The sequence below is a fragment of the Martes martes genome (assembly GCF_963455335.1).
Source record: "Martes martes genome assembly, chromosome: 7".
Classification (NCBI taxonomy): Eukaryota; Metazoa; Chordata; class Mammalia; order Carnivora; family Mustelidae; genus Martes; species Martes martes.
The window spans coordinates 59,789,284-59,854,531 of NC_137894.1; the positions used below are offsets into that span (position 1 = coordinate 59,789,284).

Sequence of the window (65,248 nt, forward strand, 5' to 3'; positions counted from 1 at the left end):
TACACAACACTACTGACTCAACTGGACTGTAAAGACACTGAACATCTGTTGTTTTGGTTCCTTAGCATCCCTTGTGCTTTTCTGCAGGTAGCAGCACTCTCCTCACTTCCCATTCTCAAATGGTTCTGGTGGGATTGCCAACCACAGAACCCCGTGCCTCTAGCCATAGGTTTGGGCCCATGACCTAGGCTCAGCCAATGAAAATATCCTGTCCCCAGTCACAGCACTTGGTTCAGTGAGCATGTAACCCAGGTTGGCCAATCAGAGTCCTTTCCTTGGATTTATTATATGGAGTTGGAAGGGCTGGATTTGCTAAACTGAGATGATGTGTAGAACTCCCGGGTTTCTACCTGCTATAGCTACCTACACATGAAGAAATAGAGAAAAGTTAAGAGTGAAAGAAAGAGGAGACTGAAGATACTATCCAAGTCCTTGAATCCAGCTGACCTTGAGGCCTGCTCTACTTTTGTCCTTCCCAAACAATATCCCTCTAGGGCTTAATCTAGACTGAGTCTGGTTTATGTCACTAGAACAAACTAGTACATAGTACTTTTTTGTCTTCTAATTGTGGAGGAAATTTTTTTTTATCCTAAGTGAAGAGCTTCCTATTTATCCCTATTAGATTTCATACTTTGTCCCATCATTGCAGTCTATAAAAAAAGTTTAGAGTCTGATTCTGTTGCCTAGTCAATTACCTATCCTCTCATTTTTGGTAAAGATTCCTCCTATGCACTTATCCAAATCATTGATAAAAATGTTGAGCTGGGTGGGTCAGTCAGTTAAGTGTCCAACTCTTGATTTAGGCTCATGATCTCAGGGTCCTGGGATCAAGCCCCAGTTGGGGCTCCATGCTCAGCAGGAAGTCTGCTTCAGAATTCTCTCCCTCTCTATGCCCCTCCCCCTGCGCTCGTGCTTTCTTTCTCTCTCTCTCTCTCAAATAAATAAATCTTTAAAAAAAAATGTTGGGACCCCTGGGTGGCTCAGTTGATTAAGACTTTGGCTCAGGTCATGATCCCAGGGTCCTGGGATCAAGAGCTGCATTGGGCTCCTTGCTCAACAGAGCCTTCTTCTCTCTCTCCGTCTGCCTGCCACTCCCCCTGCTTGTGCTCTCTCTCTCTCTCTGTGTCAAATAAATAAGTAAAATATTTTAAAAATAAAAATAAAAATGTTGAGCTGGGCAGAGGAAAGAAGAAGGAGGAGGAGGAAAAAAAGAAGAGGGGGAAGGAGAAGAAGAGGAGGGGGAGGGGGAGAAGAAGAAGGAGCAGGGGGAGGAGAAGGAGAAAAAAGAAGAAGAAACCAGCATCATGTGAGTTTATCAATCAACAAGCATAGTTTTTAGATGGTTGTTTGAGCAACCGTGAATTTACGCTACTGTGCCCTTATCCAGCCTACACCCTCCATCCTGTCTCCCAGACCTCACGATTCATTTGGTCACTCTGCTGAAGATCACACTGCACCTTGGCCTCTGCCGAGTTACCAGTGGATAACCTCATCCAAAAAGAACAAAGGATAGAAAGCCAAAAGTGGCCCTATTCTTTAAAATGCCCCAAAACTCAGGGTGCGTGGCTGGCTCAGTGGGTAAAGTGTGCAACTCTTGATCTCCAGGTTGTGAGCTCAAGCCTCATGTTGGGTGTGGAGCCTAGTTTAAAAAAAGGGGGATGGGAATAATAAAATGCTCATAAACTCTGCAGAGCCCATCTCCTTTTCCTGTGCACACTTGCATGCACACACAGATCCCATCCCTCTCACCCACCACTGCCTCCTCCCTCCCTGCTTCTCTGCAAAAGAACTGATTTTTTAAAGTGGATCTGGTCAGCAGGAAGAGAGGAAAGCCCGCCTGTTTCGGAAGAGAAGACCTTTACCTCAGAACAATCTGTGACAGGCAGCACTTTGGAGAGGTGGGTGGGGAAAGGGGTATACCTCTTAGCCACACATTGACTCACCCGGCAGGCAGTGCACCGACCCTTAGCACAGCCTCCCAGGGGTGGCTGGGGCATAAAGAAGCAGAGGTCCACCCAGTGTCACTCCAGTCTGCCCACCCACGGAGCACAGGCTCTGCAGAGGGCTAAGCCAGACTGGCCATCCCTGCACCACCACTTGCTAACCACCCGCCACTACCAAACCCAAGGGCCATGCTCCCCCTTACTATTCCCTCACGCTTCATTCCACTCGGATGCCAAGTTCCGGTGGCTCTTCCCCTCATGCTTCCCACATCCATCTCTCTGTGCCCTCAGTGCCACGTCCTTGTTCGTGTTGTAACCATCATCTCTTCAAATAGTTCGGCCCCATGCGCTCCTTCTTCACTTTCTGGGACTCAAATGGTGCATATATTAGACTGTTTGGTATTTTCCCACCAATCTCGGAGGCTTGGCTTTCGTTTTTCTTTTCTTACTCCTACTCCTTTTTGTCTTTGTGTTTCTGCTCGGATGATTTCTATTGACCTTTCTCAAGTTCATTGCTTTTTTCCTCAGCTGTGCCTGCCTATGGAATAGCTTGTTGAAGGAATTCATCTCTGATACCAAGTTTTTTATTGCTAGCATTTCCATCTAAGTTTCTTAATAGTTTCCATGTCTCTGCCGAGACTCCCCATACGTTCCTGCAAGTTGCCCACCCTTTCTCACTAGACCCATTAACATATTAGTCATTATTATTTTAAGGTCCCTACCCAGTAGTTCCAAAATCTGTCATCTGGGAGTCTGGTTCTGTTGATTTATCTTTTGATGATGGTTTGGGTTTTTTTTCTTTCTTGCCTTTTCATGTATGTTTCATAAATTTGTACTGAATGCTCATCCTGTATAAAGAGCAGAGACTGAGGTAAATGGTATTTATGGCTGGAAGTGGGCATGCCTCTTCTGCTGGTCTGTGGGGTTCAATCAGTCGAGTTAGGAGTCAAGTAAGGTTTGGGGTTTGTCGTTCCCACCATTACCTCCGTATGTCACAGTCTTTGAATTCCTCTGCTGGTGGGCTGCTTAGAGTAGGGACTGGGGTGTCAGAGGGTTTTTCTGGGCTCCTGCTCTGCCCTCAGCTTCTCAACCATCCCCGCATGCCTGCCCCTCCATCAGCAATAGACCGCTGTTGCTTGCCATGTGCTGGTAGGCTCCTGGAGGGGCAGGACACACAGTGGGGGTGGGCTGAGGATGTGTGTGTCTGTTATCCAGGTTCTACTTTAGTCTTAGACAATGTCCCGAGGGCAAGAATGAGGCTTTCTCCCCACTCCCTCTGAAAGCCAAATTCTGCCTTATATCTGTGGTTGGTTTGGGGTGGCCCAAGTTTCTTGCCCTGCCCCATCCACCCCGGAGACCAGACCCTTGCTTGAATATTCAGCCCATGATTATTTCCTGCTTTCCCGTTGGGATAGAGGGATTTTGCTTCCATTCTTACTCACTGAAGCAATGGATCTTTGGCTGTGTTAAAGAAGGGCAAAAAGGTTTTGACTCCTCACCCAGAAGCAGGTGAGTTTTGCTTTTATCACTCCCTCGAAGCAAGACTCCGTTGCCCCTTCCCCAGGGGCTTAAGGCTTTGGTTTATAAGAGGATTGCAGAAGCAGCTGAGGCTTTTTGCCTTCCCTCAGCAGCTGCCTTACCAAGTCCTACGTGCTTGCACCACCACCTCGGAGGAGGAAAGCCCTCCCCCATTTCCTGCCCTGCTCCCACTTTTCCTCAGAACCTCAGAGGGAGGCCTATGGAAGAAAGCTTACGGTGAGTACAACTCTCCTGTGTCTGGAATAGTCTCTAGCTATTCTAAACTGACATGTGAGCCCACATGTAGCCTTTTAACTTGTTAAATTTTTTGTTGGTTTCTTCTTACTCATGTGTCGTCAGCCACCTCTTTCTTCCATGCTGTTTTTTTGTTTTAAGATTTTATTTATTTATTTGACACACACAGAGAGAGAGAGAGCACAAGTAGACAGAGTGGGAGGGAACACTGACCCAGTGTCCCAAGTGAGGAGTGTCGCCATCGTACTGTAGGATGAAAGGATGGGACGAGATTGACATGTCGATCTTTGCAATCTGCCAAACAGGATTCTATTTGTTCCATAATAGTGAAACAGTAACTTCAAAGAAATTAAGCTAGAAAATATAAATAAGGGAAAACTACAAGCCACCTAATTGCATTATTCATCTGGACATACCATTGCCAAATGTGAATCTGTGCTTCCCTAATCAACTTAATCATGTGGTATCCATGGCAGCCCTAACCGTCTTTCCAGATCCAAATCCAATCCTGTCACTGCTCCTCTTAAAATGACCCATTAGTTGGGCACCTGGATGGCTCAGTGGGTTAAGCATCCCACTCTTGATTTCAACTCTGGTCCTTATTTCGGGGTCGTGGGATCAAGTCCCGCATCGGGCTCTGCGCTTGGCGTGGAATCTGGTTGTCCCTCTCCCTCTGCTCCCTCGTCCCTCAAATAATAAAATCTTAAAAAAAAAAAAAATGAACCCAATAGCTCCTTCTTGGCCCCACAATAAATCTAAGCTCCTTAACGTGGCTTACAAAGCCCTTCACACCTGACCTTGTTTCTTAGTTTCCAACCTCACCTTTTGATGCTTCCTCCTTTGTCCTTTATGACCCCAACTATACCGAACTACTTTCCAGTCTCTATACCTTCTTCTGCCTTTAGGCCTATATACATGCCGTTTTCCTCTTCTGGGACTTGACTATGCCCCCATGTTCCTCTCTCTCCATTCTCACAGTCTGACCACTACCCATTTTTCTGGACTCAGCTTCCCTAAAACAGCCTCTCTCCTACCTCCCACCCTGACTGGCCTAGGGCTCTCATAGCTCCTGCGCACATGCTCTAAAGCAGCTATGCTAATGCCTTGATTCTGCAGCCCAAGCGATTACAGTGCTAATCAGCTAGGCCATCTCACTCCCTCCACCATTCCACGTGGGAAGATGTGGTTTTGCTGTTCACCATGACGCACGGTGCAGGGGCTCAAAAAATATGGCCTAGGCAAATGAATCTACACCTTCAGTAACCCACTTCTGGGTTCAAGTACACAGCTCTCCCACACACCGAAGACTGCCATAGCAGTGTCCCATCTTGAATCTTCTAACTCAAGCAGGGCCAAAGCTGGTTGGAGTGGCTTGGAATTTTCAGGAAAATGTCTGCTTCCTGTGGCTGTAGCTTTTCTCAACCTTGGGGAGTGATTCCGAGGCAGGGCCAGGGAGTGGCTTCTGGGTGTTTCCCTTCCTCCATCAATAGTCCTGGTGGGCAGGCCTGCCTGGGAGAGACACAGCTTGGCAACCGCTGGTGGGTTGTTTGTTTACTTTCTGTGCCTACATCCAGAGCCTATTTCTGGAACAGGACTGGACACAAGTCTGTGCTATTCTAGCACCGATCTTACCAAGCCCTGGGTGATGAGCACCATGTGCCAAGAGAGAACAGTGGTGGTCACCCGTCACTTAGCTTATCTCCCTGGCTCTAACCCAGACTTCTTTGGGTATACCAAATCACTTCTGCTTTGCCCTACTGGTAATTGTCCTTACTTGGCTCTAAGGGTTAGCATTAAATATTGCTCTGTTTGCTCTTTCTGTTTCACTTGGGGTAATAAGAAAAGCCCTCTCAACTCAAATTTTACTGATTTGGGCAAGTGCTAACTGGAGCTCCTTTGGAATTGCCGGGGTCAAAGGAACCAATCAGCATTTCTAGCCAATACAATTTTTCCTATGGTTAGTCGAATTTCTAAAAGGGAAATGGACACAAAGAGGTCAACTGACTTATTTGTGATCACACAGTAAGCCACAAGGCAGTAAAGATAGCACTCAAGACTCGGATTCAAGTTTAGTACCATTTCAATAGCTAAGTTAAGTCTGTATTATAGTCAGTCAGTTTGGGGAACTAACATCAAATTTTTTTTTGGTAAATGGTGCTTCACTTTTTTTGAGAGCCATCACTGGGGCACCTGATGGCTCAGTCGGTTAAGGATCTGACTCTTGATTTCAGCTCAGGTCTTGATCTCAGGATCATGGGTTCAAGCCCCAAGCTCGGCATGGAGCCTGCTCCCCCCATCCCATAAAAAAGCGATCACTTAGGTTGTCACCTCTAAGCCAATCAGAAATCAGAGTTGCAACTCACTGGACTCCCTTCTGTGGCAATCTGCCTCTACTAAAAAGTTAGGTGAGCAGGGAGCTGAAGATCTGGGACCTTTGTCCCAAACCCCACCCAGGTTTTCACATGGGGCTAAAAGCCTTCCAGTCCAAAAGTTCCTTTTCAGTTTCTCTAACTCAATTCTCCACCTTCTCACACTAAAATGTGTTTCCTAGGTAGAAAATGGGAGGTAGGGAAAAGGCAAAGCTAGAATCTCGCCTGAATTACAGAAACACTATTTTCTGGTATGGATACATTCTCTGTCTGATGATGGGCTGCTCTTTAGGAAAGTGTTTTGAGACCTTACCACTTTTTCTCTCAAAAAAATTACTGAGCAAAGAGTAATTTTTGTTTATCATGCAGGAAGAAGAAAACTCAGTCTTTAAAAAAAAAAAAATCTATCCATCCACCTGAAAGCCATCAGATGGCCCTGTAGGAAGAGTGTGGTCTAGCACCTGAACCCTGGGCGGGGATGGCAACCTGCAAGTCCAGGGCCAGGTGACTGTCAGTGTCTGGCTTCCTCAAAGTGTCTGGGGAACACAAAGGGTCACTCTCTATGTCAAAGGAATCCTACTATTAAAAAGCAGGAGGAATAAAACTAAGACAATCAATTTTTAAAAAAAAAAGTATGTCTCCCCGAATTCATATAATTCAGCAAGTTTATCAAATTACCAGGTTGATTCCTGTCCTTTCAGACAAAGCAAGTATTTGATTTAGATACGGGCACGTGTTCTCTGCAGATTTTGGGGGTTGCCCTGCTTGTCATTAGGGACTTGAAACCTATTACCCAGGAAGAAGCTCCATGGAGCCACAGCCACAGAATCCTGGCCACAGAATCCTACCCTCAGAGCACCGAGGTCTGCCGTGTTGGAGGGTGCATGTTAAAAATAGAAGGCTGGCAAAGGCGATCAGCTCTCTTGCATCGTTGTTCTCGTGTCTTTACCTCCCCACTGCCTGGGAGCATCTCTCTGGGTGGGGGAAGCAGGTCGAGAGCACCACACACATGGCTATTCTGATGCGAAAAGTTTTATATGGACAACACAGGCTAAACACAGGCTAAACTATAAAGGAGGGAAACACAGGCTCAGTCAGGAAAACTGCCACAAGTGAGCTTGGAACTATTCAGGAGTGGTGTCAAATACCAACACCATATTTACAAGTCTAATTTGAAGCCTGGCCCTTTTTAAGTTCAAGAGGAAGTTAGGGGAGAAACCATGCATGAAATAAAAAATAGACATGTACACACAAACACCCAAGTTTTCACACTTTTGCCCGTTTTCTCCACAAAGAACAAACCAGACCCAAGAAAAGTGAAAAGCGCAGCCTCTTTTCCTCAAGTCCCTATATTTATTACAAACTTCCAGAAGCCCCACGTGGGCTGTGGTTCCCAAGGAGGCAGACTTGATTCTCCTTGGCCCCACTCACCCCTGACAATTAACCAAGGGAATGCTGGGAATGCAGGCAGGAACATCCAGAAGAGGAAAGAAAAAATATGGCTCACTTAGCTTATATATTAAACCCAAGGGTATCGGTTTCTCCAAATACTTTCATACTTGCTGCTTCACTAGAGTCTTAGCGGACTTCTCACCTGCAGCGACAGAGCTCAGGCAAGCTGTGAGACCCAGAGGAAAGCAGTATGTTGATCCAGCATGCACTGGGGCAGTCACTTTATCCGACAGTCACACACGCCAGCCCCAAGCAAGTCCTTGGGGGCCCACAGCTGTTTGCTTTGTTGAGTGGGAGGGTGGGCTTCCCCCCTCCCTAGATTTCTCCTTGCTGCTCCACTGAGCTCTCTGCTGTTCCCTCTGGACCGAAGACAGCTGCTCAGTGTGTGTGTGTGTAATTTATTGTTCCGCTGCTGCTGGCTTGTCCCCAGCCGCTGGCTTCTCAACCTGGGACTCTGGAGGAATCAGATACTGGACTTCCTCCGTACTGATGGCTACTTTATCTGGCTGGAGCCACCTCTTGAAATGTTCCAAGGTGCTAGGAGAGAGCAGGAGGAAAGGGCGGCTGCGTCAGACCCGGCTGATTAATTACTTAATGATTATCTCAGTTACTCAAATGCTGCCTTCCCGCCCACCACCAATTTCTTCCTACAATTGTTTTTCACTGCTAAGGGGGGGCGGGGGGATGACGATACCCCTCTGACAGCTGTGCATCCTGGCAGCTCAGCGGCATAATTTACCCCCAGTGGGCACTGGCTATAAGCAGCACCAGGCCCCCTTCAAACGCACAGCCTCTGAAGGCTTGGCAAGAATAGCTGGAGAAGAGCTTATGCCTCGGTCCTGTCTTTTTTCCCTTAAAACCAGAGAGGGAATTGTCCAAGGGAGGAAACATTTAAATAAATACCAAATTATTAGCGAGCATCTTGAAATCTCCCATACCTGAGGCACTCCGAGACTCCATTATACTTAAAGCAGTTAGCTGCACTAAGCATCATTTTTGTGGGGTTTTTTTGTTTGTTTACTTCATCCTATGGCAAGTCCCCAAGATGGAAACATCTGCGTGGCAATTTCTCCCACAGAGAAATAGCCACTGTGCCAGAGGGCTCTTTTTGGGTTTGGATCTGTGAGGAGGAGGGGAAGGGCCCCCTCTCGCCTTCCTTAAGTACCCAAGACCCTCCACTCTAATGCTTACGAGATATACATGGTAAACTATAAATGATGACAAATAACGGAAGCCTTATTCTATGCTCTTCAATAGCCCAAAGTCTTAAGCCAAGAGGTCAAGCCATCACCAGCAGGTTTTAGACTACTAAAATGGCAGAATCGTGTGATAGACAGTAGGATTTCTCAGCCCATTACTCCTCTGCCAAAGGCATTGCCAGGAGGAGAGTCACCTACCTGTGGCCTTCACATATGTGAAGAACCACAAGGTTCCACTATAAGATGGCCTCTGTTTAAAAAAGAAACTTTGAAGTCTGCAAATAAACACCCATCTACTGTTTCTGATGCGCTTGTTCTAACACTCATAGAAAGAAGTGTTCCCACAGACAGCGGCTCAGGGGAACGGGTGCCCACAGCTCAGGAGCCCAGGGCACTCCAGGAGCATTTCATCTTCATCTCCCACGCTTTTCACAGAATTGTTTCAGTCACTTCTACAGAAAAGGGAACATCATCACATCATTGTAAGGTACTGACAGACACACAGAAACATTAACTCAAGCCTTGGTGCTGATCTGCTTTCAAAAGAAGAAGTCCTACTTGAGAATTATGCGGGAGCAAATTTTGTTTTTTCTTCTCAGAACTGGAAAGGAGGCAAACATTCAAGGGGAGAGAGAATACAATACCAAATGATCGATGGGTTGGGAATGTGTGCATCTTCAAGTCTCTTGTGTTTGGGGGAGTTTAAGGCTCAACTGGGTTGAGTCTTCAGAGACAGAAAAGAGCAAAATGTGTATGATTTTCTGAACCCTCAGAAGGTAGGTAGTTGGGCTGACTTTAGATGTCACATTAATTTCTGAAGAATCTGGGGGCACACTAATGCAGTATTTAAGACAATGTAAGTGAAAATGCTTTGTATGTTGAACAGTAAAATGTAACTATCAAGTTTTATTCACCTACAGTCCCCAACTTCAGCAGCCATTTTATCTGACATCATGGGACTCTTAAAGTCAATGTTAACGATGTGTTGCAAACTTAGGTGATGTTTCCCTAAGACCTTTTGTTAACATTCAGGCTTTTACTTCCCTCACCTATTTTTTATTTTGAATTATTTCTTACTGAACTTTAAAATTCTGGTAGGACTAACACTCATGGCTAACATTTACATTGTACTTACCAGGTGCCGGGTCTGTTCTAAGCACTTGAGACACTGTAACTCCTTTAACACTCCCAACGGCATGATGAGGGAAGAGCTACTATTCCTGCTTTACAGAGCAGGAAACTGAGGCACACCCAGGTTACTTCCTCAAGAACATACAACCAGGAAGTGGCAGAGCCTCTTTCTCAGGTGTCGAGCACTGTTCCTCTCTTTGTGGCAGAAAGCCCTCTCCTCCTCTCTGCATCCAGCCCATCTGCAGATACTCCTCAAGTCCTACCTTCTTCTCTGACACAAACACCAGAGCCCACAAGAAGCTCAAGAGTCTCTCAACTCCCAAAGCATGTTCTGTCACTTCCACTCACCCAGCTCTTTTCTTATGCTGCCTTATTTCGTTAGGTATGTCTTTATAAAAATTTGTTGTCTCGGGGCGCCTGGGTGGCTCAGTGGGCTAAGCCTCTGCATTCAGCTCAGGTTGTGATCTCAGGGTCCTGGGATCAAGCCCTGCATCGAGCTCTCTGCTCAGCAGGGAGCCTGCCTCCCCCCCTCTCTCTGCCTGCTTCTCTGCCTACTTGTGATTTCTGTCTGTCAAATAAATAAATAAAATTTAAAAAAAAAATTTGTTGTCTCTCCCCAAATAGTTGTGGGGACCAAAAAAAAATGGGGGAGGGATACTAAAACTTCCTTACATCTCCCCGCCACCCCAGCACTCTCAGCCCCATAACATCATGAGTAGTGCCTTCCCACAGCAGATGCTTAAGAAATTCATTCATTTAGTCTATACTAATTTGAATGCCTGCGATATGACAGGAACTCTCTAAGGCGATGGCGAGTCAGGTAAGACACAGTTCCAGTTGTTGATTGTTACAACTTTCTTAAGCATGCTGTATACTTAGGAATGAAGACCGTGCTTTCTCCTCAATTCTGTTCAATCTGTGATCTAGATATAGGCGGAGTATTTGCTCTTTTGCAAAAATAATAATTATCAACACCTGCTACTGGACTAAGCAAATAGAGCATCCGTCAAAAGGACGATTTTGAGCTTAGAAAAGCTGACGTTGATATTAACCAGTATCTGGACTCAAATGTCACTCTCCCCGAATTCTTTAGAGAAAGAGAAATGTCCCCAATGCAATGCTGTCACCTGGAACTGGACTGAGAACCAATTACCTCTCATCAGAATCAAGTCCATCCACAAAGAATTCTGATGCTAACTTCTCCTGCAGGAACCGATCCCAGCATTCCTTCTTGGCTTGGGCCAAGGTTCGAAGCATGTCCTTGGAAGTCACTTCCTGATTTAAACCTTTGATTCTTTTCAGCTTCTTCTCTAAAGAGAAGAGGAGAAGCAGCTTAACAAGGAAAGTGAGTATGAAATAAAACTAAATCTGAAATGCAAGGTGACAGGGGCGTCTGGGTGGTTCAGACAGTTAAGTGTCTGCCTTCATTCAGCTCAGGTAGTGATCTCCAGGTCCTGGGATCAAACCCCAAGTCAGGCTCCCAGCTCAGCAGGGAGTCTGCTTCTACCTCTCCCTCTGACTCTCCCTTTGTTTGTGCTCTGTCTCTCTCTCTCTTTCTAATGAATAAATAAAATCTTAATAAAATAAAATGCAAGGTGACAACTTAAAATTTCTCTCACTAATGAGTACATCCACACTCCCTGCAAAAGAGCCCATTTTTTTTGAGGACAGGTAAAGGGAAATATACATTTCTCTTTTTCCTTCACCATGTCTTAATTCTGTATTGTATCAAATACATGTTTAAACCCAGAGAGGAAAAAGGCCATAGGCTCTCATAAATAAATCAATGGCACGTTTTCTTTGAAATCGCAGAAGCCAGCAGGTATCTCTCGAAGGCATTACTTGTTTTCCCTGGCTTGACATGTGTCAACTCCTTGAAAATAGTCTCTCTGAGGAGTTAATGGTTTTTCTTTCTCTTATAATGACAAGAAGTAAATTTCCAAATCTCATGAGAAAGAATTAGAGAAAATGATGAAAGATCCAATGGTTCATTACACACTAAAATTGACTTGATGAGAACTCAGTAAGAAGAGACCTTTAAAATCTCTATCAGTGATTAAATTCTTGATTAAAGAAAGGCAATCTCCCAGCATTTCTAAAAGTTACTCAACTTGTGGCCTGGATGTTGGAACCTAATAAAAACAAACATTTTGTAATCCCAGTGAGAGTGATCTACATGGCTTCCTGATGATAGATGTTTAATTACTCTCCTTTGCATTTTAAGTGTAATTTAGGAACAACTAAAGAATAGAAGGAAGGGGATCACCATTTGCCTTCTCCTTTAATGTAGTCTTGCCTTCAATGATAATGAATGGGTAAATGATGGCCTTTTGGAAGGGGAGGAGGAATATCAAGCCCAGACCCAATTGAAACTTTATGATTTGCAATCCTGTTTTCATTTCTAAACAAGCCACATCAGCTAGCACCCACATACCAAAACAAAAAGCACCTTTAGTTGCTGCAAGTTACCACCAGGAGCTCACCCATGCAAAAAAATCTGTACTTGATAAATGTTAAATATTTGAGGAGTTTTTGCCTCCTTGAGGATGTGAAAAGAATTATATGGATCTCACATTGAGCTGGCTAAGTTTTTAATTGCTGCTCATAGTGGAGTCTTTTTTTTTTTTTAAGATTTATTTATTTATTTGAGAAAGAGCATACATAGGCATGGGGGGTGGGTAGCAGAAGGAAAGGGAGAGAGAGAACCCCAAGCAGACTCCCTGCCAAGCGCAGAGCCCAACCAGGGACTCAATCTTATGACTCTGGGATCATGACCTTGACAAAAATCACGAGTGGAATGCTCAACTAAGCTACCCAGGTGCCCCACATTCTTTTTGATTCAGGTCTATCTGGGAATAAAAACAATCATTGTATTGTCTTCCCTTGGTTCTAAAGGTGAAAGGTACTCTTTGGGGCTTGAAAAAGTCTCCCCCCCGCCCCATGGGGCGCCTGGGTGGCTCTGTTGGCTAAAGCCTCTGCCTTCAGCTCGGATCGTGGTCCTAGGGTCCTGGGATCGAGCCCCGCATCTGGCTCTCCACTCAGAGGGGAGCCTGCTTCCTCCTCTCTCTCTCTCTGCCTGCCTCTCTGCCTACTTGTAATCTTTGTCTGTCAAATAAATTAAAAAAAAAAAAATCTTAAAAAAAAAAAGAAGTCTTCCCCTCTCTGAGTGTGCTCAGTCCCTAATTAGGTGTGATCTAAGTTGTGCAGGCAGAAAGAGGCACCCCTGCATACTCCCAGCCTGCCTGCTACTGTCTCCCAGATTCTGCCACAGGCACAGAAACGGCTCTTATCCTTCAGAGAATAAAAACTTTTTTTTTTTTAAGATTTTATTTAATTGACAGAGACACAGTGAGAGAGGCAACACAAGCAGGGGGAGTGGAAAAGGGAGAATCAGGCCTCCCGCTGAGCAGGGAGTCTGATGTGGGGCTGGATCCCAGGATTCTGGGATCACAACCTGAGCCGAAGGCAGATGCTTAACAACTGAGTCACCCAGACACCCTTAGGATGAAAAATTTTTTTAAGGATTTTACTTATTTGAAAGAGAGAGAGCACAAGCATGGGAGTGGCAGAGGGAGAGGGAGGACATGGGGCTTGATCCCAGGACCCCAGGATCAGATCATGACCTGAGCCGAGGGCAGATGCTTAACCAACTGAGCCACCCAGGTGCCCCCAGAGAATGAAATTTTAATCATCTTAAAAAAAAAATTTTTTTTTAACATTTTAAAGTAATCTTTACCTCAATGTGGAGCTCAAATTTACAACCCTGAGATCAAGAGCCAGGATCTACTGATTGAGCAGCCAGGTGCCCCTTAATCATCTCCTCAACTGATTTTAGAAAAGATCTGTGGAGGGACGCCTGGGTGGCTCAGTTGGTTAAGCCGCTGCCTTCGGCTCAGGTCGTGATCCCAGGGTCCTGGGATCGAGTCTGCTTCTCTCGCTGCCTCTCTGCCTGCTTGTGTGTACTCTCTCTCTGACAAATAAATAAATAAAATCTTTAAAAAAAAAATCTGTGGAGTTTTTTTGTTTGTTTTTAAAGATTTTATTTATTTATTTGACAGACAGAGACCACAAGTAGGCAGAGGCAGACAGAGAGAGTGGGGGAAGCAGGATCTCTGCTGAGCAGAGAGCCCGATGTGGGACTCGATCCCAGGACCCTAAGATCACGACCTGAGCCGAAGGCAGAGGCTTAACCCACCGAGCCACCCAGGCGCCCCAAGATCTGTGGAGTTTCAACCTTCCAAACCAGTCTTCACCAATCAAATCATCACCGAATCCATGCAAGTTTCTTACAACCCCTGGGCACAGAGTACCAACAAGCCATAGGATCTGGTTCTCCAGCTTTCTTAGACTGTTGCTGCTGCTTCTCCTTATCATTAAGCAGATGTTCTGACTGCCACAGAACAGAATTGTCAACCTCCTTGGCCACAGCTGCAAGTATTACTATCCTAACTTTGGTGGCTTCCAGAAAAATTTCACATTACACCTGGATGTTTCTTGCTATCCATCATTCCACTTGTGTTTTTCCCACATCTTTTTCCTCCAATACATCATTAACAAAACTCCTTTTGTTTTTCCAAGGTATTTCTTAGAGATCATGTAAACTCTATTCTGATTCTTTCTGCCCTTCCTCAAAAGCTTCTTCCTAAATTGCCTTTCCTTCCTCAAATGATTATTCCCAGGTTTGGTTTTGTGACACATAGATGGGCCTCATGGGTTTTTAATAATAAAAGGATACCACAATTCTAAAGCAATCACTTCCCTAGACTGATACATTTCTTTCCCCTTGCATGGGACAACCTGACTCTCTTTCCATTCGGAGTCTCTCTAAATACTAACACTTAAATACTAACACAAGACAGCTATTTGAGGAAATATTTAAAAAATTAAATGACTAAAGAAGAATTAAATGACTAACATGAGGTAGAATGATTTTATGTCAACATGCTCCGACTCCAACAATCAATCCATTTAATATTATAGTTTTTTTAAACAGTAGTTTTTCAATATAAGAGTTTCATCAGGAATCCATGTGCAGTTCTGGGGACCTTTTCTTTCAGGATGGCATAATGTTTGACACGTCTGAGTTATCTGAATATATGGGCAACCGATAAAAGGCAAGAGGGTTCCATAGGATGCCAAGAAATGAAGCAGAATTCAGATGAAACAGTCAGAGGCAGGAGGTAACAAAGACTCTTTAAAGGGATATACAAGGAAAAGGGTGCCCCTGGGGTGCCTGACTAGCTCAGTCAGTAGGGCATGCAACTCTTTATCTCAGGGTTGTAAATTCAAGCCTCATGTTGGGTGTAGAGATTACTTAAAAAATAAAATCTTAAAAAAAAAAAAGGTTAAAAAAAAAAAAAGTAAAGGGTGCTTCTTCCCAACAACCAACCCGAAACAACCCCTTAGACTTACATCTAACGAATACATGTGGTGAGGACAAAAAATAATAATTAATAATAGAGGGGCGCCTGGGTGGCTCAGTCGGTTAGGTTAAGCGTCTGCCTTTGGCTCAGGACATGATCCCAGAGTCCTGAGATCTGAGCCAAGCCCCAAGTTCCCCACCACGGGCTCTCTGCTCCGTGGGGAGCCTTCTTCTCCCCCTCACCCACCTGTGGCTCTTGTGCTCTCTTGCTGTCAAATAAATAAACTAAAAACCTTTAAAAAAAGAATAGAAACCAGGTGATGAAACTGAACTTCCACATGCCAACATGCTTCCTTAAAACCACCGACTTCTGATTTAAAAAAAAAAAAAAAAAAAAAAAGCCATCTAACTTACCTAGAGTTGCTAAATACACTTCTGAATCCTGCAAGGGAGCCCAAGGCTTTGTAGCCGGCTGAACAGCAAACTCTGGGGCCTCCCTCTGGCCTGTGCCCGCAGGGTAAGAATCCATAAAGGAGTCTGAGAAAGCATTGCTGGCACCATCTTCTTGGTCAGGATTTGGTAGACAGGAACAGATTTCAGCCCAAAGATCAGGGCCAGATCTTGTGGCTGTAGAGTCAATGCTCTCAAACATTTTCATTTGGAATCTGAGCTGAAAAACATGAAGGACTGGCTTTAAGGATATATTATAAGTATGCAGTACTCAGATATTTGTTTACCCAGTGAAAGAACGTTATAGGCTTCTAAGAAGTTTCTCTAAACTTAAAAAGTCTTTTATTAGATTCCTATGTTACAAATATAAAGATGACAAAAGGGTAATTGGATTCCTCTTCTGGCTCTGCACTCAAGTTGTTTTCATAACAAAGTTTCTTTTTAAAAATGAAATGCCTATAAGCCAGACACAAAAGGACAAATAATGAATGATTCCACTTAAATGAAGTACCTACAGTCAAATTCATAGAGTTGGAAAATAGAATGGTGGTTGCCAGGGGTTTGGCAGAGGAGGGTATGGGAGTTACTTTTTCATGGGTACAGTTTTAGTTTGGGAAGTTCTAGAGATGGATGATCAAGATGGTTGCACAACCAAATGTGTCACTGAACTACACATCTAAAAATGGTTAAAATGGCAATTTTATGTTATATATTTCATATCTCTCTCTCACACACACACACACACACACACACACACTTCTAAGACATTCCCAGTGGAGACAACCATGCTGCACTTCTTTCCAAAGATCTCCATCCTGTCCTAAGCCAATTAAATTCTGTTTTCAATAGGACACAAACTAAAGGCCTTGCAGAGTTCCAAATACACCAGGATAATAAAAATGCTTCCTGGTGAAAACTGTAAGAAATGTCATATGCAAAAATCCATCTACTCATTACATGTAGAAAAGCTGGACTATATACCTTATTCTTATTTTACAAGTTCTTATTTTAATAGGCAGAAACACTGGGAGAGACATTACCATCAGTTTACAAATGAAGGAACTGAGGATCAGAAGGGTAACTAGTCAAGGGTCCCTTGCTGATATATGGTGATTCCTTGACTGGAAACCAGACCTGTGCCACTCCAAAATCCACGTTCTTATCCAATACCACACTGCCTGGGGCTTTCACAATTATCTAGTCTTAACAAAATGGTTGACACCTTCTTTTCAGGAGGGACCTTTTAGATTAGGAAGGCTGCCTGAGGTAAGGTCTGAATAATTCCAGGAGTGACAGTTCAGCCAAAGCAGGCGCCTAGAAGAGGGGACAAATAAGTCACAGCGGCCGTGGAAGAACTGATGCCAGGGTCCACGATAAACCTCCATCCCCACCCCGAAGTCGTTTGAACCCACCCAAACCAAAACTTTCCTCGCACGGGGGCCCGGGTCCTTCCCCCCCTCCTCCCTAGGAAGTCCAGAACAGCGCAGGGAATCCTGGCGTTCAGACCCGGGGCTCAGTCATTCTGGCCTCACAGACTGGCTGGAGGGGAGAAGTCAGACCCCGAGGTCCCTCCGTGGTATCCTGGGATGGGCCTGGGGCCGAGGATCTCAAACGCTGGGCACCTTGACCCTCTTCACCTACCGCAAACGCCTGCCCACCAGCTCACAAACGTTCAGCTAAGTTCCGGCGCTGAAGGGTAGGAAGAAACAGGGGGGGTGGAGTCTCCGAGTGACGGACCCCGGGAGTCCTCCAACCACCGCCCAATATGGCGATGTTCTGTGCGTGGATTGGCTGACAGGAGCTCGGCCGGGTAAGGAAGTGAGGAACGGACTGAGAAAAAGAGGTAGGCGGGACTTGTCGCGGGGATACCGTGGAGTCACATGTCCTGGGCCCCCACCTTCTCTGAGACAGGTTCCACTAGCGTCTTACCTAAGCGTTCCTCGCCCGGAGACCGAGTCCTCGAGCTATCCTCTTCTCGGAGAGGGAAGCCCAGTTGCCCAGGTCTTTGAGTTTTCTTGGTTACCTGAGCAAATTCACCTCCTCGGCAATCGTCTGGGTTGGTGTTTTGTCTCTGAAAATTTCAGCCCTTTGCTACCCAAATTAGAGCACTCCGGCGGCTCGAATGGGGAGGGAGGAGACTACTTTCCTTAGTCTTACAGGAGACCCAGGTCCCATTAGCCAAGTTAGGCTTGCTTTTATTCGTTTGGTCAATAGACACCGAGCACCTCCTGTTCTGTTCTAAGACTTGTGTTAAGCGGTAATTCGAGACCGGTAAGAGTTTGTATGGGTCCCAGAGTCTTTACAGCTAAATGTAGGAAGGTGCACCATAGGGGTAGACAATTTTACAAATAACAGCAAAGAGTTATAGAAGATACGACAGAAGTGTGGCCAGTGTAAATAAAGGAGAGAATGGTAAGGGAGTATGTCAGATTTTTTAAAGAAGATGACTTTGGGGGTGCCTCGGTGGCTCTTGTCATTTAGGCGTATAACTTGATCTCAGCTCAGATCTTGATCTCAGGGTTGTGAGTTTGAGCCCTGCTTTGGGCTCCATGCTGGGGAAAAAAAAAAAGAAGAAGATGGAGATGTCTTTTTTATATCTTTCAGAGCTTAGCATTTCCCTAAGATGCAACCCTTCCTCCCCTACTCTCCACCCCCAGTTTCCAGGCCAGTTACTCTCTCCCAAAGAAACATGTGACCAAAGGCATTAGCCAACCATCAGTAGACATAACTTGACTGAGGCTATAGCCTTTAGATGTATCCAAAGCCAATCAGCGTAGTTATGGTAAGTAACTACCACCATGTAAAAGGGAACTCTGAGGAACTCTGCTGTTCATATTTATAACCATCCTTCACCATCCTTAGCATATGCAAACAGAAGGAAGTGGAAAGCAAGAAGATTAGAAAGCAAAGGAGCAAATAATAGGCAAGATTTTTTCAGGATTTATTCATAGGAAATAAGTAGGCAGTTGGGGGACAAGTCTATGAGTGAGAGATTCCCCAGAGTCCTCCAACTGCCACTGGAACTGGAGACATGAATCTGGCAGCATCTGATTCATAGAAAGGGTCACTGTCATAGGTTTACAGGTGTTTCATCAAGCTACTCTATGACCTTTAAACTCATGCCCTTTTCTCTGATAATCTGCTCACCAAACAAACTCTTGATTTCAAATGTAGCCTCTCAAATATCTTGAACAAGGATGAGGATGTCTTGGATGCATGGGTGGCACATTCAGTTAAGCATCTGCCTTTGGCTCAGGTCATGATCTCAGGGTCCTGGGATTGAGCCCCATGTCCAACTCTCTGCTCAGCAGGGAGTCTGCTTCTCCCCCCTCTCCCTCTATGTTCAAAGGCATTGGGGGATTTCCTGAGTCCCTTGGTGAGGTTTAGACACTGTTCCCGCTGTATATACATAGATACTGCAGCTGGCATTGCTGACTGACCACTGGACACAAGAATTTCCCCTACTGTTAGCTCTCCGAATCAGATGTTTCCAATGCTATCTTGTCACACACGGGCTCTACACTGTGCCTGCTTCCTCTACTGTGTGCCTCTGAACTAATGGCCCTGACTGATCAATGGAGCCCAGGTGATGAACGCCCAGGCTGTAAGGGAATCTGAGAAGTCCAGTTTCTGGTTTCCACATCTTATAATGTGGGAAATTCCTCACACAAAAGAAGAGTGTTAAGAAGATGCTGGATATCCCCCCAAAATGACAAATGTCTACTCTACGTGGTCTCTACCAGCGCTTCTCAAATGTTAATATACAGACATAAGATCTGAAGATATTGTTAAAATACAGATTCTCATTCAGTAGTTCAGGAGGAAAGAAGGAACAAGATTCTGCAGTTCTAGCAAGTTTCCAGGTGTTTCCCATGTTGCTAATCCAGAGACTGCATTTTGAGGAGCAAGGCTTTATACAATCCCACAAGGACTTCCTCTCTAGAACATTCCAATATCTCATTCCTTGTCTGTGCTTCAGACACATTAGGAAAAACATTCTTAAAAAAAAAAAAAAAAACCTTTATTGAAATAGAATTCACATTCCATACAATTCACCCTTTTGTCATGTAGCTGGTTCACAGAGGCCTGTCTTCTCTTGATTTGGCTGTTTCTGAACCTGTTCTCCAGCTCTCTTTATTTTATGAGGCACTAATACCCTTTCAGTAATTGCCTCTCTGATTAAGTTAACCAGAATTGGTTTTGTATTTTGCATTTAAGAATGCTGACAAATACTTCTGATCCACTTGCCCTTTTAACCCGACAGGAACGCGTGAAAGGCAAATGAGAGCTTTCTGATGGTTCTCAGGAAAGATATATGTGAAGACATTTCTTCTGGGCTGTGCATGTTTAGATACACATATAACAGCTTTATTGAGTTATAAGTCACTATAATATTCACCCTTTAAAGTATACAACACTGCCCTTCTTAGTATACTGAGTTCAGCAATCCTCATTCTGATTTGTTTTGAATAAAACTCCTTTCATTTTCCAGACCCAAGGGACTTTGGGCGTTATCTACATGGAGTCTACACTTTTGATGAGTCATTCTCACAGCATCCCCACTGAACTGACTCCTATATTCACTCTCACTGCTTCTCAACTGCAACTCAACACGTTCAACCACGCTCATTTAACTCTCTCCGTCACTCCCTCTCTTTTCAGTCCCCGCCTCGACACTGGGCCTCGCTGATTGGCTCGTACCCGGTGACGTCCTCACATCGCGACCCAGGACCTGGGGCCGGCTTGTCATGTGGCCGGGCGGCTGCCGGTGGCTCCCAGTTCTTCTACAAGGGTACCTCAACCTCGGGCGCCTCACCTCTGCCAGGACTTGGGGTAGTTGTTGGGGTCCGATGGCGGAAACATTCTCGACTGGGGCCGAGGCAGCGAGTGGCCTGAGGGCTCCGGTTCAACAAAACGGAGACGCAGGTGGCGACGCAGCGAGTGAGCTGACCTCCGGAAGTCCGAAGCCTGTGGGCGCGGGAGTGGAGCCGCCCCAGGTGGTCGGGAAGCAGACCCCATTGAGCGAGGAGCAGGCCCCGGTTGCCCCTTCGGGCCCAGGCAAGCGTAAGAAGCGACGGGACGCCACCAGGGAGCGCGTCGTGCCACCCCCGAAGAAGCGGCGGGCAGGGGTGAGCTTCAGCGATGAGCATTTTGCAGAGACCAGCTACTACTTCGAAGGCGGCCTGCGCAAAGTGCGGCCTTATTACTTTGACTTCCGGACCTACTGCAAGGGCCGCTGGGTGGGCCACAGCTTGCTGCATGTCTTCAGCACCGAATTCCGAGCCCAGCCCCTGGCCTACTATGAGGCCGCAGTCCGGGAGGGGCGCCTGCATCTCAACGAGGAGCGGGTACAGGACCTCAGCATTGTGCTCAAGGTGGAGTCCTGATGGCGCCGGCCGGAAGAGGGCGCGAAAAGGGGGCGGGGGTCTTTTCAGAGTTAATAGGGCATAGATACTGAAGTAAAATCGAGGTAATTCTGAGGCGTTTTCGCTTTAACTTGGAACACTCTTTTAGCCCACTGCTCGTATCCCATCTCTGCAAAAGTAGTCTGCTTCAAAACTCTGCTCATATATCCCCTGCATCCAGGCGGCTTCCTTGTTTCCGGGGAACAGAAGTTGAAATTCTTAAAGCTCGTTTTGTGCACTGTCTTGTGGCACTGGCACTGATCGTTATGTTGCGCTGTAGATCTCTGTACAAATAGTAATAATCGAGCCTGTCGTTTATGTCTTCTTACTGTGTGCTGGCACAGAGGTAAGCGTTTTAGTAATTAATATTAAATTCTAACGACAGCCGTGTGGGGTAGGTATTGCCATCTCATTTTACCTGTGAGGAAACAAAACTAAGGTAAACTTCAGAGAGGTTAAGTACCTGCCACAGTGTGACCGCCAAAGCCTGTGTTCTTGTAACTACTACTTATTTATCATAGATCCTGAGACGATGGAATTGGGGAATGTCAGGTAAAGAGACTAGAATTGTCTAGCCCAGTGCTTTGACCTTTTCACATTCCATCACAGCTAAGTGTTACCAGACACCCTGTCAGTAACACTTTGTTGTGAGGGGAGACAAGATGATTTCAGCATTTGGGGAATGAGTGGTTTGAATCCCCTCTCCCATCTCTGTTTTGAGAAGTACAGTCCTGGCCTAATCCTCACATTTTTCGATGAGGAAACTGAGGCCCAGAGAAGTTAAGTGACATGCAGTGAGCCTGTGGCAAATCCAAGTCTAGAGACCTGATGTTTGGACTTACAGCTTAGTGTTATTTGTTCAAAGTCACAATATATAAGTGATGATTTTATGGAGCCTTTTCCCCTCCATTTTAGAAAACTTTACCTTTTATTTTTTTAAGATATTCATTCATTCATTTTGAGAGAGAGAGCAGGGGAGCAGCAAAGGGAGAGGGAGAGAATCCTATGTAGACTCCCCTCCCAGCAGGGATCCCTAGGTGAGGCTTGATCCCACCACCCTGAGATCATGACCCCAACAGAAATCAAGAGCTAGACGCTCCACCAACTGAGTCAATCAGGCACCACAGAAAACTTTATCTTTTTTTTTTTTTAAGATTTTATTTTTTTATTTGACAGACAAGAGATTGCAAGGAGGCAGAGAGGCAGGCAGAGAGAGAGGAGGAAGCAGGCTCCCCGCTGAGCAGAGAGTCCCATACGGGGCTCGATCCCAGGACCCTGAGATCATGACCTGAGCCACCCAGGTGCCCCAGAAAACTTTGTCTTTTAAATGTAACTTTTTTTGTAGAGAAAATACAAATAAACAAAACCAAAAAAACATTCATAATCCCACCACCCAGAAATACCACCAAAACATTTTTGTGAATACCCTTCTAGTACTTTTCCAATACCTGCCCTCTGCCTGTATGTCTGTCTATATTTTTATACAATGAATATACTATGCACACTGTATTTTCTGCTGGAGGATGTACTGTGACCATTCTGTGTCAGGAAGGAACAGGAAGCTGTGTGAAGTTGATGACAGGTTGCCCAGCCCTGGTCTGATGAGTTGCCTGTGTCATTTGCAGGATAATGACTTCTTGAGGAACAGGGTGCACAGGCACGAGCCACCAGTCACGGCAGAGCCTGTCCGCCTGCTTGCTGAGAATGAGGATGTGGTGGTTGTAGACAAGCCTTCTTCCATTCCTGTCCACCCTTGTGGCCGCTTCCGACATAACACTGTCATCTTCATCCTGGGCAAGGAGCACCAACTCAAAGAGCTACACCCATTGCATCGGCTTGACCGCCTTACCTCGGGGGTCCTCATGTTTGCCAAGACAGTGGCTGTCTCAGAGAGGATTCATGAGCAGGTTCGGGACCGGCAGGTGAGCTGGGCTTTTGTCTCCTGCATGCCATTTCCTGGGCTCACGAATGCTCTATGTCAAGTGTGTCACTGAGTTCTGTTTAAGTGGGCCTTCATGTTATCTGGCCAAGCTTCCTATCCTCAGGAAGGTCAGCACTGAAAATACCAAAGACAGGTTATTATCTCTTCTGTTTCTGTTTTTGTTTTTTAAGATTTTATTTATTTATTTGACAGAAAGAAATCACAAGTAGGCAGAGAGAGGGGGAAACAGCCTCCTGCTGAGCAGAGAGCCCAACGTGGGGCTCGATCCCACATGACCTGAGCCGAAGGCAGAGGCTTAACCCACTGAGCCACTCAGGCGCCCCATCTCTTCTGTTTCAAAAGCTCTTTAGAGAGGCATGTATACAGCCTCTGTTGGTAGTTTGCTGTTTGGAAGTTTCAAAGTGCTGACCAGCTGACCAAGGTGTTTTTTATTTTGTTTGTTTATGCTGAAGGGTTTTTTTTTTTTAAGATTTTATTTATTTATTTGACAGACAGAGATCACAAGTAGGCAGAGAGGCAGGCAGAGGCTTAACCCACTGAGCCACCCAGGCGCCCCTATGCTGAAAGTTTTTAAGATTGTGGTGAGAACCTACTTGGTAGAAAGTTTCTGGATGAGGCTGAAGAAGCTTGGGTAGAAGAGTTAAATGGTAGTGGCTGTGGTCTTAAGACTTGTAATTCTGGATCTGATTGTGATACAGTTAGTGAGTGTTTACTATGTAGCAGGCTCAGTACAAAGTACATTAGAGTCTAAGTTACTGAATCCTTATAATAGTCCTGTGAGTTCAGTGAGTTCAATGCTTTTCTAGTTTTAATGTTTTCTGGACAAGTTAATGGGGTTCGAAGAGGCTAAGTATTATACCCAGAATCATGTAACTGGGAAATGGTGGATTGGGGTTTGCATCCTCTTCCATCTGACACTGATGCATTTCTCATCACTGTACTGGGTTTGAACTTCATGAATTTAGGCTTTGTGCTGACTTTCTCCCTCTTCCCTCCTATGTAGCTGGAGAAGGAGTACGTGTGCCGGGTGGAGGGGGAGTTCCCCGCTGAGGAAGTGACCTGCAAAGAGCCCATCTTGGTGGTATCTTACAAGGTAGGGGTGTGCCGCGTAGATGCTCGGGGCAAGCCCTGTGAGACAGTGTTTCAGAGACTGAGCTACAATGGCCACTCCAGTGTGGTGCGGTGCCGTCCCCTCACAGGCCGCACTCACCAGATCCGAGTCCACCTCCAGTTCCTGGGCCACCCCATCCTCAATGACCCCATCTACAACTCAGTTGCATGGGGCCCCTCTCGGGGTCGGGGTGGCCACATTCCCAAGACAGATGAGGAACTGCTTCGGGACCTTGTAGCAGAGCACCAGGCCAAACAGAGCCTGGATGTGCTAGATCTCTGTGAGGGCGATCTGTCCCCAGGACTCATAGACTCTACTGCTGCCTCCTCAGAGCTGGGCAAGGACCACCTAGAAGAGTTGACCGCATCTGCCCAGAAGATGGATGGAGCAGTTGAGGCAGCTCCTCGGGTTCTGGACACAACGGCCTTGGCACCAGAGAAGGCAGCTGAAACAGATGTTGTGAATCAAGAGATAGACCCTCTCTGTGCAGAGTGCCGGCTGGTGCGCCAGGACCCCTTGCCCCAGGACCTTGTGATGTTCCTGCATGCTCTGCGCTATAAAGGGCCAGGTTTTGAGTACTTTTCGCCGATGCCTGCCTGGGCACAGGCTGATTGGCAAGAAGACTGAGGGCTATGGCCAATGGGAGGATTGCTTCTTGAATTGGAAGAGGAATGGGCCATGGAGTAGGAGCTGACCTCATGGCCTGGTACTCAGGGTTTCTACAGGAGTGAGGTTGGGCTCTGAAAGGATCTCCTTATACTTGCTACCTCCTTCTTCTTTCCTCTCCCTCTAGCTAGAGTTAAGGAACTTGCTGGCTTGTAAATATATCCTTTTTTCTAACACCTTGTGTGTCGGGTTTTCTTACCTTTTTTTTTTTAATTGAGGTAAAATTCACATAATGTACAATTAACCATCTGAAGATACACAGTTTAGTGGCATTTAGTACATTCACAAGGTTGTGCAAGCATCACCTCACCTAGTTTTAAAACATTTCCATCACCCAAACCCATACCCATTAAACAGTCACTCCCCATATCCCCTTCCTCTTAGCTCTAGTGACCATTAATCTACTTTCTGTCTGTATGGATTTGCCTATTTTTTTTTTTTTAAGATTTTATTTATTTGACAGAGAGAGTGAGAGACAAGCAGGCAGAGCAGCAGAGGGAGAGGGAGAAGCAGGCTCCCCACTGAGCAGAGAGCCCGAAGCGGGGCTTGATCCCAGGACTTTGGGATCATGACCTGAGCCGAAGGCCGTCGATTAACCAACTGAGCCACCCAGGCACCCCTGGATTTGCCTATTTTGGACTTTTCATATAAATGGAATCATATAGTATGTGACCTTTTATGTCTGTCTTCTTTTGCTTAGCATAATGTTTTTAACGTCTGTCCAATTTATAGCACGTATCAGTACTTCATTCCTCCTTCTTTTTTTTTTTTGGTAAGATTTTTATTTATTAAGAGACTATGCACATGCATAAGAGAGCACAAGCAGTGGGAGAGGCAGAGGGAGAAGCAGACTCCCTGCTGAGCAGGGAGCCCTATGTGAGGCTCAACCCCAGGACCCTCAGCCTAACTGAGTCACCCAGGCTCCCCACTACTTCATTCCTTTTTATGGCAGAATAATACTCCATATGGGTATACCACATTTGTATATCCATCAGTTGATGGACGTTTGGGTTGTTTCCACCTTTTGACTATTGTGAGTAGTGCTGTTATGAACATTCATGTGTAAGTTTGTGTTTGAATAGGTGTTTTCAGTTCTTTGAGTATATACTAAGGAATGGAACTGCTGGATCATATGGTAATTCTATTTTTAATATTTTGAAGAATCACCAAACTGTTTTTCCACAGTGGCTGAGCCATTTTACATTCCCCCTGGCAATGCACAAGGATTTCAATTTCTCTATCCTCAGCGAGACTTGTTACTTTTCATTGTTTTTATTATAACCAGCCTAGTGGAAGTGAAGTGTTCTTGCATTGTGGTTTTGATTTGCATTTCCCTGTTCAGCATCATTGCATGTGCTTCCTGGCCATTTTTATATCTTTGGAGAAATGTCTTTTCAAGTCTTTTGCCCATTTTTAAATTGGGCTGTTTGTCTTTTGTTGTTGAGTTATAAGAGCTCTTCATATATTCTGGATATAAGACCCTTATCAGATAAATGATTTTCAAATATTTTCTCCCATTTTGTAAGTTGCCTATGCATTTTGTTGATAGTGTCCTTTGATTCAGAAGTTTTAATTTCTTTTTTTAAATTGCAGTAAGAACACTTTTTTTTTTTTAAGATTTTGTTTATTTATTTGACAGAGATCACAAGTAGGTAGAGAGGCAGGCAGAGAGAGAGAGAGAGAGAGAGAGAGGTGGGGAAGCAGGCTCCCTGCTGAGCAGAGAGCCCGATGTGAGGCTGGATCCCAGAACCCTGGGATCATGACCTGAGCCGAAGGCAGAGGCTTTAACCCACTGAGCCACCCAGTCACCCGTGCGGTAAGAACACTTAACATGAGATCTACCCCTTAACAAATTTCTGTGTGTACAGTACTGTGTAGTTAACTATAGGCACGATGTTTTACAGCAGATCTCTAGAACTTAATCATCTCACGTAACTAAAACTTTATACCCATTGAATAACAGTTTCCTATTTCCCCCTACCCCCAACTCTCTTCTTCTATGTATTTGACTATTTTAGATACCTGAGAAAAAAAATTGTTTTCCTTTACTTACTATTCACAGAATACTCTGTACTTCAAACATGTGGAGAGTTTCCCCGAACCACGCAATTCTCCCAACACCGCTGGGTGCCTACAATTTAACTAAATTCTGACGCTATCTACCTGGAGATAACATCAGATCCCACAGGTTAAGGGCCCAGTCCCACAAGACTGTTCCACGTCAGATGCCAGTTGCAGACCCAGGCTGTCACCTGTGCTTCTGACCAACTAGAAATCAGAGGTTCCAACAACGCCCCTCCTTGGGTTCAGTTATTTACTAGAATGGCTCACAGAACTTAGGAACAGTTTACTTGCTAGATTATTGGTTTATTACAAAGAATATTGAAGGGATGGGGTGCCTGGATGGCTGAGTTGGTTAAGTGTCTGCCTTTGGCTCAGGTGGTCCTAGGATTGAGCCCCGCATGAGGCACCCACTTGGGGAACCTGCCTCTCCCTCTCCCTCTCTCTCTCAAATGGATAAATAAAATATTTTTTAAAAAGAAAAGAATATTAAGGAATATGACTGAACTGCCAGATGAGGAGACACACAGGGCAAAGTCTTAAAGGGTCCTGAGCATAGAACCCTCTGACCCTGAAGTGTTGGGGGTGTGCGATCCCCTGGCATGTGAACGCCTTCTTGTTCACCAACCCAGAAGCTCTTCGAACTTCGAAAGTCAGTTAGGATTTTTATGGGTGGTTTGTTACTTAGGAATGATTGATTAAATCATTGGTCACTGGTTATTAAGTTAATCTCCAATTTCCTACCCACAAGCCCCCCAAGTTGGTAAGTGGGCTGAAAGTTCCAACCCTCTTATCAACAGAGTTGGTTCCCCTGGTCAATCAACCCCCATCCTTAAGTGCTTTTCAAAAGTCACCGCATTAATAAACTCAACTGTGGTTGAAAGGGATGTGTTATAAGTAACAAAAAATACCTTGATCATTCCTGTCACTTAGGAAATCCCTAGGGTCTTAGGAGCTCTGCCAGGAACGTCAATGAAGACCAAATACATATTATAAATCACAGTATCACGACACTACAAGTGGAATCATACAGTATTTGTCTTTTTGTGATTGGCTCATTTCACTTAGCTTAACGTCCTCAAGGTTCATCCATGTTGTAGCTTGTGATGGGATCTCTTCCATTTAAAGGTTGAATAACATACCACGTTTTGTTTATCTATTCATCTGCTTTTGGACACTTGGGTTGCTTTCACCTCTTAGCTATCATGAATAGTGCTGCTATGAACATAGGAGTGCAAATATCTTTTTAAGACTCTGCATTCAATTCTTTTGGGTATATAGCCAGAAATAGGATTGCTAGATCATATGGTATTTCCATTTTTATTTTTTTAAAAGATTTATTTAGTTAGTTATTTGAGAGAGACACATGCACATGAGCAGGGAATGGCCAGAGGGAGAGAGAGAAGCAGGCTCTCCACTGAGCAGGGAGCCCGAGGCGGGTCAGGATTCCAGGACCCTGGGATTATGACCTGAGCCAAAGGCAGACACCCTGCTATTTTTAATTTTTTTAAACATTTATCTACTTCTCTGAGAGAAAGCAAGGGAGTGTATGAGCAGGGGGAGGGGCAGAAGGAGAGAGAAGCAGACTCCCTGCTGAGCACAGAGCCCAACATGGGGCTCAATCCCAGACCCTGAGATCATGACCTGAGCTGAAACCAAGAGTTAGACACTCAACCGACTGAGCCAATGAGGCACCCCTCTATTTTTAATTTTTTGAGGAAACACCATTTTACAATCCTGTTAATAATGTAAAAGTGTGAGGGGAACCTGGGTGGCTCAGTCGTTAAGCATTTGCCTTCGGCTCAGGTCATGATCCCGGGGTGCTGGGATGGAGCCCCACATTGGGCTCTTTGCTCAGCGGGGAGCCTGCTTTCCCTCTCTCGCTGTGTCTCTCTCTGTCAAATAAATAAAATCTTAAAAAAGAAAATAATGCAAAGGTGTTCCAGTTTCTCCACATCCTTGCTAACACTTGTAATTGTTTGTTTTTTGTTTTCTTTTTATAAGTATGAGGTATTATTTCATTGTAGTTTTGGTTTGCATTTCCCTGATGATTAATGACATTGAAAATGTTTTTCATTTTCTTGTTGGCCTTTGTATGTCATTTAGACAACTGTCTGTTCAAGTCCTTTATGCATTTTTCAATCAGGTTTGATTTTTTTGTTGAACTGTAGTTCTTTACATATTCTGGATGTTAACCCCTTATCAGATAAATGATTTGCAAATATTTTCTCCCATTCCATAGGTTGCCTTTTCTATAGATTCTGTCATTTGATCCACCAAAGTTTCTAAGTTTGATTTGGTCTCTTTGTCTCTTTACACTTTTGTTGCCTATGAGGCTGATAGGGATGTGATAGGGATCACAATGAATCTATAAATTATTTTTGGTATTACCATCTTAATATTATTAAGTCTTCCAATCCATGAAAATGGGATGTCTTTCCATTTTTTTGGAACTTTAATTTCTTCCAGCAATGTTTTGTCATTTCTAGTGTACAAGTCTTATACCTCTTTGGTTAAATTTATTCCCATATATCTTATTCTTTTTTATACTATTTAAAATGCCCCCAAAATAATAAAATAGTTTCTTAATTTCATATTTGGATTGTTCATTGATAGTGTATAGAATTCCTGATTTTTGTGTTGATTTTTTAATTCTACAACTTTGCTGAATTTATTAGCTTAATAATTTTTGTGTGTGTGGATTCTTAAAATGTATGTGGGTGTGTGTATTTTTTTTTTCATGTCATCTGAGACTAGAGATGATTTTACTTCTTTCTTTTCCAATTGGATGCCTTTTATTTCTTTTTCTGTCCAGTTGCTCTGGATATCTCATTGTGATTCCACTATAATGTTGAGTAGAAGTAGCAGAGTGAAAGTGGGCATCTTTGTCTTGTTCATGGTTTAGGGAGAAAGTTTTCAGTCTTTCACAATTGTATGATCTTAGCCGTGGGCTTTTCATAACTTCCCTTTACCATATTGAGGATGTTCTTACTGCTTGTTTCTTGCCGTGCATTTCTGCCTGGTCTACCTTTTGACTTCTGCTCAGGTGGAAGCTTTCTCCTTTCAGTTCCTTTTGTTACATATCTGTCATGTATTTCCTGTTTCTTCGGAGTACCCATAAAGAGAACCATGACTTTTTGTTTTCAGGCTTCTTTAGGGTGAATGAGAGAGACTCATTAACACCTAATCTGTAGACTTTGATGAGCACACAGTAAGCAGTGGTGGTGTGGGTGGGGAAAACCAATTGAATATATATTCTTTTAGTGGTCCATAGTGGTTGTTGGCCCCCTATTACATGTCAAACATTATTTAATGCTGGGATACAAAAATAATAACTAGGCCCTGCCACATTAGAGCACACATGATGAAATGTGCAAAACAGAAAGGGAAACAGTAGAAATATGCCATAATTCTGTCTGGAAGTACTAGCACAGGTTTCCCAGAGGAAGAGGCATTTAAGAGTGAGTTAGAATTGGCACCTGGGTGGCTCAGATGGTTGGGCGTCTGCTTTCGGCTCAGGCCATGATCCTGGGGTCCTGGGATCAAGTCCCATGTCAGGCTCCCTGGTCATTGGGGAGCATGCTTCTCCCTCTGACTGACTGACTCTCTCTCTCTCTCTCTCTCTCTCTCCCTCCCCCGCTCTCTCTGTATCTCATGAATAAATAAATAAATATTTAAAAAAAGAGAAAAAAAGAATTGGCCCAGTAGAGACATAAGAGAAGAATTATAGGTAGAGGGGCAATGTGAGAGAAGGCAGGCAAATTCCAGAGGTAGAGAAATAGAACAGGCGACATCCAAGGAGAAAGCCTTTGAGGACATTTGTGTATGGCTCCTTGTCACTGAGTACTGAAGTCTTTGCATGGTTTGTATATTAGCAAAGGACTCCAAACAACAAGGGATGGGAACAACCTGGGGGAGACAAGATTTTCATGGATATGAGTTTCTGCTCAGCTTTGTGAAAACCCTATCTCCAATGATCCGAGCCAATTCCTCTTATCATTGAGACCCTCCTCAACTCAGGAGCTCTTGTTTCGCAGAACAGGCAAGAATCAGATGCCTGGTAAAATTCATTCAGCAGACATTTCGGTACCAACTGTGTGCTGGATTTATACTGGGCTCTTTGTATATAATGGTGAATAAGTGAATAAGATAGATGTGGTCCCTGCTCTTAGGGAGTATTTAGTCTGCAGTGTAGAGCCCACTGTGGGGAAGACAAGTAAACAGTTAATATACAGTGAGTAAATGTTCTCTGTGGTGGGAGGACGAAGGAGGCAGAGGCTCACTCCATACCTTCTCTTTTGCCTTCTGGGGTTCTGAAAGTAGGATTTTCCATCTCAGCTCTTTAGTTCTGTATTCTTTCTCTAGTCCTGTTTATCTTATTCTCATTTTTTTAAATCAGCCTCAAAGGTTTTTGATGTAAGGACACATGGATGGGCTTGAGAGGGTCCCTGGATCTCTTCAAATGGTATGCAAAATTTTGTGTATGTGTATATTTTTCATATATTTCAACAGATCCTTCAAATCTTCATTGTCTAATACTAGCCACATGTGCTATTTAAATTTACCTTAATTAAATAAAATGTAATATGCAGTTATCACATTGAACTAGCCACATATCCAATATTCAAAGCTATTTGGTCTAGTGGCTACCATATTAGACAGCACAGATAGAGAATGTTTCCATCATTGCACGAGGCTCTCTTAAACAGCATTGCTTCAACAAGCCTTTATAATAAACAAGAGTTCCTGAATCCAATGATTCAGCTAATCTGCAGACATTTAAGAAACAAAGGTTGTGTGTGTATGTCTGTGCACATACATGTGTTCTTCCATCTCGCACATACTAGTCAAGTAATTGGTATCTGCATCAAATGCTGGACTAGGTGCTAGAATATTCACATAGAACTTTTGAAAAACGTATTGCCCTAAGGAAGCTCGGGCTGAATCCAGTTGATCTCTTCTATAGCTTTTTCCCTTGTAAAATGGTATCCTTTTTAGAAATTTAATTCTTTTTTTTAAACATACAATGTATTATTAGCCCCAGGGGTACAGGTCTGTGAACTGTCAGGCTTACACACTTCACAGCACTCACCATGCCACATACCCTCCCCAGTGTCCATAACCCAACCACCCTCTCCCTAACCCCCTCCCCCCAGCAACCCTCAGTTTGCTTTGTGATATTAAGAGTCTCTTATAGTTCATCTCCCTCCTGATCCCATCTTGTTTCATTTTTTCCTTCCCTACCCCCAAGTCCCCCACTCTGCCTCTCAGATTCCTCATATCAGGGAGATCATATGATAATTGTCTTTCTCTGATTGACTTATTTTGCTCAGCATAATACCCTCCAGTTCCATCCACGTCGTTGCAAATGGCAAGATTTCATTTCTTTTGATGGCTGCATAGTATTCCATGGTATATATATACCACCTCTTCTTTATCCATTCATCTGTTGATGGACATCTAGGTTCTTTCCATCGTTTGGCTATTGTGGACATTGCTGCTATAAACATTCAGGTGCACGTGCCCCATCAGATCACTACATTTGTATCTTTAGGGTAAATACCCAGTAGTGCAATTGCTGGGTCATAGGGTAGCTCTATTTTCAACTTTTTGAGGAACCTCCATGCTGTTTTCCAGAGTGGCTGCACCAGCTTGCATTCCCACTAACAGTATAGGAGGGTTCCCCTTTCTCTGCATCTCACCAGCATCTGTCATTTCCTGACTTGTTTATTTTAGCCATTCTGACTGGTGTGAGGTGGTATCTCATTGTGGTTTTGATTTGTATTTCCCTGATGCCGAGTGATGTGGAGCACTTTTTCATGTGTCTGTTGGCCATCCGGATGTCTTCTTTGCGGAAATGTCTGTTCATGTCTTCTGCCCATTTCTTGATTGGATTATTTGTTCTTTGGGTGTTGAGTTTGATAAGTTCTTTATAGATTTTGGATACTAGCTCTTTTTTTTTTTTTTAAAGATTTTGTTTATTTATTTGACAGGCAGAGATCACAAGTAGGCAGAGAGGCAGGCAGAGAGATAGGAGGAAGCAAGCTCCCCACAGAGCAGAGAGCCCGATGCGGGGCTCGATCCCAGGACTCTGAGATCATGACCTGAGCTGAAGGCAGAGGCTTTAACCCACTGAGCCACCCAGACGCCCCTGGATACTAGCTCTTTATCTGATATGTCATTTGCAAATATCTTCTCCCATTCTGTCAACAAATCTTTTGGTTTTGTTGACTGTTTCCTTTGCTGTGCAAAAGCTTTTGGTCTTGATAAAGTCCCAATAGTTCATTTTTGCCCTTGCTTCCCTTGCCTTTGGCGATGTTTCTAGGAAGAAGTTGCCATGGCTGAGGTCGAAGAGGTTGCTGCCTGTGTTCTCCTCAAGGATTTTGATGGATTCCTTTCTCACATTGAGGTCTTTCATCCATTTTGAGTCTATTTTTGTATGTGGTGTAAGGATATGATCCAGTTTCATTTTCCTGCATGGCTGTCCAATTTTCCCAACACCATTTGTTGAGACTGTCTTTTTTCCTTTGGACATTCTTTCCTGCTTTGTCAAAGATTAGTTGACCATTGAGTTGAGGGTCTATAGAAATTTAATTTTTATTATAGCCCTCCTCTCCTTACTCCTACTCAGGAGGTAACCACTATTAATAATTAAGTGGTCTTCTTCCTGACTGTTTTCTATTCATAGATGCATAAATGTTTATGTATTTTTTTTAAATAAAAATGGGATCGGGGGTGCCTGGGTGACTCAGTGGGTTAAAACCTCTGCCTTCGGCTCAGGTCATGATCCCAGGGTCCTGGGATCAAGCCATGCATCAGGCTCTCTGCTCAGCAGGGAGCCTGCTTCCCTTCCTCTCTCTCTCTGCCTGCCTCTCTGACTACTTGTGATCTCTGTCTGTCAAATAAATAAATAAAAGCTTAAAACAAAAAGGGATCATGCCATAAAATTGTTCTGCAACATGCTTTTCTGTACAACACTTTTTTTTTTTTTTTTAAGATTTTACTTATTTGCAACAGACAGAGCACAAGCAGGGGAAGCTGCAGGCAGATGGAGAAATAGGCTCCTCACTGAGCAAGGAGCCCGATGCAGGATTCAATCCCATGACGCTGAGATCATGACCTGAGCCAAAGGCAGATGCTTAATTGACTGAACCACCCAGGTAGGTATTCTTGTAGGATTTTTTTTTTTTTTAACAACTTCATTGTGTCACATTGTGTGACTGCACTATAATTTAATCCATACCCTATTGGTGGAATTTTAGGTGTTTGCAGTTTTTCATTACTACAAACTGTAGTGAACACCCTTAAATCTGTTTGCACCTGTACCAGTGTTTCTATAGAACAGATTTTTAGTGTAATTATGAGGTTGATAGCTTTAAACATTTATTGATAGGTAATACCACACTGCCCTCCAAAAAGATTACACCAATTTAAATTCCTTCCAGTAAGTAGTGTGAGAGGCGGAAGCAGGTGAATGTAGTGACTAAAACAGCTGGTCAGGCAGCTGCAGTTTCAAGGTTGACTTTAGTTCCATCTGTGGATTGGAACCATGGGTTTCCTGGAATGTCTGCATCTCTCAGTGGATGACCTAGATTTGCTTGGCTCAGTCTTCTCCCAAAGAGAAAATGGGCTTATTTCACAGTCTCTTTGGTCCTGGGATCACTGGTACTCAGGACCGAGGAACCTGGCTGGTTTAGTCAGAGAAGCATGCAACTCTTGTTCTTTGGATCACTGGTACTCAGGACTCAGGACTTTGGTCTTTGGATCACTGGTACTCAGGATTGAGGACAAAGGATGATTAAAAACCAAAGATGGAAGCAGAACAGCCTAAGAAATATGACCAGGTTTTAAATGGATAAGTTTACTATAGTAAGAGGGATCATCACCAACACACCCATTCTGCTTAGAACACTTGCTTTGTACATGGTAAACAATATTGTCTATGATTATGAATATTGTTTTCTTCCCCTCCAAGTCCTCTGTGTACTTTCTCCTTTTGCTTTCATTTGAAGCTTGTCCAAATTTTCAAAACTGCAGCATTTTTTTAAAAGACTTTATTTATTTATTTGACAGAGAGAGATCACAAGTAGGCAGAGAGGCAGGCAGAGAGAGGGGTAAGCAGGCTCCCCACTGAGCAGAGAGCCCAATGCAGGACTCGATCCCAGGATCCTGAGATCATGACCTGAGCTGAAAGCAGAGGCCCAACCCACTGAGCCACCAGGCGCCCTGTAAAAACTGCAACATTTTTTATCAGCCATTAACCACATCAAACTGTTGAGGATTGCCTCTTAAAGTTGAACATACATGTAATCAATGATTCCACTCTATCCAATTAATGGTAGCTAGTAGACAACTAGAGAAATACTTGTATACGTACCCCCGGAGACACGTAGGGGAACATCTACAGTAGCATTTTTGTGATAGCAAAAAACAAGAAACAACCAAAATATCCATCCATAACAGAATGGATATCCAACTGTATATTCAGACAACTGTATTTTAAGCAGCAGTGAAAATGAATGAATTATATAGATAAAATAGTGTTGAATGAAAGAAATCACAGATGAATAAGTATAATATGATTCCATTTATATAAGATTCAAAAACAGATAAGACTAAACATTTTTAGGGATATATACATGTATATTTGGTTAAGAAAAGCAAGAGGACAGGGGTGCCTGGCTGGGTTAGTTGGAGGAACGTGCAATGCTTGATCTTGGGGTCATGAGTTCCGGCCCCACATGGGGTGCAGAGAGTACTTAAATAAATAAAAAACTTTAAAATAAAAAAAGATTAACACCAAATTCAGTAGTTACCTCTGTTGGGAGGATAGCAGCAGGGAGGGGCACATGGGAAGCTTCAAAGCTACCATCAATGTTCTATTTCTTAAGCTGGGTCATGTTTACATTGCATTGGTTTTATTAGTGTTCCTTTAAATTATACACATGTTATATTACATATATATGTATTGTATCATTGTATAATATCTTTCAAGATAAAAATTTTAAATAAAAACTGTTAGAAGACTTCTCTCCCTTTGTTTAGCCTTTGGTAATCTCTGAAATAGTGACTCTCCTCTTTTAGTCACCCACCATATAACTCCTAAGGTCTATCTGACCTCTGTGTAGCTGGTGGTACCACTCTTAAGTGCTTAGGCCACAGATCACTTTCACCAGGGATAGAGAGCACCATACCATTTGTCTGGTATTTGGGGGAATATAATGATAAGCAATATATAATAATTTCTGAAAGTGGCCACTTTAATATACCTTAGCAGATCTAAACACTGATCTTTATCATAAAAAAAAAACAGGGATCTAAAAGCAGTTTATGGCTTTGGTGTTCTAGATCTGGCATGCTTTCAGACATAGAGAGCTCTGTGCCTTGCATTTCCTAACACTTTATCATGGCATCCAGACATAGATTTTTTTTTTTAAGATTTTATTTATTTATTTGAGAGTGAGAGAGAGAGAAACAACATGAGCTGGAGAGGGAGAGAAAGGATCTCAAGCAGACTCCATGCTGAGCATGGAGCTGGACACAGGGCTCAATGTGGGGCTTGACCCCAGGACTCTGAGATCATGACCTGAGCCAAAACCAAGAGTTGGATGCTTAACCGACTGAGCCACCCAGGCACCCCTAGACAGATTTTTTTAAATACTTAAGTAATTCAAGTAAATAATAAATGACACTTTTTTTGGGTTCTTTTTCCCATAAACTTTATTACATTGTAACTGTTGAAGGTAATTTAAGAATTATAAAAGAGTAGCTTTTTATCTTATCCTAAATGCTCAATTTCCCAGAATCAAAATTGAGGCAAAATTGTGAGGATTAACCTACAGCAAACTACCAGAATCTAGCAAAATGTCATGGAACAGATTCACCCTGTTGACACCTTAACCTCAGATTTCTAGTCTACAGAACTGCGTGACAATTCTGTAATTTAGCCCATGATGCTAGAATAAAGGCTGCCTCTGTTACTTGCTAGGTTATACCAAATGATTGCTGGCAGTCATCAAAAGGAGAGTTTATTGGCAGTGATCTTTTCAATGAGTATACAGAAACCATTGTCCAGGACCTATTTCAACTTTTCTTTTTTAAAAGATTTTTATCTTTAAGTAATCTCTACACACAAACTGGTGTTCAAACCCACAACCCGAGGATAAGAGTCACATGTTTCATTAACTGAGCCCAGGTGCCCCTCAAGCTTTATTAAAGTTTTATTTATTTATTTATTTATTTATTTGAGAGAGAGAGAGAGAACACTGGATAGGAGGGCAGAGGGAGAGCAAGAATCTCAAGCTGACTCCCTGGTGAGTGCAGAGCCAATGTGGAGCTTGATCTCAACGACCCTGAGATCATGACCTAAGCCAATCTAGAGTCGGATGCTCAACCGAGGCATCTAGGCACTCTACCCCTCAACTTTTTAAAAGCTAGGAAAAAAATTTTTTTTCACATGTCAAGTTCTGTGTCATTCAAGAATTTAAAAATCAGAATTCTAAATCCATAGCTAAATTAGTTATCAACAGATAGTTGATAATTGAGATGACTGGGTCTCTCGTAATAGTCCATTTTAGTCATTCATATGCTGTCATAATTCAGAACAAATGCAGCCTTTGTTTGTCCATCAGTAACACTTCTAATTATTTACTAAAAGAATCAGTAAACATAAATCAAAACATTTAGATAAGAATTTCAAGAAAGTCAAAATCTTTCAGAAATCTAGAGGAAGAAAAAGTTCTCAGAGTCTATGACCCAAAGAGAAATATAAAATGCTTACTGCCCTATAGTATCACAATTTAAAAAAGCAATTACTTCTGTTTCTAATTCCATGGAATCATTGGTCACATCCTCAGGTCTTGCCTTCATCCATTGATTTCACCTTTTTGGAGTTGGATTTGATCCAGTTTTACTACTTTCTGGAAGATTTCAAATGGAAATTTTAGAATTTAGAAATCTGGGGCATCGCTCCTCCTCAGTGTGATGAGAAGTTAAGGTGTAACTGGTTGTTTGCTAACTATCCAGAACTACTTCAGCAGAAGACACAAGGCGAGGGGATACAGTAGGTGTTACTCTCCAGTTCCCTTAATCTATTGTCATTTATTCATGTTGTCTTTCAGTTACTATAAACTGGATTTCAGTTTTTCCTCTATTGATCTTTTTTTTTTTTTAAGATTTTATTTATATATCAGAGAGACAAAGAGCACAAGCAGGGGGAACAGTAAGCAGGGGAAGAAGCAGGCTCCCTGCTGAGCGAGGATCCTGATGAGGGATTTGATCCTGCGACCCTGGGATCATGACCTGAGTCAAAGGCAGACACTTAACTGAGTGACTCACCCAGGTGTCCCTGTTCTATAGGTTTTTTTTTTTTTCTTTTAAGATTTTATTTATCTGAGACAGAAAGAGATAGTGAGAGAGAGCAGGAGAGGGGCGCAGAGGGAGAAGCAGGCTCCCCAGTGAGCAGGGAGCCCGATGTGGGGCTCAATCCCAGGACCCTGGGATCATGACCTGAGCTGAAGACAGACGCTTAACCAACTGAGCCACCCAGGCACCCCTCTACAGATCTTTAATATGAAAACATTTCATTTTCAACTAAGTAGGCATCCCAGAGGCTGTTACAGCAAAGGGCATGCTTTCATGTGATAGCATGCAGCTCAGAATGATATGAGCAAAGAAAAATGTTTTTAGTTGGTGTCTCAAGCACAAAGAATACCTGGATTCACCCTTGAACTTCTTCAGGCCTTGTCATGACTGTCTTCCCAGAAATGGTTTTCCAGTGAGACCATACTTCCTAAAGGTAGGAACAGACTGAACTCACTTCTGTCATTGCCTGCTCTCTAAACCAAGCTTTGCAGCACAAGGTCTGGGTTTTTCTTGCAGGAATTAAGAAACAAACTGGAGGCGCACCAAAATAAAACAAAAAACCCCAAAAGAAAACCAAATTCTTTGGATTTCAATTCTTCCTTCAAAGCTATGTCCTAGAAGGGCTGCTGACCATCATTGGTCAGCAACACTCAACAGTTCTTCCCAGAGCACCTCATTCTCTGAACACAGTGGGTCTTCCTGAAGCTGGACTTGGAGAATGAAGGCCCACTCCCTGGCCCTGAAGAAGTAAATAAGCGGGAATACCTTGGTAGCACCTTTGATTATGTCATGATTTTTCTCTCGTGGTCTTCCAGAGGGTGAGAAACCCTGCAGTAGTTCAGGATAGACCTTGTGAAGAAGAACCCTGGTGTTGATGGAGAATGGTTTCCCTGATCCAAGGTTTGTTGACAAATTTAGAGGAGTAATAGAGATCTTTCCAAAGGTAGCAGGCATTTCTCTAAAAGTACCTTGTCCAAGTCTTGTAGTTGCAGCTGCGCCAGTAGGTGGCGCCTCTAACTTTTTTACTGCCTTAGTACAAATGTATCTTTCCGTTATTAATCCAAGGTCCCCCTCAGCCCACCATGGGCTTTTAAATAATCTGGCAGGTCATTGATTCTTTTGATTCCCTTAGAAAAAGTTAAAAGTAAGCACAATTCTTACAGGTGAAGAGATTATAGAAATGTAAAACACTGAACTGTCATAGCAAATATCACTGCAATTTCATATGGAAGAAACCACAAATGAACTAAGCATGAAAACAGGTGAAGAACTGAAGAACAGAAAAGTGAACTTCCACTCGCAAGTTTTTTTTTTTCCTCTAGACACTTCCAGTGCTTTGTATTTTCAGAATTTCTACAGCTGAAGATGTTCCTTTGAGAAAGTAATCCACTCACTTTTTATTTGTACAGACTGGACACATTGATAGATCTTATCAGTTTTCCATAGGAAGCCGTAGCTGCAGGAAGCAGACAAAACTCAGAGAAATGATGCAGTCTTGCCAGTCTTTAGAGAGGTTGCAGTCCTAATAGTCCATTTAAATACTGTCTGGCAAATGCTGGGGTAGTAACCAGGAGGTAGGAGGAGAGCAGCCCAGGAGTATCCAGAAGGACTGCAAAGGCCCAGAGTAAGAGAGAGTACATGGGCTAATTGCAGAGACTCTAACATGGAGCTGTGGGTTGCAGGGCAAAGGGAGACTTGTTGATGGGGATGATGTCTAAGCCAAGATCTGAAGGAGAAGCAGGAGCCGGGCAGGCAGTGGTGAATGGGAAGGAGGTGCAGGGGAGCAGAAACATGTTCCAGGGAGAGGAGTAGGAATAGCATAGGTCTTAGGTGTAGAGAGCTAAGCCTAGTTTTGAACAAGTGAATATTGGTATGTTCAGGGCACTTTAGAAAAGTGTCAGAGGTTCTTAACTTTTTTTGTGACATAGACCTCTTTCTTGGGCAGTCTGGTGAAGTCATTTGGTTCCTTCTCAGAATGCTGTTTTTAAATACATAAAATTAAGTTTGTTGGAATACAAAGGAAACAATTATGTTGGAATACAGTTACTGAAATATTTTTAAAATCTGTGATATAATAATATAATACTGTATGTACTTAGGAATGCATAACTCTACAAGATCTAATGGCAGGTCTAATAACTATTATTTTGAAGTAGTGATGAGCAGGTAATGGAATATAAATGTATCTGTGATTTCTCTTGGTAACAAAATTACAGGTAAGGTTAATATTACTATAGTTCATTGCTTACCTTTATTGAAGGCAGTGCTTTCAATGATAGATTAGTGAAAATAAAGATGCACTTTTTCCTCCAACTGAATAACCAATTGAATATCCATGGATTCCTTATGAGTGTGTGGAACTGGGATAGTAATGCTTCCTAATAGCAGGGTGGCAAATGGATTGGAGAGCAAGGCTGAAGACAGGTGTTGGAGCAACCCAAAGCCCTCAACACAGAGATGCATCAATATCCCTAAGGGATTTGGATTTAAGTGAGGGATGAACCAGTGGCACCAGTGGAGCAGGGGCTTTTGCCTTTTCTCAGGGCTTCAAAGCTTGCAGAAACACCAGCCAGGTGCCAGGTTCTATGGCACTCTGCAGTGTGCACAGCCTGGTGGGAGAGAGGACATGTAAATCATTTCTGCAAGGGATTAATGAGCACTAAATGCTAATCTCCAGCACCATACTGGATGGTGGTTAAGACCCAGCAGAGCTCGACAGACTTGGATTACACTGCCCTTTCTTACACAGTTATAGAAACTGTATAACCTAGGACAAGTTTATCTTTCAGTGTCCTCATCTGTAAAAAGGAGTAATAAAAATGTCTATCATGATCATAGGGTTATGAGTTAAAGTGATGCATTTCATTGTGGTGCTGTAGATAATAAATACTGGATAAATAAAGGTTAAGTACGAGTTGAATGAATCTGCCTGATTACCTTTGAAGAGGGGAACCCTCTATTCTATTTCTGTCCCCTGTGCCTCCCTCTCTGTTTAACTAAAAGAACAGGCTTAACACTTTCTTCCGTGGTTAAGGTAGCCATGTTTCAGGTTCTCAGTCTCTGGCTTCTAGATACTGCTGAGTTTCTGCATGTCGTCAACATCTTTTTAATGTTTCCCAGTGTATACTTTTCTTGAGCACATGCAGCCTGCTGGGGACTGGAAGGGAATCTTGTACACTGTTTTATAGTAGCTTTTGCAGTGAAAACCTTGTATGTCATAACAAGGACAGGTATTAAAAACCACGGGGTAAGGGTTTATGATAACTCAAGTTCCTCACTCAGAAGCTAGGTTAATTAACATGGAATTCTAAGCACTGTTGTTTACTTCACATAAAAAGATACTAAATCAACCACACACGTCTCCTGGGATGTTTCTTTCCCTCGTGTTTATCTGCGACGTTAGAAAGCTCCAAAAGCTGCCTTCCAAACACCTTAAACCAGATATTGACCCCGCCAGAGTAAGTCCACTAGTAAACCGTAACTGGAATAATCAAGTATTTTCACTCGCGAATAAATTTACGTCCGTTTGAGGCAAAAAGGCACATCCGACGAGGATGGGATTCGAACCCACGCGTGCAGAGCACAATGGATTAGCAGTCCATCGCCTTAACCACTCGGCCACCTCGTCCCAGAGACTTAGTGCTTCCTGGTAGCTATAGGGAGTAAGACTAGGGGGATGTGACGCAATGTTATGGAGGCCGCCATTTTGTACGGAAACAAAGATCTGATAATTTTTACAGCAAGTAATCAAAAGAAGATGGCTGCTGCCATGATGTGAGGGCTCTACAATGGGGTGGGACAAATAAAAATTCGGTGGAAAATGAGACAGGCTTTAAGGAAATAAAATTTATATACAGAGCAGGAGGAAGGAAGTTTGTTTAAAGGAGTCAGAAAGAGGATTGCTCCGGAGTCTAAGGGGCGGAGCCGCCGCGTAGAGCGGTTTTGCGCATGTGCAACAGCTAGGCGGTTAGATTTGAATACTTCACTGAAATAGTCTGGGCGTAGTGGGGTTTGTCGTTGGGCGGCAGCTGACTCGCTCTCTGAGGGGCGCGCGGACCCCAAACAAGTCTGAGCAGCCTTTGTCAAGAAGCTGGACTGCGGTGGGTAAAGAGAATAACCCTTTCGTTCCAGGCTTCCGGGGTGGGGGGTGATGGAGGTGGGCATTAGTTTTTTTCTGGGCGCTCTGAAGGCTCGGTGGTGGGACGTGGGGACGCTCCCTCCGCCCGGCGGCCTCCGAAAGCGCTGGGCCCAGAGTAGAAGTTTTTGCCGGGTTGTGGGGGGCTCTTTGCCTACCCGGGCCTGCACTTTGTGCGCCTTCCTCTTCCCTAGCACTGTTCCCTTCACACCTGAGCCCCTTGGGCCTGCTCGGATTGCGGGTCGGCTGCGCCCCGCCCCGCCCCGCCATCTTCTGTCAGGGCTCCCGCACGGCGCCTCGCACCCCTTTCCTAGGGGACTCCCGGCGGTTTGTATTTCCGACTCGGTCATTTCTTAGCTGTAAATGAAGTGACAGCGTTGAGTGGTTTTAAGCGCTCGACCGGTCGTAGTTTGTTTACTGGCAGCACTGAACAGACATTCGGTTTCCAGCAGTTACGGTAACATTAACAAATAAAGCCAGTATTAGCCACAGACGTTTTGAAAATATCTCCTTGTGGCCACTAGTAGCTCGGAACTTATTAAAGCCTCTTTTTCTTGCTGCTTATCTCAATATTGAGTTTAAGAAAAAAATTCTAAAACATTGCCGATTGGAATTTTAGAGATAAATTTGTCAATATGACGGAGAAAACCAGAGCAGAGCTTACTCTAGATATTAAGATTGACGTTTGTACTTCATTTGAATTGGATCAATCGAATTCCTCAGATATTTATTGGGTTCCTTGTCTTGTGCTAGGGCCGGGAGCGAATGACTCAGAGTCCCTAATCCGGAGGAGTTTTCAGTCCAGAAGAGAAATGATTAACATTCACAAATAGCTGTGATGCAAACCAATGTAAAGGATTATAAGACATTGTAAGGTGATATAGGAGCACAGAAAAGGGAGCATTTATTTGATGCTTTTGGCCCTGGAAACTAAAGGAGGCTTTGTAGAGAAAGGGGCATTTGAGGTGGAACTTGAAGGGAAGGATACATTACGGAGATGAGTCAATTTAAGATGTTGCTAAGTAAAGACTGGGTTCAATTCTCGTTCACTATGTGAATGGCTGGAAATGTTTACAAGATGACAAATAGATACAAAAATGTATGGAGTGGTAGTATCAGTGACATGCCTGATGCTGAATAAGAGAGCATAGTAGAAGATAATCTAAATATCGATAGTACTATCTAATAAAACTTTCAGTGAAAATGGTAATGGTTTATATTTGCACTGTCCAGCATGGTTCCCCACTAGTCAAATGACAACTAATTGTGGCTAATGACAACGTGAAATGTGGCTAATTGTGCCTAAACAACTGAATTTTAAGTTTTATTTCATTTAAATTAAATTTGAGTTGCTACTGTATCAGATAGCACAGGTCTAGAGACTGTTATCAGTGGGTACAATGGACTACATTAACCTTAGAAATTGGTAGTGTAAATGCAGGAGTAACCAAAGAGCCAGATATAAATATTTCAGGTTTTGTAGTCTACGTGGTCACCAGCATGGTCTCTGTTGCATGTTCTTCTTTGTTTTTTGTTTTGTTTTCTGCAGCCCATTCAAAATGTAAAAACAAACGAAACAAAAAACCCTCTTAAGGACTCTTTGGCCCAGTATCTGTAGTTTGAAGTCTTCTGGATTATTTAGACTAATTCCCAAACTTTTTTGGCTCATTGGTGCCCTTGTATCAAAAGAAATAACTAACAGTTCCATTTATTAAGTCAGTACGTCCAAATAACTTAAAAAGTTATTAAGTTGAAATAAATTTATGTCCTAATGTTTAGTAGCCATTTGAAAAAAATATGCATAATTGAAAGAAAAAATAATATTTTTATTTTATGCTTAAATCATCACAGTTATTTACTAATTGACTATGTGTGCCTCTTGAACACTACACAACTTCTCAAATCTTGGAGTCATATAGGACACTGCCACCCTCATTTCCAGTACCACACTGATAAAAAGTACTTGCTTCATATCATAACAACTGCCAAAAATCCAGCTTTGCAATAATATATTATCAAAATGAATGTAATACAAATAGGTACTATTTTGAGCTAGTAGTTCACACCAGTGCATGACAGATGTCAAAAATTGCTGTTTCTCTCAAAAATTTAAAATATCCCAAGATACTTCTATGAATATGCTATAGCATCCCTGGGTGCCAGGTGCACAGTTTTAGAACCAATCAATAATTAGTTAATGTGGCAGTGACCAAGAGTTCAACAATAAAAGCATTTTACAAATGAAGTTTAACATGGTGATCTGGGGTACCCTATTTCTGTTGATGGTGGAACTTACAGTTATATAATAAATAGATTTTTTTTTTTAAGATTTTATTTATTTATTTGACAGACAGAGTTCACAAGCAGGCAGAGAGGCAGGCAGAGAGAGAGGAGGAAGCGGGCTCCCTGCTGAGCAGAGAGCCCAATGTGGGGCCCAATTCCAGGACCCTGAGACCATGACCCGAGCCGAAGGCAGCGGCTTTAACCCACTGGGCCACCCAGGCGCCCCTAGAATTTTTTTTTTAAAGGAGGATTTCAATAAGCTTTGAATCTCATCACTTAATTAAATGCCAACTGGTTTGCAGGTTAAACAGGAATGATGTTCAATGACTATTTCAAACAGTGAAGATGTCTAGGTGATCCTGATTTGATAGTATTTAATATTTTTATCTGTGAATTTTGAATATGTCACTGAATTTGAAAATATTCCCCAAAGGAGAAAAACTATGCAAATTAGTAATCGTAAAAGTAATTTGAAAGAATTGTTTCTTGTTTCTTAATTACTCATTTAGCAAATATTTATTGAACTCCTATTATTTACAAAGCATGTGCTAGTTTCTCAGAATGTAACGGTGAGCATAATTCTAGCCTTATTCTAATTGAACTTACTGTTGGGGCACAGGTGGTTTGGGGAAATACCAGGAATAATTGATTTACATAACAGACTTTGAGATTGCAGTTTTGGTAATGTTACAAAAGAGACATACAAGTGATTTTCTTGGCGCTTTTTTTTTTTTTTTTTTTTGCCAAGAGAAAATAGCAAATATAAATTCAGTGGTTCAGAAAAGAGCTTTATGTGTACAGGAATAAGTGCGTACAGGAATATTCAGTGTGGCTAGAATAGTGAGGAAGACAGTGGCATGAGATGAATGTGAAGTCTGAAAGGCAAGTGGAGGCCAGATCTTAGAGAGCTTTATAAGTCCTGGTGAAGAGTTCATTCTCATTACCATGGGAAGCCATTGGAAGCCATTAAATGGTTTTAAGAATGGAGTCTCTTAAACGTGACTTATGTTTAAGAAGGTAACTGTCTATGTAGAGAAGGGCCTATGGAAGATAAGAGTAAAAGTAGGGAGACCATTGAGGTGAATATTGCAGTAGTTTACATAAGAGATAATGATAGCTTGAAACTATGATGAAGGCACTGAAGATAGCAGTGAATGATTTGGGCTATATATTGGAAATAGAACTACTAAAGATTTGGTGATGAACAGAATTGGAAATAGGTGTCATACTTGTTTGATCTTGGAGGGAAATCATCAAAGTCACCATTAAGTTGATGTTTGCTGTTTTAAAAATTTTTTCTAAATTTTAATTTTTTTAAATTTTATTTTATTTAAATTCAATTAACACATAGTGTGTTACTAGTTTCAGAGTAGAGTTCAGTGATTCATCAGTTGTATATAATACCCAGTGCTCATTGTATCACGTGCCCTCTAATGCCTGTCACCCAGTTATCCTATCCCCCCTGCCCACAGCAACTCTCAGTTTGTATCCTATGGTTAAGAGTCTCTTATGGTTTTCTCCTTCTCTGATTTCATCTTGTTTTATTTTTGCCTCTGTTCACCTATGCCCCTTTGTTTTGTTTCTTAAATTCCACATGGGTGAAATCATATGATAATGGTCTTTGTCCACTTGACATATTTCGCTTAGCATAATACCCTCTAGTTCCATCCACGTCATTCCAAATGGCAAGATTTCATTTTTTTGATGGCTGAGTAGTATTTCAGTGTGTGTGTGTGTGTGTGTGTGTGTGTGTGTGTGTGTGTGTATCACATCTTCTTTATCCATTCATCTGTTGGTGGACGTCTGGGCTCTTTCCATAGTTTGGCTATTGTGGACACTGCTGCTATGAACATCGGGATGCAGTTGCCCTTTCAGATCACTGCATTTGTATCTTTGGGGTAGATACCTACTAGTGCAATTGCTGGGTCATAGAGTAGCTCTATTTTCAACTTTTTAAGGAATCTCCATTCTGTTTTCCAGAGTGGCTGTACCAGCTTGCATTCCCACCAACAGTGTAAAGGGTTCCCCTTTCTCCACATCCTCGCCCACATTTGTTGTTTCCTGACTTGTTAATTTTAGCCATTCAGACTAGTGTGAAGTGGTATCTCATTGTGGTTTTGATTTGTATTTCCCTGATACCAAGTGATGTTGAGCATTTTTTCATATGTCTGTTGGCCATTTGTATGTCTTCTTTGGAGAAATGTCTGTTCATATCTTCTGCCCATTTCTTGAAGGCATTTTTTCTTTTTTGGTGTTGTTTGTTTTGGTGTTGAGTTTGATGAGTTCTTTATAGATTTTGGATAGTAACCCTTTATCTGATAAGACATTTGCAAATACCTTCTCCCATTCTGTTGGTTGCCTTTTGGTTTTGTCAACTGTTTCCTTTGCTGTGCAAAAGCTTTTTATCTTGATGAAGTTCCAATAGTTCATTTTTGCCTTTGTTTCACTTGCCTTTGGAGATGTGTCTATCAAGAAGTTGCTGCGGCCAAGGTCAAAGAGGTTGCTGCCTGTGTTCTCCTCTAGGATTTTGGTGGATTCCTGTCTCTCATTTAGGTCTGTCATCCATTTTGAGTCTGTTTTTGTGTATGGTGTAAGGAAATGGTCCAGTTTCATTCTTCATGTAGTTGTCCAATTTTCCCAACATCATTTGTTGAAGAGAGACTGTCTTTTTTCCGTTCGATATTCTTTCCTGCTTTGTTGAACATTAGTTGACTGTAGGGTTGAGGGTCCGTTTCTGGGTTCTCTATTCTGTTCCACTGATCTGTGTGTCTGTTTTTATGCCAGTACCATACTGTCTTGATGATTACAGATTTGTAATAGAGCTTGAAGGCTGGAATTGTGATGCCTCCAGCTTTGGTTTTCTTTTTCAACATCCCTTTGGCTATATGGGGGCTTTTCTGATTCCATATAAATTTTAGGATGATTTGTTCCAGCTCTGAAAAATGTGGGTGACAGGGATTGCACTGAATGTATAGATTGATCTGGGTAGCATAGACTTTTTAACAATATTTGTTCTTCTAATCCATGAGCATGGAACATTTTTCCATTTCTTTGTGTGTTCCTCAATTTCTTTCATGAGTGTTCTGTAGTTTTCAGAATACAGATCCTTTGCCTCTCTGGTTAGGTTTATTCCTAGGTATTTTATGGGTTTTGGTGCAATTGTAAATGGGATCAATTCCTTAATTTCTCTTTCTTCTGTCTCTTAGTGTATAGAAATGCAACTGATTTCTGTGCATTGATTTTATATCCTGCCACTTTGCTGAATTCCTGTATAAGTTCTAGCAATTTGGGGGTGGGATATTTTGGGTTTTCCACATAGAGAATCATGTCATCTACAAAGAGTAAGAGTTTGACTTCTTTGCTGCTTCGGATGCCTTTTATTTGTGTTGTCTGATTGCAGAGAGTAGGACTTCTAGTACCATGTTGAACAACAGTGGTGAGGGTGGAACGTCCCTGTCATGTTCCTTAAGAGAAAAACTCTCAGTTTTTCACTGTTGAGAATGATATTTGCTGTGGGTTTTTCATATATGGTTTTTATGATATTGAGGTATGTCCCTTCTATTCCTACACTGTGAAGAGTTTAATCAAGAATGGATGCTGTACTTTTTTTTTTTTTTAAGATTTTATTTATTTATTTGACAGAGACAGCCGGAGAGGGAACACAAGAGGGGGAGTGGGAGAGGGAGAAGCAGGCTTCCCAATGAGCAGGGAGCCCCATGTGGGGCCCGATCCCAGCACCATGGGACCATGACCCGAGCCAAAGGCAGATGCCCAATGACTGAGCCACCGAGGCGCCCCATGGATGCTGTACTTTGTCAAATGCTTTTTCTGCATCTATTGAGAGGATCGTATGGTTCTTGTCTTTTATTAATGTGTATATTATATTGATTAATTTGCAGATGTTGAACCAACCTTGTAGCCCAGGAATAAATCCCACTAGGTCATGGTGAATAATACTTTTAATATACTGTTGGATCCTACTGGCTAGTATCTTGATGAGAATTTTGGCATCCATGCTCATCAGAGATATTGGTTTGTAATTCTCCCTTTTGGTGGGGTCTTTGTCTGGTTTTGGGATGAAGGTAATGCTGGCCTCATAAAAAGAGTTTGGGCATTTTCCTTTCATTTCTGTTTTTTGAAGCAGCATCAGAAGAATAGGTATTAATTTTCTTTAAGTGTTTGGTAGAATTCTCCTGGGAAGCCATCTAGCCCTGAGCTCTTTGTTGAGAGATTTTTGATTACTGCTTCAATTTCCTTACTGGTTTTTCTATTTCTTCCTGTTTCAGTTTTGGTAGTTTATACTTCTCTAGGAATGCATCCATTTCTTCCTTTTTTGTGTTTTTTTGGTGTTGGTTGTGATCTCTCCTCTTTCATTCACGATTTTATTTATTTGGGTCCTTTCTCTTTTCTTTTTAATAAGTCTGGCCAAGGGTTTATCAATCTTATTAATTCCTTTAAAGAACCAGCTCCTAATTTCATAGATCTATTCTACTGTTCTTATGGTTTTTATTTCATTGATTTCTTCTCTAATCTTGATTATTTCTTTTCTCCTGGATTTCAGCTTTATTGTTGTTCTTTCTCCAGCTCCTTTAAGTGTAGGGTTAGGTTGTGTATTTGAGACTTTTCTTGTTTCTTGAGAAAAGCTTGTAGTGCTGAATACTTCCCTCTTAGGACCACCTTTGCTGGATCCCAAAGATTTTAAACAGTTGTGTTTTCATTTTCATTTGTTTCCATAAATTTTTAAAAAAATTCTTATTTAATTTCTTGGTTGACCCATTCATTCTTTAGTAGGATGCTCTTTAGCCTCTGTGTATGTGATGATCCCAATCTTTTGGTACTGGTTGAGACCCTGATTTGTGACCCAGGATGTGATCTATTCTGGAGAATGTTCCATGTGCACTCAAGAAGAATGTGTATTCTGTTGCTTTGGGATGGAATGTTCTGAATATATCGGTGAAGTCCATCCATAGCCCTTATTTCCTTGTTGATTTCCTGCTTAGGTGATCTGTCCATTTCAGTGATGGGGGTGTTAACCTCCCCTAATATTATTGTGTTTTTATTGATGTGTTTCTTTGATTTTGTTATTAATTATGTTATATAATTGGCTGCACCCATGTTAGGGGCATAAATACTTATAATTGTTAGATCTTCTTGTTGGATAGACCCTTTAATTATGATATAGTATCCTTCCTCATCTCTTATCACAGTCTTTGGTTAAAAATCAAATTTGTCTGATATAAGGATTACCTCCCAGCTTTCTTTTGATGTCCATTAGCATGATAAACTATTTTATACCCTCTCACTTTCAATCTGGAAGAATTTTTGGGTCTAAAATTTTGCAGACAACATATCAGTGGGTCTTGCTTTTTTTTTTTTTTTTTTTAATCTAATTTGATACCCTGTGTCTTTTGATTGGGGCATTTAGCCTATTTACATTCAGGGTAACTATTGAAAGATAGGAATTTAGTGCCATTATATTGCCTGTAAGGTGACTGTTACTCTATACTGTCTCTGTTCCTTTCTGGTCTGTGTTACTTTTGGCTCTCTCTTTGCTTAGAGGACCCCTTTCAGTACTTCTTGTAGGGCTGGTTTGGTGATCACAAGTTCTTTTAGTTTCTGTTTGTCCTGGAAGCTTTTTATCACTCCTTCTATTTTGAATGATAGCTTAGCTGGATAAAGTATTCTTGGCTGCATATTTTTCTCGTTTAGTACCCTGAATATATCATGCCAGTCCTTTCTGGCCTGCCATGTCTCCATGGGTAGGTCTGCTGCCAATTTAATGTTTCTACCCTTATAGGTTACAAATCTCTTGGTCCGAGCTGCTTTCAGGATTTCCTCTTTGTCTCTGAAGTTTGCAAGCTTCTCTATTATATGTCCGGGGGTTGCTCTATTTTTATTGATTTTGAGTGGGGTTCTCTGTGCCTTCTGGACTTGAATGCCTGTTTCCTTCCGTAATTAGGGAAGTTCTCAGCTATGATTTGCTCCAATATGCCTTCTGCCCCTCTCTCTCTTTCCTGTTCTGGGATCCCAGTTACTCTAATACTGTTTTGCTTTATGGTATCATTTATCTCTCAAATTCTCCCCTCCTATTCCAGTAGCTGTTTATCCTTTTTTTCTCAGCTGTTATTCTCCATTGTTTGGTCTTCTATATCACTTACTCTCTCTTCTGCCTCATTTATCCTGGCCATTAGAGCCTCCATTTTTTATTGCTTCTTAGTAATAACATTTTTTAAAATTTCAACTTGGTTAGATTTTAATTCTTTTATTTCTCCTGAAAGGGATTCTCTAGTGTTTTCTGTGCTTTTTTTCAAGCCCGGCTAGTATCTTTATAATTGTTATTCTGAACTCTAGTTCTGATATCTTACTAATGTCCATATCAATTAGATGTCAGTACTGCTTCTTGATCTCTTTTTTTTTGAGGTGAGTTTTCCATCTTCTCATTCTGTCCAGAGAAGAGTAGATGAACAAAAGAACAAAATACTAATAATGGCAACAACAATCCTAGAGAAGTGTACCCTAAACAAATCAGAAGAGACCTGGAACTAGGAAAAAAAAGGGGGGGAGAATATAATCGGACAGGTAAGCAGAATAGAGCAATACACTGGATTCTGTGTGTATTTTGGTTTTTGTTTTGTTTTGTTTTTAGAAAATTAGATCCCAAAATTGCAAAGAAAGATAAACTTATATATGTATAAAAATAAAATACAATGAAAGGATAGAATATAACTGTAAAAATGGAAATTAAAAAGAAAAAACAAAAGCGATGAAAAACAATAACAAGAAGGAAGGGATATAAACAGGTAAACAGAACAGAGCAGTACACTATCTCCTGAGTTTATTTTGGTAGGTTTGTTAGAGGAAACTACATCTCAAAATTGTAAAGAAAGCTTACGTATATAAAAATAAAATGAAATACATTGAAAGAATAGAACGTAACTGTAAAGATGGAAATTTAAAAAGACTTTTTAACAAAACAAAAGAAGAAGAAAAAAGAGAGGATATGATTAAATAGGTGAATAGAACAGAGCCATACAATAGATTTTCGGTGTATTTTGGTCTGTTAGAAGAAATTGCATCTCAAAATTTTAAAGAAAGAAAAGTAGTACGTGTGTGTGTGTGTGTGTGTGTATGATGAAATACAATGAAGGGATAGCATGTGACTGTAAAAATGAAAATTAAAAAAGATTTTAAAAAGGAGTTGATTTAAAAATTGGTTAAAAAAAGAAAAAATTTTTAAAAGGAAAAAGATGTAAAAAAGTAAAGTTGAAAAACTAAAGAATTATGGGGAAAAAAGCCATGACTTCTGTGTGCTGTATTCCCCTAGCACTGGTATTTTGCAGTTCTCATTGATCAGTAAACTTGGTCTTGGCTGGATGTTCTTGCTGATCTTTTGGGAGAGGGGCTCATTGCATTGATTCTCAAGTGTCTTTGCCCAGGCAGAACTGCACTGCCCTTGACAGGGGCCGGGCTAAGTAATCTGCTCCATTTAGTTCTCTCTGGCTTTTGTTCCCTAAAGGCTTTCTGTGCAGCTTTAGAGGATGGAAATGAAAAGGGCAACCTTCTAATCTCCAGCCCAAGAGCCAAAGACTTGGGCCCCACTCCTCAGTAAGCCCTCAGAGAAAACCAGTCAATCACTCCTGTCTCCCTGGTCTCTGGCCACACTCTATGCTCACCCAGCCTGTGACCGAGTGTTTCTGTCTCAAGCGGTAGGCCCCATTTACAGTCTTTAAACCATCAGACTTCTGCAACGCACTCCCATGCTGTTCCTCCCATGGGAGGAGGGGGTGGGTCTCACCAGTTCTAATGCTTGTTGGGGCCCTGCTTGAAGAGCAGTGGCCTGACTGTGCCCTGGATCCTGGTTCATGGCAACCTTGAGCTGAGAGCCCACTCCTTGACTCACTGATTGCAGCCAGCTTCCCTGCTCTGAATCATGGGAGCTCTGCCACACTCAGGCACCCTGGGTCTTCCTGTGACCCTGAGGATCCTGAGACCACACTGCCCCAACTAGGGTTCCATCCCCGCTTAGCAGCCTAAGCGACATCCCTCACTGGAGCAGACTTCTAAAAGTTCTGATTTTGTGCTTTGCTGTTGTATCACTTGCCAGTAGCCGGCTGACCAAGGCTCACTCCTGCTCCCGCCTCGGTCTATCCTCTCATATATTGCCTTGGATTCATGTCTCTGCACCTCCTACCTTGCAGAAAGTGGTTGCCTTCCTATTCATAGAGTTGTTGCTATTCTTTTCTTCGATCTCTGGTTGAGTTTGCTGGTGTTCAGAATGATTTGATAGTTATCTAGCTGAATTCCTGGAACCAGAGGAAATTAAGGTCTCCTACTCCTTCACCATCTTGGACTGTCACATTCAGCTACAGTTTCTTAAATGTTATTTTTATGTCTTAAAATTTTTTTGCTGAGTACTTATAGTTGAATTTTTATAACATAAATATGTATATTATGCACATCCAGTGTATTTTGATAACTAATTGATTTTTCCTTGGGATTAAGTTATTATATAATCCAAAAATTCTTATAAACTAGGCCAAATTTTCATTTGAACCATTAGAGCCATTGTCATCTAAATCAGTTAGTCACTGATTTTATCTTGAATATAAGAATTTTCCAGGAGTATTAATTATAATGGAGTATTTTAAACTCAAAATTTCTTATGTTTTATAGCCCCGTAGTGTAGCTTTTTCTTCCCTCTTTTCAGTCTTCCCCCAGAAAGTAATCCTGAAGTTACAACTTTGCTATTAATGTCTTCATAGTTTTTAATTTCTTTTCTTTCTTTCTCATCTTTTCTAATGTTGTGTATTTGTTACAGAAAAAGGTTTTCTTCAAAAATGGATGGGATGTCTTCAGAGGCTAATGAAGAAAAGTAAGTTCATGTAGTATAGCTAAAAATGTTAAACTTTTTATCAGAGAAAGATACTTTTCCTATTAGAAACACCTATTGATAACTTCTGAAATTTTTTCCATTCTGTTCTATGGAAAAGAAGTAAGTGTTACAAAGTCATAGCTCTTTTTGCCATATCTTTGTGTTTATATATCTAGAGTCAGAACTAAGAAGGATTTTAGAGACCACCTCCCATCCCTTCATTTAAGGATGGGAAAATTAAGGCCCAAGGAAATGAAATGATTGGTCTAAAATTGGCATCACAAACTGGTGGCCTGTTTATAGACTTACCCCCCCTGCCAAAGAGTGTTTTTAAATTTTTTAATTAGCTGCTAAAATTTTCTCTTGAAAAATTGAGTGTAGGGTCACCTAGGTGGCTCAGTTGGTTGAGCATCCAGCTCTTGATTTTTGGCTCAGGGCATGATCTCTGGGTCACGAGATTGAGCCCCGCATGAGGCTCCATGCTAAGTGCAGAGTCTGTTGAGATTCTCTCTCTATCCCTCTGCTCCGTCCCCTGCTTGTGCAAGCTCTCTCTCTATTTCTCTCTAAAATAAATAAATAAAATATTAAAGAAAAAAAAAGAAGAAGAAAGAAAAAGAAAAATTAAGTGACACTGGGCTCATATTCTTGTGGCAACAGCTAACCTGAATGGAGTAATGACTATGACCATTAGACCAACCCCGAATCATCTCAACACCACATATTTTTCTTGCATCTTCTGTTTGGCCTCCATAAGTACTTGAATTTTCAAAACCTGATTTCAAATTCACACAGTAGTAAAACCAGAGTTAGAGTCTCTTGATTTATGATCCACTTATCTTAAAATTGTACCTCTGTAAATATGGTACATTATATTGTGCTGATTGTTTTACAAGAGATATTCTTAATGTATACAATATGTATTTTAAAACACTGACCTTCTAAATACCAACTTTTATGTCTTATAAATTTTGCTAAGAAACAGTGATGCCATGTGTTAAGTGAAAGCGATGACCAATTTAAAAGCTTATAAAAGATGCTGCGATGATGACTTTTGAAAATTCAGTCTTTTACTAATGTGTCTATAAATTTGCAGTGACAATATGGACAGACCTGTTAGAAGACGACATTCTTCGGTAAGAAACACTTGAGTTCATAATTATTACTTTTTATTGAATGATGAATGTATGTCGCAGTAATTTTGACTGTAACATCACCATCCTACTCCCATTGGCTTCTGTTGATCTCTGGATACTCAAATATTTAACCGGTTATGAAATTCTATAAATATACTAAAATTTGTATTTTATGAGTTTCATGGTAATTTTATGAATTGTATACCATGTAAATGATACTTTAATAAAGTTTAAGAATATATTTAAATAGTGGAGCAAGACACAAAAAATCCAACTCAAACTGATTTAAGCACAAAATTTATTGGGTTTTGAAATTGAAAAATCCAAAGATAGGGATGACTTTTGGCACAACGTAACTGACCATGGGTTCCAGTAATATCACCAATGTTAGGATTTTCTCTCACTTTTCTACTCTGACTGGTTCCTCTGGGTTATCTCCATTTTTGTACAAGCCTCTCCCCTGATTACTACAGTACCTCTAGCTCTCCCAACTTCCAGTTTCAACTCCTAAATGAAAAAGTGTCTATTTCCTCAAGATAAAACAAAAACAAAGGACGTAGGATTGAATCATAATGGCTTAACTGTCTTGTTATGGGTCAAGTCCTCCTTCCTGAACCACTTACTATTGATGAGAGAATATCATGTGCACATTATTCTAGACCAGGGCTACATGTTGTGCCCTATGGTTGGGGTCAAGCCTTACCCAGAACACATGGGATGAGAGTGGGTAAAATAATCAGGAAGGTGGGCAGGGAGAAGGGAATAGATGCCAGATATTTAAACCAACCACAAAGTATAGCACTGAACAATATGAATTTGAGGAGTTTTAAAGGTTTTCACAGAAATTTTAACATCTCTACCTTTCTTCTATGGTGCAATTTGAACTGATTATTTTTTTTTTTTAAAGATTTTATTTATTTATTTGACAGACAGAGATCACAAGTAGGCAGAGAGGCAGGCAGAGAGAGAGGAGGAAGCAGGCTCCCCGCTGAGCAGAGAGCCCGATGCGGGGCTCGATCCCAGGACCCTGGGATCATGACCTGAGCCGAAGGCAGAGGCTTTAACCCACTGAGCCACCCAGGCGCCCCTGAACTGATTATTAATATTAATCCCATATTTTCTTATGTCTTATAATTCTAATTTTTCTAGATCTTGAAGCCCCCAAGGAGTCCTCTTCAGGACCTTAGAGGTGGGAATGAAACAGTTCAGGTAAGTCTCTAGTGCAAACGCTTTATGGATGACTATTTTCGATGATAATTTTAATAGAAACTTTATTAGCTATATGAAGAGAACATCATAAATGATTTCTAGTTGAATGAGTACAAGTAAGTAATCAGTGGCTGTCAGATTAAAATCCAAACTTTTGAGTAAGCTGGCATTCTTGATTTTTAAGCCCAGTTTACTTTTCTAGACTTTCTTGCCACTGAGCCACCCAGGCATCCCTCTTTCCTTTTTTTTTTTTTTCCAGTAAGAAATATATTAGTCTCTGTTAGTTCCAGTATGTACTAGGATGTTATTATTATCTATATTAAGCTCAAGTCCACTTGTTTTGTCTGCTAGGGTGTTAACAGAGAGGATGAACATTCCTGATTCTTATAGTAAGACATGCGCAGTTATTAAGAATTTACATGGTAAAAGTCTCTGTGGATTTTGTTTGTTTCTCTGTCATTTGCTTTTTGTATTTGGTATTTATGTGAGTAAAAAAGTTTGCTCTTGTTAAAGAAGATGAGGGAAATAAAAACATCATTTTATACTGAAGAGATGCTCAGCCTCACTAATCATTAGAAGACTGCAAGTCAAAACCACAGTGATATATCACCTCATACCTATTACAGTGGCTACTGTAAAACAAACAAACCAGAAAATAACAAGTGCTGGCTAAGATGTGGAATAATTGGAACTCTGGTACACTGTTAGTAGAAGTAAAATGTTGTAGCCACATGGAAAACAGTATGGTGGTTCCTCAAAAAACTAAAATAGAATTACCATATGATCCAGCAATTTCACTTGTGAGTATATACCCAAAAGAATTGAAATCAGGGTCTGGAAGAGACTTATACCCCTGTCATAGCAGCATTATTCACAGTAGGCAGAAGGTAGAAGGAAACCAATGTCCATTGACAGATGAATGGATAAACAAAATGTGGTATCAGTGGAATATTATTTGGCCTTAAAAAGAAGGAAGTTCTGACACACAGTACAACAAAGATGAACCTTAAGGACATTATGCTAGGTGAAATAAACCAATCACAGAAAGACAAATACAGAGCTCCCCTGATTACTACAGTACCTATAACACCTGGGTGGTTCCGTTGGTTAAGTGTCTGACTCTTGGTTTCAGCTCAGGTCATGCTGTCAGGGTCATGAGATTGAGCCCTGCATTAGGCTTCATGCTCAGCGTGGAGTGTGCTTTAGATTCTCTCTCTCCCGGGCACCTGGGTGGCTCAGCTGCTTAAGCAACTGCCTTTGGCTGAGGTTGTGATACTGGAGTACCAGGATCGAGTCCCACATCGGGCTTCCTGCTTGGCGGGGACTCTGTTTCTCCCTCTGACCTGTCCCCTCTCATGATCTCTCTTTCTCTCTCTCATTCTCCCTCTCTCTCTCTCAAATAAATAAATAAATAAAAATCTTAAAAAAAAAAAAAGATTCTCTCTCCCTCTCTCCCTTTGCCCTTCCCCCTGCTCTCTGTCTCTCTGTCAAAATAAAAATTAAAAAAAAAGACAAATACTTTATGATTCCACTTATGAATTACCTAATCAAATTCATAGAGACCAAAAGCTAGGAGATTGGACTTGTTTAATGGATATGGAGTTGCAATTTTGCAGGATGAAAAGAATTCCAGAAATTGGTTTTACAACAGTGTATACCTACTTAATATTTCTGAACTGTATCCTTAAAAATGGTTAAGATGTATTTTGGTAAATAAATTAGCTAGTCACAGAAGGACAAATACTGCATGATACCACTTATATGAGGTATCTGAAATGGTCAAACTCATAGAAGCAGAGAGCACAACTTTGGTTGCTAGGGCTATAGAGAAGGGCAAAATGGGGGTTGCTAACAACAGGTATAAAGTTTCAGTTATACAAAGTAAGTTCTAGAAATCTGCTACACAGCATTGTGCTTATAATTAACAGTATTGTATTATACACTTAAAAATTTGTTGAGAGAATAGATCTAAAGTTAAGAGTTCTGACCACTTTTAAAATAAAAATTAAATTTGTTAAAGATATATTTGTTTGAGAGCACAGGGAAAGGGCAGAGGGAGAAGAGAGAGAATTTCAAGCAGACTCCATGCTGAGCTCTCCAGAGCCCAATACAGTGCTCAGTCTCATGACCCTGAGATCATGACCTGACCTGAAACCAAGAGTTGGATGCTTAATCAACTGAGCCACTCAAGCACCCCATAAAATTTAATTTAAAAAACTGGTTGAGATGCTAAATTTTGTTATATGTGTTTTACCACAGTTAAATTTTTTTCTGAAATTGTAAAAATATAGTATAGTAAGTTTACTATAATAGGCCGCATATCACTTGCTCTGTCCCCAGTCTTTGTTCCTCTTTTTTGGGGGGCTCGATCCCAGGATCCTGGGAACATGACCTGAGTTGCCCAAGACCCTTAACCTACTGAGCTGCCCAGGTGCCCCTTTCTTATTCTTAATAGCAAAACAATCGTTCATTTAAAAGGAGAGAGAAAAAGTAAGGGACAGTAATCAACTTCCTTAAATATATGTTGTTTGTGTTGGTATGGAAAATCATATTCATGCTTTTTAAGTACATTGAGATATTTCAGAGAAATAAATAATTACTGAAATTAATAATACCACATTAACTCAGAATAAGACTTGGTCTCTGTCAGTAGTACTTTGGAGACCTAATTCACAGTAGTTTCAGTAAGAATCATACCATATAAGGAAACAATAAACAAAACTAAAAAGCAACCTGTGGAATGGGAGAAGATATTTGCAAATGACATATCAGATAGAGGGCTAGTACCCAAAATCTATAAAGAACATGTCAAACTCAACACCCAAAAAAGAAAAAATCCCATCAAGAAATGGGCAAAAGATATGAACAGACATTTCTCCAAAGAAAACATACAAATGGCCAACAGAAACATGAAAAAATGCTCAACAACACTCATCATCGGGGAAATACAAATCAAAACCACAATGAGATACCATCTCACACCAGTCAGAATGGCTAAAATTAACAACTCAGGAAACAACAGATATTGGGGAGGATGTGGAGAAAGGGAAACCCTTTACACTGTTGGTGGGAATGCAAACTGGTGCAGCTACTCTGGAAAGCAGTATGAAGGTTCCTCAAAAATTTAAAATTAGAACTACTCTGTGACCCAGAAATTACACTATGATGTATTTATCCAAAGAATACAAAGAGAGTGATTCGAAGGGGCACGTGCACCCCAATGTTTATAGCAACAATGTCCACAATTATGAAGATACGGAAAGAAAATACAGATGTCTATTGACAGTTGAATGGATAAAGAAGATGTGGTGTACACACACACACTGGAATATTACTCAGCCATCAAAAAAGAATGAAATTTTGCCGTTTGCAATGATGTGGATAGAACTAGAGGGTATTATGCTAAGCAAAATAAGTCAGAGAAAGACAAATACCATGTGATTTCATTCATGTGGAATTTAAGAAACAAAACATGAACATAGGGGAAGGAAAAGAAAAAATAAGATAAAAACAGTAAGAGGCATCCATAAGAGTCTCTTAACTATAGGGAACAAACTGAGGGGAGGTATTGGGGGAATGCAGTGATTGTGTGAGAGGCAATAAAGAGCACTTGATGTAATAAGCACTGGGTGTTATATGCTACTGATAATCACTAAACTCTACCCTGAAACTAATAATACACTCTATGTTAACTGACTTGAATTAAAAAAGAAAATTATACCATATACTCTCTGCCCTTAGGAATCTAATGCTTTGAGAAATAAGAAAAGCTCTCGTCGAGTCAGCTTTGCAGATACTATAAAGTAAGTTGGAAGGAGGAATGATTAAAATGTTAAAGGTAATGATTTTTTGTGCATAAAACCAGGTATGTTAGTAATAACTGACTTGGGTAATCTGGGTTTTAATTACATAAGCATTAGAGAATTATTATTTAAATGGTTTTTATATTATGCTTGAGAAACATTAAAAGCATCACCTCTAATAAATCAGAAACAAAACAGCTGTATCTTACCACTGTTAATTTAACTTTGTACTGAATGTGCTAATAAAAATAGAGGAAGTGGGGGGGCACCTGGGTGGCTCAGTGGGTTAAGCCTCTGCCTTCAGCTCAGGTCATGATCTCAGGGTCCTGGGATCGAGCCCCGGATTGGGCTCTCTGCTCAGCAAGGAGCCTGCTTCCCCCTCTCTCTCTGCCTGCCTCTCTGCCTATTTGTGATCTCTGTCTGTCAAATAAATAAGTAAAAATCTTAAAAAAAAAAAAAATAGAGGAAGTGGAGTTCTGAAAATTGGAAAGATGGGGATAAATCTGTTACCTTTTGTAGATTAAATGCTTGTATATTAGGAAAATGTAAGAATATCAATGGAAATACCTGTACAGATAAGTAGCAAGATACAAAATTATTATATGAAAATTACTTTATTTCCTATTTATATAAATAATAACCAGATAGAAGATAAATGTGTGTTTTCCCCATTGTGTTATATTTTCTTGCTATGTATTTAACAATAAAAGCATAAAAGGATAAACCATTACTGAAGAATGCTAAAAGACTGTGCAAATGAAGTTTATAACAAGTTCCTGAATAAAAAGATTCAACATCACTGGGGTGCCCGGTTGGCTCAGTCTCTTAAGCATCTGCCTTCAGCTGGGGTCATGATCCCAGGGTCATGGGATCGAGTCCCGCTTTAGGCTCCCTGCTCAGTAGGAAGCCTACTTCTCTCTCTCTCTGTGCTCCCCTGCTCCTGCTCTCTCTCATTCTCTATCTCAAATAAATGAATAAAATCTTTAAGAAGAGGGGAAAAAAAAGAATTGTACTTTCTAGCATTATGAATTCTCATCTTGGGTTTTTGTTTATTGCTTTTTGATCCAAATTCTACCTAGATAATAAGATTTTTGCCTTTTCTATGTTTTGTTTTCATTTGCCTGGTATACCTTTGTATATAGTTTCACCGTGTCTGAGCAATGAACGGTATTCTGTATGTGACATCTTTTGGTTGCTGGGAAGTTCCAAACCATAGATACATAACATCTTTTTTGTTGTTGGTTGATAGTAATTTTAATTGTTTTGTAACTTTTTTCTAATAATCTATTATCCATAAATTAGTCAATGTCTTCCCAGATATACATGAGTTGTCAATATTTCATATGTGTTGAATTTTGAAAAAGGAAAAATCATGGTAAGATTTGGTATAATCAAAGACTAGCTCTTTCCTGCCAGTAAAATTCCCTAGGTGGTGTATTCCTTGGTAAGTTGCTACTGAGTTCTTGGATCTTGGCCTTGGCTTTGCAGACTCCATATTTTTGTTTTTACCAAAAACAGGTCATCTTATAGAGATGGGCTTATACTTAACAGATTCACTAGAAATTTGTGTATAAATAGAATGCTACTACTAAAAACATCATGAGAAACAAATGAATCTGAGTACTGAGTAGTTAGTACTTTCCTTAGAAACATTCTACCTAAAAAAAATAAATTATAATGTAATGTAAATATGGCTTATTGATTATGGAATCTGTGCTATTACTTATTTGGATGATTCTGAATGTTTAATGGCACCAGGCTCTGAAATGTAATTTATCCATCTCCATAGGAGCTACATACACATCTATTGCAAAGCCTTAGATGCTTCTGTCTGTTTACTCTTTGAATAGGTGTGGCCAAGATTTGATTTAATAAATCATTTTCTCCTGTTTCAGACTGACTTTCTTTCACATGTTTTCTTTAGGTGTTTTCTGGTAATGTAAAAAAAATTTTTTTAAAGATTTTATTTATTCATTTGATAGACAGAGATCACAAGTATACAGAGAGGCAGGCAGAGAGAGAAGGGGAGGCAGGCTCCCCGCCGAGCAGAGAGCCCGATGCGGGGCTTGATCCCAGGATCCCGGGATCATGACCTGAGCGAAAAGCAGAGGCTTTAACCCACTGAGCCACCCAGGCGCCCCGGTAATGTAAAATTAACCAGATTTAATTTTCTGTTGGGCATTGATTATTCCTTGTGTTTGTTAGATTATTTTGTGTAAATTACCTTTTTTTTTTTTTAAAGATCGTATTTATTTGTCAGAGAGAGAGCGGGAGCACAAGCAGGGGGAGTGAGGGAGAAGGAGGCTCCCTGCCGAGCAAGGAGCCTGATGAGGGCTCAATACCAGGACCCTGTGATCATGACCTGAGCTGAAGGCAGACATCCAACCATCTGAGCCACCCAGGCGCCTCTGAATTAAAATTTTTTAAAGATTTATTTATTTATTTTAGAGAGACAGAGCACGGGGGCTGGGGTGGACAGAGGGAGAGGGAGAATCCCGGGCAGACACCCCCACTGAGCACAGAGCCCTGTACTGGGCTTAATCTCAGGACCTCAAAATCATAACCCAAGCCAAAATCAAGTCTGATGGTTTACCAACTGAGCCTTGAATTAAGAGGTGCTTGGGTGGCTCAGTCAGTTGAGCATGCTACTCCTGATCTTGGGGTCTTGAGTTTCAGTCCCACGTTGGGTGTAGAAATTACTTTAAAAAGAAAAAACCACAAACTTAAAAAAAAAATGAAAAAACTTAGTAACCACATACATACACATACACAAAAAGAGACAAAAATTTCACATTTAAAACATTTTTTTAAATTTAGTCAGTAGCCATTCTTAATTAAAGTAGTTAAGCCAAATTATATTTGTTAAATTTAGTACACCCATTCTTCCTTTATTGTTGGGTAAATTTAACTGTATGGTAGATTTTTGTTTTGTTTTTAATCAAGGATGGGTATAGGGTTTTATTAAATGGTTGTAGAGCATCCATTAAAATAGCTACAGAATTTTTCACACTTTAATATGATAAAAAACTTTTTGGATGTTGGATTATCTCTGTATTCCTGGGATAAATCCAACGTAGTTATTAAATACTGTTTTAAAACACTGCTAGATTCAAGGCACCTATATAAGGGAAGTGGAGGTATAAAAAGAGAGGTCATTGGGAAGTTTAACAAAAAAATACTTCCAATTTTTCCCCCCTTTTTTCTCCATTTTATGATTGAAAATTTATAACATACACAAAAGTAGGAAAAGTAGTATGAAAACTCAGGCCATTTAGCAATTACAACAGTTGTCAACTGTGGCCACTTCTGTTATACTATACTCCCCCCCATTTACTTCCCTTCCCTTTCCACCTCCCACTGAATTATTTTCCTGTGAATCCCAGATATTTCATTAGTTATATCTTTAAAAGATAGAGAATAGGGGCACCTGAGTGGCTCAGTGGGTTAAAGCCTCTGCCTTCAGCTCGGGTCATGACCCCTAGGTCCTGGGATCGAGCCCCACATCAGGCTCTCTGCTCCGCAGGGAGCCTGCTTCCTCCTCTCTCTCTGCCTTCCTCTCTGACTACTTGTGATCTCTGTCAAATAAATAAATAAAATCTTTAAAAAAAAAAAAAGAATATTTTTAAAAAGTATGTTCACAATACTATTTTCACATCTTTTAAATGCTTGCAGTAATTCCATGGTATCATCAAATATCTTGCCACTGTTCACATTTCTCTGCCTCAGTTTTTTTTTTTTTTTTGAGATAATCGGTATGATTCAGTATCCAAACAAAGTTAACATATTCCATTTAGTTCATATGTCTCTTAAATCTCCTAATCTCTTGGTTCCCTCTTCCTTTTTTTCTTATAATTCATTTTTTCTCTTCTTAAGATTTTATTTATTTGACAGAGCAAGAGAGCACAAATAGGGGAATAGCAGAGAGAGAGGGAGAAGCCGACTCCCCACTGAGCAGAGAGACCGACAAAGGGCTCCATATCAGGACCCTTGGATCATGACCTGAGCTGAAGGCAGATGCTTAACTGAATGAGCTACCCATGCACCCCCTTATAATTTATTCTTTTAAGTAGAATATCCCACATTCTGGATTTTACTGATTATACCCACATGGAATAATATTGTGTAATACATTACTCAGATTTCCTGCCAACTGGTTACTCTATCTGGAATGCTTGACTTGCCTTAAACCAAATGTTTTCCACAAGAATTCTTCCTGTGCTTTCATCAGACAGCACTTGATTATCAGTTATCTTTTTTGTGATGTTAACAACCATTGATGATCATTGCCTAGATCCATTATTTCTTTAGATTTTGCTAATTGATAATAATCTCATTCTGTTTCTGAATTATGATTCATATAGGAAAGGCATGTTAAATTTTTGGGCCGGGGTGTCTTTATTTTTTAAATATTTTTATTTATTTATTTGACGGAGAGAGATCACAAGTAGGCAGAGAGGCAGGCAGAGAGAGAGAGGGAGAAGCAGGCTTCTCGCTGAGCAGAGAGCCCGATGCGGGGCTCGATCCCAGGACCTTGAGATCATGACCCGAGCCGAAGGCAGAGGCCTAACCCAGTGAGCCACCCAGGCACCCCCAGGGGTGTCTTTATTTACTAGTTTCAGTATAATGTGTTTGCTTCCTAGTATCCTTTAAAGTTGACTAGTAAGGACTTTTTTCCAAATATCTTTACTTAAATGTCTAAATATCTAAATCATGAACTTAAAAACATATTTAATGTGTTTAATCTGTTACAGTTAGTATTTTTATTGATACTCAAATTATTCTATCTTTGATGAGTGAAATCTCTTCAGATTAGTTTCTGACCTTTTGACATAACTCCAGTAGTCTTTGATAGCTTCTTTGCTTTACAGTATACCAAGATATTCATGTTCATTTTATATATTATCTGACTCAGACCTAGATGCAATAGGTTCTTCTCACTAATGAATTAATCATTGTTTCTATGCCGTTCTGTTACCAAATCTATCAATCTGCCTATTTACCACAGCTGTTAACTCAGGAAACAAATGGGTGAACCCTGGCTCACTGTGGCAGCCAACTCCTTCACCCTAGGGAAGCCAGAGAGGGCTGGACAAATTTAAAGCATAGCTCCTGGCTGGGTTTGCCAACAAACTTGGATAAACTCATCACAAGAGAAGCCAATAACTCAAGAGACAGAGGTTTGGAAAAGAGAAAGGGAGAAATTTATTTGGAGTGCTGGCAGCTGGGGAAGGTGGCAGACTTAAGCCTTAACAACTGACCTCTCCGCCTACAAGATGGACACCTAGAGTTTTTTTATGGGGAGAGATTCAGGGGTGTGTGTACAAGACAGCAGGCAACACGTCATCATGGGTGGAGGTCAGTATGTGTTCATCCCATGGTCCTGGGCAGGAAAGGGGACACATGGAATGTCATCTTCTAGGCATTCTGTTGCTATCAGGGCTTTTCTGGTCTGGCATCTTTGGATTTTCAGGTCATTGCAAAACACCTTCATCAATGCCTCAAGAGAGTACAATAAAAAATAAATACAGTGGGGTTGCCTGGGTGGCTCATTGGGTTAAACATCCGATTCTTGATTTCAGCTCAGG

General features: G+C 41.5%; 2 protein-coding genes and 1 long non-coding RNA gene across 4 annotated transcripts; 2 read left to right on the forward strand and 1 right to left on the reverse strand.

Moving 5' to 3' along the window:
* Nucleotides 1-7,415: 7,415 nt before the first annotated feature.
* CCDC32 (coiled-coil domain containing 32) lies at nucleotides 7,416-17,392 on the reverse strand. Of its 2 annotated transcripts, none has more exons than XM_080808633.1 (4): nucleotides 17,321-17,392; nucleotides 15,644-15,899; nucleotides 11,021-11,177; nucleotides 7,416-8,074 (listed from the first exon to the last, which is right to left on the reverse strand). In XM_080808633.1, the coding sequence occupies exons 2-4, from the start codon at nucleotides 15,885-15,887 to the stop codon at nucleotides 7,936-7,938; spliced, it is 540 nt and encodes a 179-aa protein (XP_080664759.1). In that variant the 5' UTR covers nucleotides 15,888-15,899; nucleotides 17,321-17,392; the 3' UTR covers nucleotides 7,416-7,935. The 2 variants fall into 2 exon arrangements, with proteins under 2 accessions (XP_080664759.1, XP_080664760.1); XM_080808634.1 differs by having other exon boundaries at nucleotides 15,644-15,894; nucleotides 17,321-17,366.
* Nucleotides 17,393-20,419: 3,027 nt separating this feature from the next.
* On the forward strand, nucleotides 20,420-24,973 carry RPUSD2 (RNA pseudouridine synthase domain containing 2). Its single transcript, XM_080808840.1, has 3 exons — nucleotides 20,420-21,054; nucleotides 22,710-23,006; nucleotides 24,030-24,973. Exons 1-3 carry the CDS (start codon nucleotides 20,428-20,430, stop codon nucleotides 24,762-24,764), a joined length of 1,659 nt encoding a protein of 552 aa, XP_080664966.1. The 5' UTR covers nucleotides 20,420-20,427; the 3' UTR covers nucleotides 24,765-24,973.
* Nucleotides 24,974-41,960: 16,987 nt separating this feature from the next.
* Nucleotides 41,961-57,257, forward strand: LOC308346507. Its single transcript, XR_013967189.1, has 4 exons — nucleotides 41,961-42,328; nucleotides 53,465-53,518; nucleotides 54,612-54,651; nucleotides 55,801-57,257. It is a non-coding gene; the product is annotated as an uncharacterized lncRNA (long non-coding RNA).
* The last annotated feature ends 7,991 nt before the right edge of the window (nucleotides 57,258-65,248 follow it).

What these genes read in the sequence shown, in the direction of transcription:
- CCDC32 (XM_080808633.1), bottom strand. Translation starts at nt 15,887, where the DNA reads ATGAAAATGTTTGAGAGCATTGACTCTACAGCCACAAGATCTGGCCCT. An exon ending in AGTGTATTTAGCAACTCTAG is followed by an intron (nt 11,178 to 15,643) that starts GTAAGTTAGATG and finishes TCTTCTCTTTAG; the next exon opens with AGAAGAAGCTGAAAAGAATC. An exon ending in GGACTTGATTCTGATGAGAG is followed by an intron (nt 8,075 to 11,020) that starts GTAATTGGTTCT and finishes GCTCTCTCCTAG; the next exon opens with CACCTTGGAACATTTCAAGA.
- RPUSD2 (XM_080808840.1), top strand. Translation starts at nt 20,428, where the DNA reads ATGTGGCCGGGCGGCTGCCGGTGGCTCCCAGTTCTTCTACAAGGGTAC. An exon ending in ACCTCAGCATTGTGCTCAAG is followed by an intron (nt 21,055 to 22,709) that starts GTGGAGTCCTGA and finishes TGTCATTTGCAG; the next exon opens with GATAATGACTTCTTGAGGAA. An exon ending in AGCAGGTTCGGGACCGGCAG is followed by an intron (nt 23,007 to 24,029) that starts GTGAGCTGGGCT and finishes CCTCCTATGTAG; the next exon opens with CTGGAGAAGGAGTACGTGTG.